Source organism: Sinohyriopsis cumingii, chromosome 2 (genome assembly GCF_028554795.1).
Source record: "Sinohyriopsis cumingii isolate HCF-2022 chromosome 2, ASM2855479v2, whole genome shotgun sequence".
NCBI lineage: Eukaryota > Metazoa > Mollusca > Bivalvia > Unionida > Unionidae > Sinohyriopsis > Sinohyriopsis cumingii.
The window spans coordinates 21,298,656-21,370,744 of record NC_142962.1 but is presented as its reverse complement, the minus strand read 5'-3'; the positions used below and the strand labels follow the sequence as shown (position 1 = coordinate 21,370,744).

Sequence of the window (72,089 nt, the reverse complement as noted above, 5' to 3'; positions counted from 1 at the left end):
TCTCAGAATCGACCGCTGACAACCCCATGGAAGGACGAAAACTAGCTTTAGTGCCTTACAAACGATGGATGGAATACCATCGGTGGCAAGAACAACGCACCCCGCATTTAGCTCCCAATCCCAATTTGAGCGAGATGTCCCAGTTACAACACGAATTGCAGTCCTTGATGGATCGCCAAGATTTGTCCGAAACAGAAAAATCGCAAAAGTACGGTCAACTCATGCAACGACTGCAACTCTTTCACCAGAAAGCTTTAGACGAAACAGCTCTACCCACTCTGAAAGATTTTAAGACCTTGATGAAAAGTCCAGCACCATCATCATCATTACCACCACCACTACCATCCCCAAGGGTCACCAGAGATGCTACCCCACAAAGGCCTGAGGAAGAAGAGATGCGCGAAGTGTTTCAAACACCGTCAGCAGCTCCCATTTCGAGTAAGATTGCAGCATCCTTGTTGACCCCGTCCCCCACACCCCAACGAGAAGAAATGAAAGCTTGGGTTAAAAAGATGATGTCCACGCCTCCTTCGACAGAAGTGAAAAAGAAAGAAGGGAAACCAGAAGTGAAAAAGAAAAGAAAACCAAAGCCATTCCATTACCACCTCCACCTCCACCACTACCTTCGACTTCTACTCCCGTAGCCCATCGGACACGTAAATCCGTTTCCAAACCACCCTTTCGACCCACCCAAAGTAGCATCACCGAAGAGTGGGTGACTTATTAACACACCAACACAAAAAAATGGAAAAAGTCTTAGCCAGCATTTACTACGATCCCTCGCATCCTGCAGGTTACGCAGGAGTTCAAAAATTGTATCGTGCTGCCAAAACGCGACTGAAAAGTCTCCGTTTACCTCAAGTGCAACGATGGTTACAAGAACAAGCTACCTACACTTTACACAAACCCATTCGACGCAAGTTTGCCAGAAGTCGCACCCGAGTGGAAGGCATCGATCATCAATGGCAAGCCGATTTAGCCGATGTCTCTCATTTGGCCAGCTACAATCGCGGCTACAAATATTTGTTTTGTGTCATCGACGTCTTTTCCAAATTTGCCTGGGTCGTGCCCTTGACTTCCAAATCCAGCAGCGAGTTAGTGCGAGCCCTGCAACGGGTGTTGAAACAAAGCGGTCGTCACCCTCTTCGATGGCAAACGGACAAAGGCACCGAATTTCTGAACCAAGCTTTCCAAAAAGAATTAAAGAAACGTGACATTCATTTTTTTACCACCGAGAATCCCGAAACCAAAGCCAGCATCGTGGAACGTTTTCAACGCACTTTGAAAGAACGCATGTGGAAATATTTTACGCATCACCACACTCTGAAGTACATCGACATCTTACCGCACCTGATGCAAGCGTACAACCAATCTTACCATCGAAGCATCAGACGTGACCCGCAAGACGTGACTCCCGACAACGAAGTGCTGGTGTTTGAGCGCCTGTTTGGTACGTCCCCGACGAGGGCTGTCCCCAAGAAAAGTGGAGAGTTGGCCGTAGGAGATTGGGTGCGCATTGGCAAAACCAAACGCACTTTCGACAAAGGTTACTTACCTAACTGGACGACCGAATTGTTTCGTGTCACTGGACGAGTACATGGCCGTCATCCTGCCGTCTATAAATTGGAAGACATGAACGGAGAAGTGCTCAAAGGAACGTTTTATTTGCCCGAGTTACAACGTGTCACCAAAAAAGAAGACGACGTGTACGACATCGAAAGCATGTTCGAACGCAGAACCCGTAAAGTGGGCAAACGACGTGTCAAAGAAGTCAAAGTACGTTGGAAAGGATATCCACCCAGTTTCGATTCTTGGATCGACGCTTCGCAAGTCATCGACTATAAAAAGAAGTGACCATCATGCCCTTTCACACAGCAGACGCAGCTACGTCGACCACTCCTCCTTCACCCAGTTCTTCTGTGCAAGATTTACAAAAACAACCCTTGTGGGTGTGGTGTGGAGAACGTGTGCCTAAAACGCAAATCGTCTCTTCTGCCAAATCTTCGTGGTGTATTGTGTCATCGGGGCAGCCATCGCCAATTTGAGTTTGCAACAAGGAGACAAACAATTGTGGACCATTTTATTGAGCAGTTGCATCGGTTACCTGCTTCCCAATCCCTTCCTGAAATTCTCCTCGAACGGGAACCACGGGAACCTTGTGTCCAGTGCCAGTGCCAGTCACCACTCCAACCACAACCAGAACCCCATTTTGGGAGGAGACACGCCTCTGACGTCCAGTAACCCCTCGGACAGCCACAGAACTCTGGAATTATGAGTCACCAAAACCAATTTTACTTAACCTTACCCAGTGACAGTTCCATGGACGTGTTTCCCCACAACACGTTGTGCTGTTACACGGCCAAATTACCTCAAGCCATCCCCTTAGATCACGAAGCCCATTGGGAAGTGGCTTTAGTAGAAATGATTCACCCGACCCAAGTCCTCAATGTCCTTCCCAATCAAAATAAATTTGATGTGGAAGTTTATGACGAGCGAGTGCAACAGTGGTTGGATAACCATGGCAAATATGACAAGAAAACCCGTTTACAAAATCAAACGTACACCACCTATCACTTGTTCATTCCCCCAGGCTATTATTTTTGTGGTCAACATATGGTCAGCACCATAACCTCCAGGTTTAATGTCGTGTTTCTGAAGGCTTTGGAGGATGCCAAAAAAAGTGTCACCATGGAATACCACAAAGCAGCTCGTCGCTTCTTGATGAAATTTGAACGGAGTAAAATCGTGTCCATTTTATTTTGTCCTGAATTGTTTGACATGTTGGGCGGAGACATGGACATGAGAATGACCATGATGAAGAAAACCGAATTACCTATCGTTTACGACAACGAGTCTTTTAGCAAGTTATTTCGTGCCCCAGTAGAACTGAATCAAGGACTGAATTTGATGTTCGTGTATTCCGATGTGGTGGAGTACAACGTGGTGGGACACACCTCCGTACCGTTACTGCGTGTCATTCCTTTCAAAGTGGATTCTGCCACGAACGCTGACGAGGAAGGTGGAAACACTTACCACGTCCACCGCGAATTTGTCCATCCTCACTATTTGCCTGTCAGCAAGTCTTATTTGGACACGGTCAACATTGCTATAAAAGGAGATTTGGGACAAATTATTCCATTCACCAAAGGAAAAGTCACGGTGAAACTCCATTTTCGAAAACGGTTCTCTCACGACTCGTAAGTCATGTATCCAGTGTACCGAGGGGTTGCTCGACAGCGAGGACACGGTTTAGGAGATATGCTGAAATCAGCCTTTCGTTCGGTGGCCCCGGTGTTGAAACCGATGGTGACACGCGGATTGCACGCCTTGAAAGATGCGGCACTGACGCAAGGCAAAGAATTTCTCCAAAATGTCATCATCGACAAACAAAACCCTAAAGAAGCCTTCATGAGGGCTGGCAAAAATGTCTTGCTGCAAACGGGCAAAGACATTTTAGGCCGACGAGACACACCTATAAATGCCCTGCACGCTACCGAATCAGGCATTCAGCAAGGACAAGGCAGAAAGAGACGACGAAGAAAACACCCTTTCACCAGACTTCAAGCTAGAAAGGCCAAGAAAAGAAGAACCGTTCGAGACTTAGACGTTTTCGATTATTGAGAAAAGAGACAAAAAAATGATGCACCGAGAGTCTTGCGCTTGTTCCAAGACGGAACTGGATCTGTTTGCCATGCCCCCCACCATGATGACGATGCAAGAATCCCAATGGGTGGAATTTCACCCCGTCTCCTCACTGACAGCCTCAGCTCCCATCGAGTTTGAAATCAAAGGACAGCCCGAAGATTACATCGATCTGAATAGCAGTTACTTGTACTTGAAAGTCAAAGTTGTCGATGAGGACAATTCAACCCTAGATGGCGATGAGGTAATAGCTCCCGTCAACAATTTCATGCATTCCTTGTTTAGCGGAGTGGACTTGTACTTGAACAACAAACTGGTCAGCAGCAGCATGGATACTTACCCTTATCGAGCGTACCTGGAAAATCTCTTGACGTACGGAATAGACGCCAAGAACACTCATGTCAATGCCTGTGTGGTATGGGAAGCTGACGAAGCAGGCCAGTTTGAAACATTCGAAACTGATGCAACCAAAACACCAAACAATGACGGATTTGTAGAACGAAGAGACAAAATCAAAAACGGACAAAGTTTAGAACTAATGGATCGTTTGCATTTGGACATGTGGTTGCAAGAGAAATATTTGCTGAACGGGGTGAATGTCCGCCTGAGACTGAATCGTAGCAGTGCCGCTTTCCATTTGATAGGTAATACTGCTTGCAAAACTGTCATCGAGGAAGCCAGGCTCTACGTACGACGCGTAGAAGTGTTACCTAAAGTGGGTAACGACATCAGTCAGACGTTGAGCAGAACGACCGCTAAGTATCCGATCCGACGCGTGGAAGTGAAAACCTTCACCATTCCCAAGGGACAGCGATCCATGATCGAAGATCATCTGTTCCAAGGACAGCTACCCAAACGTTTGATCGTTGGTATCGTCGAAAATGAAGCCTTCAACGGAGCTTTAGCTAAAAATCCTTTCTACTTTCAACACTTTGGCGTGTCCAAAATCGAAGTCAGTCGCGATGGCAAGACCTTGTGTACCCGACCCTTTGAGCCTGACTTTTAGAAGAAGAATTACTTGAGATCGTACTTGTCCCTGTACGAAGCCACCGGCCAGTTAGGAACCAACACCAGTCACGGTATTACGTACGACGATTATGTAGGAGGCTATGCTTTGTGGGCTTTCGATTTCACTCCTGACCAAGGCAGCGACGAGGGACATTTCCACCCTATAAAATCAGGCCAGATTCGTGTGGAAATTCAGTTTGCAAACCGAGACCCTGATGTAACGGTGAACGTCATCCTGTATGCAGAATTCGATAATACCATAGAAATCAACAGTTTGAGAGAAGTCATTCTAGATTATTAGAAACCATGGAAGACTGTTCTCCCTCTTTACCTAGTGGAGAAACTTTAGAGATGGAATGTGAGGAGACTGTGGAAAAAGAAGAAGTGATCATGATGAGGTCGAGATGGCCAGAACAAGAAGCCCATTTAGTCTCCTGTTTTGCCAAACACTTGGTCGACAAAATGACGGAATTGATCAAGAAAAATTGTTATGGATGTCAAAACGATCATCCCAGTCAAATTCAACACGATAAATGCCTGATGTTGAGTCAAGAAGAAAAATTGGACGAGTATCTGGACGAAGCTTGGAGTCTCATCTCGAACAAAGACGTGTTGCACCAGTGGTATAAAGACTTGCGTGAACATTCTTGTCCACCATTAACCACTCAAGAGATCCATCGTATCGAAGCTCTACTGAATCAGAGTGAGGAAACAGAACGAATAACCGTTTATTCGTCAGACATTTTCAAGCAAAAAGTCAGGATCGAATTGACGACTTATTACTGTGAAGAAGAAAAAAGCACACACAAATCAATGGATACCTGGGAACTTTATTACCTTTTGAACCACAGTTCGTATACGTCTTCTTGGAATCCTGTCGTCTGTGCTAAAGATGAACTCCCTCATCGCAAACCTAAAGACCATCAAGCTTACGTGATCAACACGGACGACAGTCATCTCCCAGGAACCCACTGGGTAGCCGTTTACTTTCCTCAAGAAGGATGTGTGGAATATTTCGATTCGTATGGATTGCCCCCTTTGGAAGACGATATCATCGACTTTATGAGAAGAAATGCTCAAACCACCCGATTCAATAATGTGAAATTACAAGGCACAGATTCCTTGGTGTGTGGACAGTACTGCGTGTATTTTCTGCATCATCGCAGCCTGGGCTATTCCTTAGAACATTTAGTGACTCATTTTGATCCTCGTTCTTCTTCTAGAAACGATGTGAAAGTAGATCGATGGTTTTGTGACCATTATGCTTATCTTTTGTCTCAAGCTAGGAAACGTAGTGTCCATCAATGGCCTAATGATTTCCAACAGTGGAAATCACAATTTCATTCACAACGTTGTCAGCCCTGTTTAAAGTAGATTGTCAATTGAGAAAAAAAGTTTGTGGTTTGAAAAAAATTGTTTGATGTTATAGTGTTGGATTATTGTTAAAAATGTTAGAGTTGTTGTTTAGTGTTAAGTGATTTTTGAATAAAAAAGGTTGTGTTTTGAAAAAAATGTCTTTGTCTTTTGTTTAGCTAGAAGAATGTTGGATTGATGCTCTTTGATTTCTTACTATCCCTCTCATGACACTCACTAAACGTTGCGAATCGAAAACCGTGTGGGGGATGTTTTCCTTCACGTCCGCGCTTTGACTTTAAGAACCGGGGTTGTTTCCAGTCTAACCATCCATTGTCGACTCATCCTCCTAAGAAGATGTGCTCCAAACTAGCTAAGCTCAACGAAGCCTACGTGAATTTGCATAGGGTCAGACACAGTCTGATACCGAAGCCAGAAGAAATCGAAAATGTGAGAATGTTAAAAATCACTGAAGACCTGATAGAAGAACTCTTCAGAGAAGAAATGAACAGGGAAAAAGAAGAATGGACAGAGAAGTACAGACTTCAGAGACAGCAGCAACAGCAGCAACAACAACAACAGCAGCAGCAACCTGAACCTGACAGAGGCTTTGTCGATTGCCGTATCGACACCAAAGAGTTCTTCTTTTCTTTCCGAAGAAGCAGAGCTATCGCCAGAAAGTCTATCCTCAGAGGACATCGCATTCTTAGAAACTAAAAAAGAATGCCATAGCAAACAAAAAAACAGCCCTTTTCAGGGCTACCCAATACTCAAGAAAAGAAATAACGATCGATTTGCCAATGTGTAGGTAGAGTAGTGTGAAAATAAACACTAACTCTTTATTGATAGTGAGAGTGTATGTGTTTGTGTGTTTGTAAGTGCTCACGTACGTTGGTGTGGATAGTAGATTAAAATCATGTTTTTTGGTGTTAGAGGTGTATATTTGGAGTTAGATTGGATTGCTTTGCGTATGTGGATAGTCTATTGAAGTGATTTATAAAAAATTTTACAATAGTGATGGGTAGCATAAAAAAGTGAGTGAGTGTTTCTTTTAGGTCCGCGCGTTGTTGTTTTGGGTCATGATCTAGGTAAGATCAATTTTATGTTTTTAGGGGGATGTTTTCCATCACGTCCGCGCTTTCACTATAAATTGAAACTCGTTCGGCAGTCTAACTACCCTTGTTGATTGATCAACACAAGAATGAATAGTAGCAGAATAAGCAAACTTCTTGAACTCCAGATACATCTGGAATATGTCAGGCGCCTGGTAAATGAACTGGCTGCGGAGGCTATAATAGAAGAAGAAAGAATAAAGAAGGAAGAGGAGGAGAGAAGACAGAGGGAAGAGGAGGAAAAGAAAAGAGAAGAGAGGATGTCGTTCAATATTCCCGAGACAGAGGATTGGGGTGATGAAGCGAACCATCCTCCCTCTTCGCTCCCCAGAAGAAAGGTGAAAGAAGACTGGGGAAGAAGATGCGTGTGTGGCGCCAGGCCAGGAAGGTGCAACCATTAGATAGGTGCATCTGGAGTTCAAAAAACAGCCCTTTCAGGGCTACCCAATACTCTAGAAAAGAAATAACGATCGATTTGCCAATGTGTGTAGGTAGAGTAGTGTGAATATAAACACTAACTCTTTTTTCATTGTGTGAGGGTATGTGTTGGTGTGTTAGTGTTTATAAGAGCTAAGGTATGTTTGTGTGAATAGTAGATTATGGGTTTATTTATTGTTTCTTAGCGTATGTGAAGAGTAAAGTTAGGGTTTTATTATATGAAATGAGAAAGTAGGGGGATGTTTTCCTTCACGTCCGCGCGTTGCTTGGTCATGATCTAGGTAAGATCAATTTTATGTTCTTAGGGGATGTTTTCCATCACGTACGCGCTTTAAGTATAAGAACCCACAGTATTCGTCGTTCAAACCATTCTACATAGAAGATGGCTTCAAACCACCTGGATAAATTTCAATCATTGCAAGACGTCCTTGACAATTTGGGCATGATATAACAAATGCTCGTACGACTCGTTGAAGACCACTATTCTTATAGTCCGCATAGAGTAAAAATGGAAATTAACAACTTAAGAAAAGCAAAGGACATGATCAGTGGTGTGATGAAGGAAATAAAGGAGGAGAAGGAGGATGAAGAGGAAAAGATAAGAATAAGAACATGGAACGAAAAAATTGAAAAAGAAGAAGAAAATGAGAAGAGGAAGAAAGAAGAAGAGGAGGAAGAGAAGAAAGAAGAAGAGGAGGAGAAAAAAGAAAGAAAAGAAGAGAAAGAGTGTTGGAGATAAAATAAGAAGTTGGTGGAGGAAAAGAAGAAATTAGAAGCAGAAGAAGAAAACCCAAAGGCCCTTTTCAGGGCCCCCATATTTCTCGAAAAGAGATAGCCTTTCCATTGCCTACCCCTTTTTTAAAAAAAATTTAAAAAAAAAATCCCATGTTCAATTTCCCTTGACGCTATAGAGTCCCACCCTGTTTAAATTCCTTTGACGCTATACAGTCCCAATTCCCATGTTCAATTCCTCTTGAGGCTATATCGTCCCACGATTTTTCTCTATGTTAAATTCCCATTGAGGCTATATGTTCCCACGATTTTTCTCCATGTTAAATTTCCATTGAGGCTATATGTTCCCAGGGGTGTTTTTAATGCTAATTCCCATTGAGGCTATACTATCCCCCTTCACTACTCAGCTGTTATTACCATTTTTATAAGTCTTCGGTATGACTCAGCCGGGGTTCGAACAGCGACTTCCCGCATCCGAGGCGGACACTCTACCTGTCAAATGTACAAATGATTTAAAACTAATATAACAAACTGTTTAATTCCTATGGTTGCTTCTATTACAGTTATAACATTCATCAAATCAGCACGTGTGGCTTTGGATATGACACTGTCCTCGGTTAACTATATCTTTGTTTTTGTCGAATTGACCTTGTAAACTTAACGATATCTGTTATAAAGTTATACTTTAAATTTAGAAGCATTAAATAAAATTACATTACAATAACATGTAATGGAATTTAAAAAATTTAAAACTAACAAACGATTAAATTAAATCAAATATAAATTCAATCAAGTAATAATAACTCTCTCTCTCTCTCTCAATATATATATATATATATATATATATATATATATATATATATATATATATATATATATATATATATATATATATATATATATATATCCAATGGATAATTATAATTAACTTTGAACTGGACCTTGTAATGTATTTTAGCAAAGTGATTCATCTCCTTGTTCATCTGGAATTTATACAGAAAAAGGTGTGTATCTAAATAAATAAATAACTAAATAAATAAATGATCTTTTGGGCTTCTTATTTTCCACGTCAACTATTTTCACCGAGACTTGACATGATAGCAGACTGGCAACATTTTCCGTGCTGTTTTTTAATCGGTCATGACTCCAAAGATTAAGATATACTGCGCAATTTCCGGTTTTCTGAAACTGTAAACAAAGATGGTCTGTGACAAATGTAAGGGCTATGGCTATATTTCTTCTATAGTTCGTCTGCAGAATAGATTAAGTTTAAGTATAAAAAAACAGAGTTAATTACCAGACTGTACGCAAAACTAGAATGCTACAACAAAGCTTTTCAAATATAACTCAATAACTTGCCTTTTCACAGCCACCACTTGTAAATACAATCAGATAAGTGGAATTTTCCAGCGCTGATTGTATCAGCCTTTCTGGCTGAGTATTATTTACCCAACTGCGGTATTTTTTTAATTTATCAGTCAGTCACTTAGTAAAGCGCAAGTACACCTAAACGAGGTTTTGGCTTAAATTGACGGTACAATGGAGTGGTATAGTATCGTGTGGTTTTAAAGTTCGTGATCGGCAATGAAAACACTTGACACAAAGTATAAATCATCTTGAAAAATGGAAGCTAGTTCCAGGTCACTCATTCTGCCACCAGTGCCATTCAAAAGAAACTTAGCAGAGAGAATTCAAGAAATGCATCTGTAACAAAATGCATCTGTAAACACTAGTGATAGAGTAGTGCCAGGATTGTCACTAGAATGGACAGCCAACATGAGTATGAAAGTAGAATGTTTAACTAGTCACATTGTTCCAGTGAAAAGTAATAAATCATGTACAAGAAAGTTTTAAAGTAAACAGTTGTCAGTTGCTAAAGCCACCAGAAAATAACAACCATACATACTTCACATTTTGACTCTTATTCAATCTTTTGGTTCTTGAAAAATATGGTAATCAGGTGACCTGAATCTTGCATAACATTATTGGGCAGTATGATACAACAAACAAGTTAACTGATTTGTTACAATTATAGCAGGGGCCCTGTGTGACTGAGTGGTCTAAAGCGCTCTCCGTTATGGATCACTGCCATCTCACCTCTGTCTGCGTGGGTTCGAGTCTCGGATTCAGCCAGTGTGGGTATGTGAGAAAGCTTGCCAGTAGCTTCTCATGGTTCGGTGGTTCTTTCCGGGGGGTTTCCCAGGTTTTTCCTCCACAATTAATACTGGCCGCCATGTATAGCCTATCATGTGCTGAAAAATGGCGTTAAACCCTACAACAACAAACAAAAGTTTGCAAGTTCAGTGGCATTTAAAATTTTTAAGTTCTTATCCTAAATAACAGCAGTTGAAACTTTCATTTTAATTATAACTCTAAGTCCGTCACATTGATCTGGTTGGTCTCAAAATAAGTGTGTGTCGCTTTGGCTTGCAGAGTTATTTCTGATTGTGCTGAGAAACTATGCCTACACTTGTAATGTGCAGCACAAACATCTATCTACTGATGTATTGTGTTCACTTCATCACCACTGTCTCAAGAACTAATAGTGATCAAAAGAAAAAGTCATCTCCCACTTTGAGGTGTCTTATTATTCTTAAATGTTACACTCTTTTTCATTATTGGTAGTTAAATTATTAACAGAAGTATTTTGAAAACTATAGTTTTTCCTTATTTTGCCTCAAAAGTGACATTTGATGACTTAGTATCCGATGTGAATTAATTGCGTAATATCTGTCCACAACCTGTAACATCCATCCTGCTAAATGGCTATGTTTGGATTGTAAGACTACTGACATGTTATTACTGTATTTTGTTTAATTAAATAATATGAGTGTATTAGAAACTTTCTTTGGCATTTTAAAGTTAAACAATAGGTTGTTGTATCAAATATGTATGATATATATATTATATATATAAAGAATACAAATCATATAGCGAATAACAGTCCTTTTAAGTGCACTGGATCCAGCAAGGGATCATGTTTGAAAATTTGGTTCTTTTTTTTTCTTTTATAGCTGCAATTCTGTTTCTTCTTTGTTTTCAATGATTGATATGATTATGTATGTATATATACAAGAATACACTTATAAAAAGATATAAGTAGGAACTTCATATGATGAGAAATGAACATTTTCCTAGATGTGTATCAAGGGGGATGGATGTTACACATTAGTGTTAAATTTCAGTAATATTTTCCTTCTTTGCTGTGATTTCATTTCATTTTGCTGTGTTTTTTTCTTCATAGAAGGGTTAAAGCACACATACAGACAGGTGGGGTTTTTTTTCCATAGAAGGGTCATATCCACACAAACAAACAAGTGGGTTTTTATATAGAAGGGTCATACACACACATACAAACAAGTGTTTTTTTTAATAGAAGGGTCATGCCCACACATACAAATGGGGGGTGGGTGGGGTGTCATAGAAGGGTCATACCCACATGTACAAACAAGTTTTTTTTTCTTTCATAGAAGGGTCATACACACATACAAACAAGTGGGTGTTTTTCATAGAAGGGTCATACCCACACATACAGATGGGGGTGGGGTCATAGAAGGGTCATACCCATGCATACAGATGGGGGCAGGGTCATAGAAGGGTAATACTCACACATACATACGCAATAGTCCTCTTACTATAAATGAAATTTCAGTGGGGTATGGACAGTCTGTTTTATTCTCACAAAATATTTTTTTTAAAGTTAACTATCAGTATTGACTAAATGAGTATTGCAGTGGCTAAGACCTGATTATCTATTTTCATTGTATGTCAATAGCTTACAGTTGAAAAAGAGAAAAATTTTTCCCATTTTCTTGTAACTAATGGTCTTAATTTGTCAGTAATACACCTGTATTCTTTTACAAAAATCATCATAAGCAAAAAACTACTCATCCTGTATGGAAATCCCATACATCAGTGTAAAGATAACAAATGTAGCTATTCACTGAACCCCCTAAAATAGATGTAAATTTAAAAATTGAAGTGCAGCACATGAGTGAAATAATGATAAAATTTAGATGCTAATTCATTACATCACAAATGTCCAGTTTTTAGTCATTTGCTGTTTTCTGTATCAACATTTGATCACATGGGTAAAACCACAAATACAGCTGTAGATTGGTATTATCTTGAAGAAAAAGAACCAAATTGGTTCAGATGTATAACAGATTCTTAGAATATATCTCATTTTATTTTTATTAATTGGCCCATTTACTGTGCAACAGGCATACAGTCATTTAATCGGAAAGAATAAGATAAGCTGTTAATTGTTACATATAGATTGATAATTAAACTTTAATCTGTACATGTATATTAATGGTGCATTATTTTGATTGTTCCTAGGCCAGAAGAAGCTTGGAAAGGTTATAACACCTGATCCATGGAAAATGGGGGCCAGAAACATCACAGGTAAATAGTTTTACAGTTAAGCCCTCTCATACCCACCCACCCCTTGCAAATGGAAGCACATTTATTGATCAATCATTCAAACTTAAACTAAAGATCATCCAATATATGGGGTAGTCATCAAGTGGTGACCAGGGTGGGCATGTAGCTATATATTATCCTGGAAGATTCAAACTTAAACTAAAGATCATCCAATATGTGGGGTAGTCATCAAGTGGTGACCAGGGTGGACATGTAGCTATATATTATCCTGGAAGATTTACTTCCCAAAGGTACAATTTTTTTTTTAAAGGCCTATTTTGTATATAAATGGGAAAGTCACCTTTTTCATCTTTTTAGGAGGACTACATTTTGGGAGGTTGCAGAATCTAATTTCTGATGTTTATGTGATCAGGGAAGTATTCTCAGTGAAACATAATTTACGATAAGAACTTCTTTTTTGATTGATATTTTGAAGCAATAGCTTTACAATCAGAAATCACAAAATTTTAGAAGATTTTTCTAGATAATATTATGATGGATTAAGACAAATTCTGTGTTCATTGTTTATCTGTACTTTCAGGGCTGGAAAAGTCCTTCATTTTTCTACTAGTCCATTATGAAGAATTTCATAAACTTTGGCAAAACACTGGACTTTTCCTGCTTTGTGACAGAAACTTTGACTTGCCAAGCAGACTTTTCAATTGGTCCCAGACTGCTCTACAGCAAATTCTTCACTACTGGCTTATATAAGTAGCTTTTAAATGATTTAATTTACATTTTATTAATACAGTAAAATTCATTTTCAGAAGGTGGTGGCAGAATGGTTAATGAAAACAAGGCTCTAACAGCCAAAAAGAATAGGTAAGCAGACTTTATTTTCAGATGCAGTAACTCTGTTTAAAAGAAATCATTTGTAGCAAAATATTGAATACTGTTACTTACAGCGGTTCAGTCCTTTCGGCTATTTTACATAATATTTTTCCATGTTTATAAAATTTTGTTAGATATTATGACACATTTTTTGTCTCTTGGACTTCCTTATATCTGGAGTGTACAGTACTTGTTTCAGAAGCAAAAGAACAAAAAGGTTTTAAAAAAATGAAAATCAAGTTGTAGCAAGTTTAATCTGATAGAGATATAAAAAGGAACAGCTATATTAAAAAGGTTAATTTTGTTCAGGCAAAGTAATTAGTAACCTTATCTTTATTAAGCATTTTCAAACAAAAGGACCCCAATTTTCCATTACTTTTGCAAATTTTAGAATGCTCAAGTGTCCATGTATGTGAAAGATTTTGTCAGCAAGGTATTAATTTAAAATGGTGGTTGATTCTATCATAATAAATGAACTATTGGAGTGTTTATTTCTAATTTTCAACCATGGCCTTATCATTTCTGCTTTAAAAGAAATTATTCACAAAGTTTATTTTCACATCACACAATACAGGTTTTAAAATTGTCTTTTATGTCAAAAATTCCACAAATGCCTATAATCTGTATTCTTTTTGGATTTGCCACTGTTAATGAAAGCTCTGAAAAGAATGTTGAGCCATAGAACCTTTCTAACCATTTTTACATGAAGATCTACTTTCCATTTATTATGAAAAAATTACTATCAGTTTATGTTGAACATTATTTGTTTATCCATGAACTGTGATGTAATTTGATTACAAGTATGAAAAATAGTAGGTCTCTGCTTCAAAAATTATTTAGATGATAAAGAAATTGTATGATGATGTACCACCTGAGAAAATCTTGGACTTTTTGAGGCAATGTGCTTTGTAAAAAAAAATCTGATCAGATGTTTTAAGGATTTTACATGTGTTATCTTTATCTTCTATTTTGTGTACTTTTTTACAGGATTTTACTATTTTTATCCGTTATATTCATCTTTGTTGTGTTTCACATTTACATTTATTTGGGGGGCCACAGGTGGCTGCCATCTCACCACTGTGGGTATGTGAGAAATCTTGCCAGTTGATTCCCATGGGTTGGTGGTTATTACCTTGGTTTTCCTGTGTTATAATACTTATACTGGCTGCCATGTATATCCTATATTGTACTGAGAAATAGCATTATACCTAAAACAACAAAAACAGTTATTTTGAAGGGTTTAGCTTTCTTGGATATTTTTACAAATTTACATATTTCAAATTTTACTTTATTTGGCAGCACTTTTGTACTGAGGTACTGTTAAACACTATTGCGTATGTGTCAGAAGTTATGTACATAGTATTTTGTTTTATATGACCTTTGAAAATACAGTGCTTCCTCATTAGAACACTATCTGTGGGAGTCATATACCACCTTATAGTGAAACTGCCTTATAATGAAGTACTGTTTTCATTATAACACTGTCAGTGGGAGTTATAGAGTATACTGCTTTATAGTAAAACTGCCTTGTAATGAAGTACAGTATTTATTATAACACTGTCAATGGGAGTCATATAGTATACTGCTTTATAGTGAAACTGCCTTATGATGAAGTACAGTATTTATTATAACACTGCATGGGAGCCATATGACATTCTACCTTATAATGAAGTACAGTACAGTATTAATTTTATCACTATCCATAAGTTGTAAAGTGTGCCAGCCTTCAGTAAAAGAAAATACCTTATAATAACAATGCAATTTAGTATTCCCTCATTATAACACTGTCCATGAGAGTGTATAGTATACTATCTTGTCATACTTCCTAATAATGAAGTACAGAACTCATTCTAGCACTATCCATGCAGTCGTATAGTGTACCACCTAATATTGAAACTGCCTTATAACAATGTATATTGTATAACATAGTATGTCATTATCACTTAACTGGGATCCATGCTCATACTTGCCTTATAACAAGAAGAGTGTTATAGTGAAAAGCCTTATAACAAGAAGAGTGTTATAGTGAAGAGCCTTATAACAAGAAGAGTATTATATTGAAGAGCCTTATAACAAGAACAGGGTTATAGTGAAGAGCCTTATAACAAGAACAGTGTTATAATGAAGACTGTAGCAAGGGTGTGCTTTATTATTCTCCTTTTGAACCATATATTATTGTAATATATGTCATTTCATCAACAGATTTTCACCATACTCCACAGAATTTGAGAAGTGCAAGATATGCAAATCGGTAGTGCACCAGAAAGGCTCTCACTATTGTCAAGGTAAATCAATAGATCAATTAAACAAGGGTCGCACTTTGGTAAAAGGTTGTATTTTGTGTCAAATTCAATTGCTGTTTTTACTGAGCATTGCCTGTAAACTGTTTCTCATTATATCTAATAAGTATATATCAGTTGAAATATATTAATGTAGGCATTATTATTATATTAAAGGCATATGTTGAATATGTATTTCATTGAGCTGTAGACAAAGTACAGGAGTTACTGTTCCTTTCCTCAAAAGTTGGTTCATTGTAGCTGGTTCTTGTAGCATGACTGTTGGATAGACAACAAGTAGCTCTCCATTTTTTTGTTGGGTTTTGAAGTAGTGGTGTTTTCTTGTTTTTTCTTTTGTTTCGTTTTTTATATTTCTGGTAGCAGAGTGATGCTGCCTTCTATGCATGCATCAAAAATGTAAATATTTAAATTAAAAAAAAAGGCCAATAGACAATGAATACACAGGTGTTTTGTTCTGACAGGGATTACTACCAGAAATATGAGTGTTCTGAAGGATTTAATTCTATGAATGAAAAGAATAATTTTGATTACCCTCCACATGCACAGGTCAGTCTAAATAAATCTATTTTGTCTGAAAGATCCATTATGAGATAGTGCCAATAAAAAAAGATGGAGCGCATACAGTACTCAGGCCAGATGTCAGAATAATTGCGTTATGCTATAACAATGCAGTATTAAGATGGTTTGTCAATATTATGAACAAAGAATTTGTTTATCTAACAATAAATTCTATTGCATTTTATATTAAGTTTTCAACTTCCTTTCATGGTGCCTCTGAATTTCTTCACTCCAAACCCCAGGTTGTATGTAAAAGCTTAAATAGCCAACAATATCAACACACAAACAAAATCGCCCGATGGTATTTTATTTTACCAGTAAGGGGAAAAAAAATCTCAATTTTTGACATTGGCGAGGCCCAGTGTAATCCCAGAATATACATTTTACACATTTTATTTTTTGTACTTTTAAGAAGTAAAAAACTTTTAGAGTACGAGAAAAATACATGTATATGAAATTACAGGAGCCATGCCACAATCTTCTTATATTAGAATTTATACATGACCTTGTCCCCAAAATGATAATAAACTTTTTACTTGTTACTTTTTATACTTTTAAGAAAGATTTTTTTTGTGTACAAGAAGTATGTATATGAAATTTTGAGAGCCACACCACAATCATGTTATATCCAAATTTGTGTTATAATGGAGTGTGTTAAAGCGGATCACATTGTGTGTGTGTGTGTGTGTGTATATATATATATATATATATATATATATATATATATATATATATATATATATCCATGTTTCAAATTATCCAGACTCGGGATTTTTTAAGTAATATTTATGCCCTTCTCCCCCAACTTGTATAAACAAAGTAATCACAAGTTCAGCTGTTTGTAGGTATGATGGGTTTATGTGTTTACCTGTTTAAAGCAAATTATAAGTTCATTTGTTTATAGGAATGATGAGGGTTGCCCTGTCTAAACAATGAAGGCAGCAATTTAAATGTGGTCTCCTTATATACATGAAATTATGAAACTGCGCATATGAATTTCTATTGGCTTCCAGCAACATGGAAACCACTTCTTTAACAGTTTTCCTTGTTAAATTTACCATAGCAACAGGAAAGCCACTACTTTTAAGTTGTCCTTATTCAGTTTACCATAGTAACAGGAAAGCCACTACTTTTAGTTTTCCTTATTCAGTTTATTATAGCAACAGGAAAACATTTAAGTTTTCCTTGTCAAGTTTACCATATCAGCAGGAAAACACTACTTTAAGTTTTTCTTATTCAGTTTACCATAGGAAAAGGGAAATGACTTGTAACAGTTTACCTTATCCAACTTTTGCTGAAATCATTGTTTATTTCTCTTTCCAAACACAAGTTTGAACAAAATCAAATACCTCTGTATTTTTTTGTATCGAGATATGTTTAAAAAGTTGAAATATTTATCAGAATTAACATAAACCTTCAGAATGGCCCATATAACCAAACTAGAGTAAAAAAAAGGTAACACAAATTTTATATAATCTTCATTTATGTTTTCAGGCTGTGCCTACAAGAAAGGTAAGATTTCTTCAGTTGTATATATTAATTAAGTAGAGTTTTGTGCATGTTCTGCTTGTTTCTATGCTACGATTTTCTCCAAAGAGTTGTTTTAGTTAGGTCTCTACTTTATTATACATCATTCACATGCTTTATGGATTTTTTCTGCTGGTACACTGATATACATGTCATACTGCTACCTTGGTTTTCAATTGACCCATTGCAGCTTGTAACCCTATTTTAATGTGTATGTGTGTGTGTGTGTACGTGTGATATACCACTGTAGCTTTTGCTGGGTGAAATGGATGACAATGAATCAGTCCTTTCAAATCTGTTCAATTTTCTAACCAACGTTATGCATGTCTGGACCAAGACTACCGTAATCCCACACCATATGCATGTCAGGACCAAGACTAACATAATCCCACACCATATGCTTGTCAGGACCAAAATTACAATAAGCCCACACCATATGCATGTCAGGACCAAGACTACCATAATCCCACACCATATGCATGTCAGGAAAAAGACTATCCCACACCATATGCATATCAGGACCAAGACAACAATAAGCCCACACCATATGCATGTCAGGACCAATACTACCATAATCCCACACCATATGCATGTCAGGAAAAAGTCTATCCCACACCATATGCATATCAGGACCAAGACAACAATAAGCCCACACCATATGCATGTCAGGACCAAGACTACCATAATCCCACACCATATGCATGTCAGGACAAAGACTATCCCACACCATATGCATGTCATGACCAAGACTACAATAAGCCCACACCATATGCATTTCAGGACCAAGACTACCGTAATCCCACACCATATGTATGTCAGGACAAAGACTGTACCACACCATATGCATGTCAGGACCAAGACTACAATAAGCCCACACCATATGCATGTCAGGACCAAGACTACCATAATCCCACACAATATGCATGTCAGGACCAAGACTCTTAATCCCACACAATATGCATGCCATGACCAAGACTCTTAATCCCACACCATATGTATGTCAGGACAAGGACAATACCACACCATATGCATGTCAGGACCAAGAATACCATAATCCCACACCATAAGCATGTCAGGACCAAGACTACAATAAGCCCACACCATATGCATGTCAGGACCAAGACTATCATCATCCCACACCATATGCATGTCAGGACCAAGACTATCATCATCCCACACCATATGCATGTCAGGGCCAAGATTATCATCATCCCACACCATAAGCATGTCAGGACCAAGACTACAATAAGCCCACACCATATGCATGTCAGGACCAAGACTATCATCATCCCACACCATATGCATGTCAGGGCCAAGACTATCATCATCCCATACCATGTGCATGTCAGGACCAAGACTACTGTAATCCCACACCATATGTATGTCAGGACCAAGACTACTGTAATCCCACACCATATGCATGTCAGGACCAAGACTACTGTAATCCCACACCATATGCATGTCAGGACCAAGACTACTGTAATCCCACACCATAAGCATGTCAGGACCAAGACTACAATAAGCCCACACCATATGCATGTCAGGGCCAAGACTATCATCATCCCACACCATAAGCATGTCAAGACCAAGATTACAATAATCCCACACCATATGCATGTCAGGGCCAAGACTAGCTTAATCCCACACCATTCTACAGATACTGATTGGAAATGACATACTTCTTGATGATCATGACTAGTTTCTATGCATGCATTGTATTCTGGTTGAATATTTTGAGAAGGCACAAAATGTCATTCAGGATTCACTGATTTTTGCTATCCTTTGGTTTGAGGTCAGTTTCTTTTTGTTATTTTTTTATAGCTCACAGTATCATGTACTTTTACCTAGGGTTTCACGTAACTTGGTATGTCCTTACTTTATAAGGTCTACTGCAGACATTGGTGGAAAATAAATAACAGTGAATGATGGTTCAGTAATTTGTGCTTACCTTGTAGTCAAGTTAAATTTCTCTTGATTAGGGTTTGCATTTAAATCATTTTCTTTTACACTCATAGAGTTGTCAGCAATCCAGCCATACTACTATTGGCAGTTTTTTGTTGGAATAATTATTTTTCATTGTCTACTTTTTTCCCTTTATTACAGGAATTTGTGCCATGTGTGGAAAAAAGATGCTTGACACAACAAATTACAGACAAAGTTCCACCTGAAGATATTGTGATCAGCAATGTTAATTTATAAGATAACAATCACAGTTTTCTTTTCAAAGACTTGACTGTAGGAGAGGATGTACTGAATTTATGTTTATAATCCTAAGTCGCCTTTAGATAATATACCTACACTTGCTAATGATCTAAAAATATGGGAGTATGTGTCCACAGATGAAAAATTAAAATCATATAGAAAAAAATATCTCCCAAAAGCAAGATGTGGTGGAAATTACAGTTTGATAGTTTCAGCATTGTAAAATTAATATATGTATAGTTGTCCATCACTTCAACAAGTAATTTTGGAGTTGAAACAAAAATGTTTTAAAATTTTACAAGCTATTGTAAAAAGGCAAAATATGTGTACATATGTATCATTAGGACAGTTATGAATGATTCTCGAGTTGGAATATATTCTTTATATTGTTTTAGTCTGTATTTTTTTTCAAGTAATTGTGCACTTTATTTCATCAGAGAATTTAGTTCTAAGTTTCCTTTGTAACTAAGTAAATACATAATGGAAAAGGTAACTGTAGGACTTCTGTTTCAACCACAAAAGCAAATTTAAATTAGTTTGACTACTTAAAATGTGTAAATATTTTTCGTGTTCAGATTCCAGTTAAACAACTGGCATTCTTATTTCACATCAGTAAAGGATGGCAATTCTGTATCAGCTGTTTATGGAATAATCAGTAAATATGCCTTCAAATTTCAAATTCATAGTAAATGTTCATGTGTTTGAAATGTTTGTAATTAAAATAAATACTCAATTTCTATAACATATGAGCTAATGGGGTGGCCTGTTGTCTGTCATCCATTATTCCAAACAGCCATCTTGAATATCTTGTTATTGCTACTCCTAATAAATGGATTGCAATATCAAAATAGGATTTTCATACTTCTCTTGACATTTAGTTGGTCCTTAATGAAAAAGGTTTGCATGGACATTAAATATGGCCACGACAGTGGTCATCTTTAAAATTGTATCACTACTCCGAAGAATGGATGGTAATATCAACATGTGATTTCTTATTATGTCTAGTTAGTCCTAAATGAATATGGTGCCAATCTAAAATCAATGTGGTGACAATTGCAGTTATTTTAAAATTTTGTTAGTGCTACAACCCCATATCAGCATGGGGTTATCACAGATTACTTTTTATTTAGTTAGTCTTGTGTAAAATTTGTGCCAGTCTGATATCCAATATGGCAAAACTGGGTTTCACCAAAGACTTATTTGATGTCTACATTGCATGAAATGATAATGGTGTTGATCTCATATCCAGTATAGTAACTATGGCAACCATCTTGGTACAGTTGTTATTGCTGCTCCTAAACAGAAAATCATATCAACATGAGATCTTCATCAGAAGACTACTGTATTTTCCGGCCTATAAGTTGATGCAGAATACAAGTCAAATTCACTAATTTTGTAAATATTCCATCCTTCATCCATATATAAGTTGATTCGGAGTATAAGATGAGGCCATGTCAATAACGTGGCTTTGTATTTTACACAAGTAACTTCTGGTTTCACGAATATTAATGGTATCACTGTATAATATTCCATATTACCGACAATTGTGAAATTGCATCACCGATACTAACATGCTTGTGATTTTACTCCTGTAGAAGGCACTGCTATATCCTGTTATCAATTGACACAGCTGAATAAACAGTCCATGGTTGCTTTAATTATGATATACATTGCAACAAGAGCCACATGGCTGTGCATGCTATGTACATGTTAATTAGAGGTCTAAAGCTTTAACCTGATTATTCCAGTTGAAACCAGTCTTCAGTGCAAGATTCAACAGATGAGATAAACTCAGTGAGGCTAGCAATAGGGAAATGAGGCTATTCATAGGGAAATCAGAAATGTGAAGAAAATTAAGAGACAGAAAACAGAAAAGTTAAAGCGAAAAATAAATAAAAATACTTTTTATTATACTTTAACATATCTGTGAAATGCAGTATCAAATTTACACAAATGAACATTTTATAATACATATTATTTAACTTGTCAATTATAATTGAAAGCACATCAATGTTGTAATTCATTTTATTACCTTTAGTAGAACTGTTCCACATTCTAATTAAGAAAATAATGATTAAGAGTTCACTTAATCATCTCCAATATCTGAAAATCCCTCGAAGTCTGTCTTCCATATCGGAATGAAAAATAGCAGTCATTTCCAAATTGTAAGTCTTGATCTTGTCTTGGACATACACACAGAAATTGTTTAAGTTTTCCAGAAAGTCTACTGGTAGTTTCTGTGCCACAGTAGTGCGTTGTCTTATAATAGGTCTTTGCATGAACCTAAAGCACCATGACACAGTTTCACTGAAACTTTCAATTTCTGTTGCGATTTCCTTTGCCTTGAGTCTGAGATAACAGAGTTCATTCCATGACATGCAACATGTTGTGTCAAGACATATTCTTCTAATTTATCATCAATATTAATCCATCTTGTTTTGCAGCCATGATTTGCTTTGTTTGTTTTTTTTCGTAGCGATAATGCAACCTGAGCTTTATGCCAATCACGGACACATTTTTCACTTATACCATATTTCCTGTGAGCAGCTGTATTCCCACCTTTCTCTTCCGCGAACTGTACAACTTCCAGCTTAAAAGCTGCAGTGTAAGACTTGCATGATTTGACGGGAGGCATTGTGAGATAAGTTATATGATTTGTACGGGGATATTTATATGAATGATTATAACTGAAAAGATTGATCAAAACATACCTAACTCATTAAAATAGGCCAGTACTATAGCAATGAAAACAATGCCCATGGCTAAATTCATTATTTACATCCAGAGAAGGGAGTGGGCATAATTTCCTCTGGTTCTTAATCCACTTGATATTAAAAACGGGTAGTGTAATTGATGCAGATTAATGATAAAGAACAATGGGGTACTGGCAATACAGTAACTAGTATCGGTAGCTAAAGCCAATATCAGGGTTTAACCAGTTGCGGCAACTGGCTTTGATTGTTGTTGGAAACCATAGACCAATTTATGAACAACCAGGATAATCAAAGAGAGACACCAGAATGACAGTTGGTTAAGAATGAATAAAGGTGATGTGTTGAAATTACAATTGCTTTAAACTGAAATGCAAAACTAAAAATGAATGATGTATGAGTAGTCCATCTATATATCTGATTTTAGTTTAGTTTAAACCATATTTATTTGAGAAACTTTGTCAAATACATTTGTAAACATATGATTTGGGGGATTCAGTAGAAACCATAATCTGTGGTATTTTATAAATAATCATAGAACGCTCGAGTTGTCATGGATTACATCCCTTTGTAGGCTCAATTAGATTAATGATAAAGCTATGTCAGTAATCACTCGCATGTGACAAACTGTATACAGGAAAATCAAATATCAGTCAGAGGTCTCATTAGGATTTTAAAACTAGGAGTCCAGGACTCCCATTTTGGTAAAAATAGGAGTCCCGCCATCAGAAGTTGCAGTCATTCTTTCCTACAAAATCAACACAGACGTTAGTGCATCTATTTTTAGATGGAAAGGTTTTCGTAATGTACTTACACACTATAATATAGTTTCGTTACAACAGTCCATTGACAGGATCACAAATTTATGGTTTATTTATTTGTATACGTACTTGTAGTAATTTTAGGCAAATAAATAGTATCTGATTTGCTGTTTTTCCCCGTATTTTAGCAAATACTTGTCAAGTCAGAAAACAGCTTAGACCTTAAAGCGCATCTCGTGAATTCTACAACATAGCATTGTCCCACACGTTTCTGACCTACATAATTTGCATTTTAAAGCTAAATCTTTAATAAAATAATACCTAGGCTTTGGTTTCGTTGTTGTGGGGTTTAATGCCATTTTTCAGCACACGATAGGCTATGCATGGTGGCCAGTATTAATGGTGGAGGAAGAACCCGGGAAAACCCCGGGAAGAACCACCGACCCAAGAGAAGCTTTCTCACATACCCACATTGGCCGAATCCTATACTCTAACCCACGCAGACAGAGGTGAGATGGCAGTGATCCGTAATGGAGAGCGCTTTAGACCACTTGGCCACTCAGGGCTCCAACTTTGGTTTCAGTGATTTGTAAAATTTTTCTGAATATACTTGCCCGATGATTTAAGAAAACAGACAATCTAATAAACTGGTACATCCCAGACTTAGCGAAGCCCGCCATTATTTCCCGTTAGGCCTACTGGTTCACTTACAGTTTCAAACTAATTTTATGACAAAATAGGGTATAAGAGGCAGTTAATAAATATCCAGATCACCGATTCTGATCTTAAAACACAAGTTTGTATGTTTTATCATCAAAATTTCATGCAGGAAATTGATAGTTGCTACCTTACTCGGAAAAGGGTTAATGGTCAATCAGCTATCAAAACATAACGATTGTGAATGGGCAAGAGTTTGTTTGTCAACGTAATTGATGTAAAAACTGGGCCTAGCTACTGATGCCTTAGGAATATATTTTGCTACAACACTAGAACTAACCGGGCTAAGGCGAGGGGCATTTAAAAAAAATATGGTATGGTCAGTCAATGCACCTTTTAAATAATCACAGGGTGAAGTCGTTTTCGCTTTCCTAACAGAAGAAGGCGAAGTTTACATTTTTAGGCAACTTGTCACCCACTTACGAATGGCATTTTGTCAAAGTCTCAACATGACTTGATTCTGAGGTCACGTGCACTGCTTATTCTGCTACATTTGGAAATGAACACAATAACAAAAGCTAAAGTTGTTTATTTGATATACTTTTATAAATGACCACATATACATATCTCTGGGTCTTTCTGCCTCTGAATTCAATCATGGTAAATATCAGTACATTTTCCCACCCAGCTGCCAGTCAAAGCCTTTGAACTTGCCGCCCAGCTATTGCATCATGTTCTTTTTTATGTACTGTTATAAAATGGCAACATGTATGTACATCAAGGGGTCTTTCAGTCACTGAATTCTGTCATTGTAAATATCAACACAGCTAACTGAACAACACATTTTCCCACAAAGCAGGTGGCTGAAGCAGGACTGGCAAATCTTTGAATTTTGCCGCACACCTATTACATGCATACGGAGGACTCCCACCTCAGTGATTTTCTGCATCCCAGATCAAAAATTGGTGTCCAAATACGTGTAATTAAGCGTTTCCAAGATCTCTGATCAGTGGACCCATTGCTAAAATGTGATTTGGAACAAACAATATGCTTTGAATTAGTACAGTACACTACAGAGTAGAGACTGTAAGTGTACTATGAGACCAGGTGAATGTTTTACCATTAATTGTTTTCTTTTATTTCATGTTTGAGAAATAAGAAAATACACGCAGAATGCAAACTAAATAATGAAAAACTTATAAATATAAACACAGTCATATTTGTTTATAACAATTTGTTGACATAGTAATTTAACCAAAATTTGTACTGCTATGTGACCTGTTTCGATTATGCCGATTATAGAGCAATTTTATTAGCATACCGGGTACCGTAATCCATATATAAGATGCAATTTTAATGACATAATCTAATGACATAATCTGTGTATAAGTCGATTCAGAGTATAAGATGAAGACCTGACTTTCAAGTAAAAAAGTATCGACTTATAGGCTGAAAAATACGGTAATTGTGGTATCTCAATTGTCAATAATAAAAATGGTGCCGACCTTACATCAAATATGGCTGCCTCATGAGCATACTGAAAATCTTGTCACTAAGCCTCCTGAATGGATGATCATATCAACGTAGGATTTGCAAAGTCTTCAGATGACTTCTACTTTTATAAATGAATATGATGCCAATCTTGCATCCAATATGGTTGCCATAGTGGCCATTTAAAAGCCATGTCGTTCGCGAATATCAAGAGATGGTTTCCAGTATCAGCATTCTTTTTGAATTCCTAAAGTGGGGTAATCAGTTCTATTCCAACAAATGTAATATAATGCAAATGGCAATGGTTTGTGGGGTTTAACACCATTTTAAAGAACAAGTGAGGCTATGCATCATGGCTAGTTTAACAAATGTGAAGCTACTGACAAGCTTTCTCAGATATATATGTCCCCACTACAATCTGACCCAATCAAAGAGAATTAGTGAAAATAAAAAAAGAATATTCCTACAAGATACCCATTGCTGTAATGTACAGTAAAAAAAAATTCTTCTCTTTTTAGAGTTTGTGGTTACTCTTAACCACAACAGACCCAAAGAAAAATTATCCACTTGTTTGATTAAGAAGCTCCTCACCCCACCCACCCAAAGAAAAATTATCCACTTGTTTGATTAAGAAGCTCCTCACCCCACCCACTCATTTTGTTTGCCATTTCAGTCATCAACGTCATTTCTGTAATCTGTTATAAAATATTAGTTTTTATGTATTTGTTTTATTTTAACCCTATAAAAAAGAATGATAAAGAATATTGTTTCAATGCACATGTATATGTAAAGTATGTATTTTCCACTCACAGCCTTAAATTGATATGTTGTGAGACAGAGAGAAACGAGCAAAGGAATAGGAATTCAAACACTGCAGTTACTGAAAATGTTATTACTAAAATGAAAGAAAGAATAAGAAATTATTCTCAGATAAAACTAATAAATCAGCCTCATAAAAACAAAAGTCACTGGTACACACAAATGTTCGTTGGGTAAACAGTACTGAAATTGTCGAGTTAAACAAGTCCAGCCTAACAACAGAAGTCATTGGTACACACAGATGTTCATTGGGTAAATAATCCCGACATTGTTGAGTTAAACAAGTCCAGCCTAACAACAAAGTTGCTGGTACACACAAATGTTTTGATGGGTAAGTAATCCTGAAATTGTTGAGTAAAACAAGTCCAGCCTAACAACAAAGTCGCTACAGATACAAGTCCAAGAAAGTTTATTTTCCAATTTGCCGAGAAAGTAGCTAACTTTAATCCATACAAAGAGGTAAATAATCGGATTACCGTCAATTCATTGTGTTCCTAATATGTCAAGTTTTGTCACTTTGATAATTATTGCATTGTCAGTGTCAGTGATAATCAGGATGACAGCTAACAGCTGATAAGTCAAATATTGTTCAGCTCAAGTCAGAATAATATCTGGTTGCAATGTCATTTAGCTACAACATGAATAATTGTTAACAAGCATTTTGTTAAAGAATGGATGATATAATTAACAGGTTATTTATTTCATGATGATTTTCTGACAGCATGACAAATACCGCTAAGCCACTTGCACACGAAAGCAGCTTTGTTTTTGATGCTTTTATAATTTAGTGTCTGATAATTTCAGAAATCTTAAGCTGCCAGGCTGACAATGATGATTAACAATTATTTAAGTAAATTACCCAATTTATAAATCGGGTGAGAAACCCAGTTTGCATTATTTGCTGCTTGGTTGTATATGCTACTCTTTTAGCTAATTTTTTTTACACTAAGTAAGAATGTACAGAAGACAAATGCAAAGAAGACTTAATGGCCCTTTTTTGAAAGTTCAACTAACACTTTTTAATGAGCTGATGTCTTTCAAAATTAAGCTATTACCAAACTGCATTTAAATGCTGACACAACTGAACTGAAATGAACATTCACAAATAGAAACTTAACATGTTTGTTTAAATAGAGAAAGATGCAGCAGTGAACAACCTAAAACTGAAGAATTTTCCTAGCAATGTCTATTGTTTGAGCAGATTGTTAACCCATGACACTTGTTTGACTTGGGGGGTGGGGGTGTAATCAGAATCAATTTGCATTTTTGCAACTTCATTTTCTGAATTCATTTTGATACCATGATGACAGGGTTGGGTAAGCACAGCACCCAAACCTCTTTCAACTGACAAGATGCATCCATAGCCCAGGCTTCTGGGGCCAGGACTGAGAAGAAGGTAGGAAGTTTGTGATTCCACCTAATAGTGTTGGATGACCCCACAGCTGGAGTATGTCCAACTCGAACCAATGTATTGATTTGTGTACATCAGGATAGAAATTGCTAAATTTGGTCTGGTGGTTTCATTCTCTCTCTTAGGAGATACGCCACAACCAACAAAATGTCTGTCATTTTAATGAGTACCTTTCCATATAATTTATCCTTCCAGAAATGCAGCACATTTGTTATAGCCTTCATTTCAAGATGGTTGATATAAAACAATAACTCTTCTGGCCCCCACTCACCAATGACTGTAGTGTAGCTGGGCAGCAGGTGAGTTACCCAATCATATGAACTAGAATCTATGCATATTATAAGCTCCGGTTGGGGATTTTCAAGAGGAATTTCCAGAGTCATCTTTTGCAACACTGATGCAGGAACGATACTAACCTTAAACCCCACACCAGTCAGGGTTCACGCAGTGCCATCATACTATATAACACAGCATGCAAAAGCACAAAAGATCAATTAACTAAGAATTAATGTATGCACATCCTCTAGGCTCAACAAATGGGTGTGAAGGACCTATAAACATAGGTGCCAAACTCGTGCATCAGTGGCACAGTTGCCATCTTAAAACAAAAAATGAGGAATAGTGCAAATTCAGAAAATGCATATGTAATATTTGATTTTAAGCAGAGTACCATGCATTGGTATATGTATTGGATGAATACTGTAGCTAAAATATTGATACATGTGCTCACTGCTCAATAACATGGCAATAATGGACCTGATAAGTAATGATGAGATTTCCTTGTGTCAAATTTCTGCCATCTACTGATCAAACAGCAAGTCCATAATGGAAGACAAAGTCAAAAGGAGAGGAGATTAGATAAATAAAAATCAAAGCCTCTCTGAAATGTTTTGGATTATCCATTTATTTTCCAGAAACAGACTGATCCAGATATCACGAAAAAGAAGTCATCAATGCCCTCTGGCTGTAGAGGTGTTGAGTGTGTATGTGTGGCAAGTCACTACAGCTGTTAGGAGGTTTAAAAAATATGGATATCACTTTCTATCCCCTTTATTAAATTTCCTCCAGAACTGATGAGCTTGCTACCACCTGATATTGTTGCCTTTGCACCTTCGGTCTTTTGACCTTTTGCTAATGATTATCTCTCATTGGTAGCTGAGACCAATTTCACATGAAAGTTGGTGCAGGTGGCATTGCAAGCTGAAGATGCAGCTCCAGTGGTGCCTGCTTCCTCACCTCCTATATTATCCTGCCAAATATTGATGGCTTACTGAGAGGGGCTGAAAAGAGAACCCAAGACTGGTGCAGCTTTAGAATGGATGAGTGCTGTCAGGTGTCTTGTCTTACCAGATCAACATTTCCTGAAGCCGTTGGGGTGTTCACCATTGTGTAGTGTGCTGCTTTGTTAATCACCTTGGCAATCCTAGTCATAGATTCCTATGTATATAGTCACTACCTGTTTTTTCAGCCTATTGAAAAATTAATAAAGTCAGGTATTTTCTCCACAGCTGCCCTGAAGCTAAACTCTACTGCTGATTGAAGTATGCTACATCTTCAGTGTTGTTCCCCAATTCACTGGTGGGGGCTTGTCCTTGTCTAGCATTGAATTTGTATCAGTGTAGAACATCCAGCGATTGACTCTTTATTTTCAAAATGAACGTAAAATCAATTTAAAGGGTTAATGTTTATACCTAATGGAACAACAATACTATCTGAAAACCCTGGTAGTGCTGCGTTGTTTTTGCATCACCTTGTTAACAATGCTGATTTGTTTCTAACTGCCTCATCTGCATATGGTGAATTGTTTCAGAACAATAGGCTTTTTGAGCCACTTCAAAACAAGAATTTCTATTCAGATTGGGGTGAAATTGTAGAGTGATGTATATATGCATGTAGATTGCTAACACTGAAAATGTCAGTGAAACTGATGCATGTTCATGGTTACTAAAACTGATGCATGTCCATGGTTAACAGCAACCAGATAGATAAAAAGGCTGGAAAAGTGTTTGTTGACAAAATATCAAATATATACTGTTTTTTATCAAATATAATAATTCAGAATGTGTACATTGACAGTTAATATTTTTCTACATATCACCAGTATCCTCAATATCATTTAGGCCTATGCTAAAAAATTAAAACCACTTTCAAACATGTCCATATGTTTCAGTATGCTACAATATTTTTTAGATGAATTATTTCTGTAGCATTGTTATCCACAACTGGTCTCCATATAAAATAGAATTCTGTTCACTTATTTACAGTTCATCGTTAAGAAACTAATACTAATCATATTGAAAAATGATAAATAATTTTAGATTTATTTTGGTTGTTGTCATGACCAAAAGTAATGTTACTGTTTGAAAGGTTTAAAATAATTTTTAAAATAATATTTTCAGCAGAATCTTTTATCCAACTAAATACAGCATTCATTTTTCAAAGAACTCAGTCTTGTCAACCTGTTTTAATTAGGCAGGTAAAATACAAATTATTATAAAGTAAGAACAATGCTTTAATGTGAAGAGAATAGTGTTTATACAATGAAGAAAACTAAGCAAAAATAATGAAAAACTAACTTTCCCATTAGAAAATTTTTAAAGGCAGATGTCTTACAGATTTTTATATAAAGATATCTATAAGCAATTACTACTGCTAGCAAGAATAAATCTGACAAATACAGGTAGCTCTATGCATGTGACAAATGTAATAACTGACACAAAATCCATCTGCAATTTTATCACTAACTGCGATGGACTTGATTTTGTTTTTCACATCATGTAAAAAGAAACAATAAACATTCTTTCCAAATTTAAAAAATGTTCAAAAAGTTAAGTTTTTATTTATGGATTTAATGGCTTTTAGGGTTATTTCTAGACTTGTACTAAATGTTGCTTTTGTCAGCTCCACTACTGAATCTTCTGTACGTCTTAACTTTTCTTTAAAATCTATTAACATGCAAACTGAATGCATATCACTAGTACTGGATAATATATGTCTGTATTTTCATTACATCTTTTAATTATTGTTTTTTTAAATATGTGACAAAAATATAGTTTTAAAAAAAGCTTTCTTTAAAATTCAAGATGTAATTTTATAAAACATCTAATGTTTGGCAAGTTTGAGCACAACTGTCAATGGTCTGCCTAATCTACATATTAAGTTCTGTAATATTCTACAGTGTCTGCATCTAAAAATATTTAATGTAATATTATCAGGTACAGCAGTATTATCACAGCCATTCATTTGGGTCTTGACCTAAGAGTGTTGTACTATTTTCTGGTTACATATGGTATGAAACAGCAGCTGAGAACTGACAATGTGTTACAAAGCCAACTGAGCTCTTTAATCTTTACTGCCATGTGAGGCTGAAATAAACAACAGTATGAACACTGAGATGCCGGTCTGCAATAGTGCATAGGAGTTCTTCATGTCCAGTACACATGTATGCAAGTAACACTGCTTGTCAGGTATTCTTTTGAGTGGAGCTGTTGAGATAATGAGATGATTGAATGTCACTACAGCATTAATGATGAAAGTACATAATTATTTCTCATTAATTATGAATCAATGATCAACAGTTGTGAGGTTTCTAATAATGATCAATACCTGCAACCTGCCCAAAAATATTTGAAATAAGATTGTTGCTAATAAATCTATCTTAACAGATTATGATTGGGACCATGTAAACTACAAAGTTATTGTTAATGAAATCATGCTGGAAGGCATTGCAATCTTTGGATTCATCTATATTTTATTTAAATGTATTTAGATAAAGTCAGAGCTATATTTTTCAAAGTGATCAACAGTGAAAACCCAAAAGGCTAGCTTTATATGTGGACCACACTGAACTGCACAAAATGCTTGCTTTATATGTCAACCTTATTGAATTGCAGGTAGTTATTTTTCATATATAAAAACCATAAAATGGATTTGTGTGCATATAAAATTTAATACATTTTATGAAATACAGGTGATTTATTAATCTGAAAACAGTGCTAAGGCTAAGCAGTTTTGCTTAAAGGTGATTTATTATTCTCACCCAGTGCCAAGGCCAAGAAGTTTTCCTTAAAGGTGAGTTGTCATTCTCAACACAATGCCAAGCACTTTTCCTTACAAGTGATTTATTACTCTGAATACAATGCCAAGGCCATGTAGTTTTCCTTACAAGAGATTTATTGTTCTGAGAACATGCCAAGGCCAAGTAGATTTTCTTACAAGAGATCTCTTGTTCTGAAAACATGCCAAGACCAAGTAGTTTTCCCTACAAGAGATTTATTATTCTGAGAACAGTGCCAAGGCCAAGTAGTTTTCCTTACAGGCCATTTGTTTTTCTAAAAACATGCCAAGGCCAAGTAGTTTTTCTTACAAGTGATCTCTTATTCTGAAAACATGCCAAGGCCAAGTAGTTTTCCTTACAGGTCATTCATTATTCTGAAAACAGTGCCAAGGCCAAGTAGTTTTTCTTACAAGTGATTTATTATTCTGAAAACATGCCAAGGCCAAGTAGCTTTCCTTACAAGTGAGTTATTATTCTGAAAACAGTGTCATGGCCAAGTAGTTTTCCTTTCAAGTGATTTATTATTATGCCAGGTCCAAGTAGTTTTCCTTAAAGGTGATTTATTGTTCTGAAAACAATGCCAAGACCAAGTAGTTTTTTTTTAAAGGTAATTTATTATTCTGAAAACAGTGCCAAGGCCAAGTAGTTTTCCTTACAAGTCTTTTCATATTTTGAAAACATGCCAAGGCCAAATAGTTTTCCTTAAAGGTGATTTATTATTCTGAACACAGTGCCAAAGCCAAGTAGTTTTCCTTACAAGTCATTTCTTATTTTGAAAATGTGCCAAGGCCAAGTAGTTTTCCTTACAGAAAATTATACTGTAAAGTAAAGCAGTGCATTCATTTATTACCTAAGTGTTTAAGTATTAGTCTATAACATCAGTTATAGCAATGTTTTTTGTGTTATTTTTTAATTAGTTTTTTTTTAATTAACAAAACTCTTGAGAACAGTTAATGGATTAAATTTTCATGCATAAATATTTAGTTTCTAATATATGATTGCAGTCTGCTTTTGAAATCTTCATATAATTTTGGATGAAATATTTTTTTCCCTTTAAAATGCAAGTGCATATTCTATTCAATGGCAATAGTAGATCAAAATCTTTTCATACATACTGGTAGTTTTATTAGGGTAGACTTTATTAATTTTTTTATTTAACTTCTATGATGTCAAAGACTGTAGAAAAATCAAAAAGAAAAAATATGTATTCAGGTTCATATGTTCATTGGCCTACTTCTGAAACTAACTCTAAAAATGAAGCAAAATGAAACTGATGAAGAAATAAAATGATTTCCATCAGGTGTAAGGTTCAGTTTTTGAGTGAAGGTCTTCAATGTTAGGTTCCCAAGTCACATACATTTCATGTTGCTGTCATAAGAGTGGGTTCATGAAGTAGTGGATCTCTCTCTAGTCCATTTCCTTTCCAACTTTGTTGTAGAGAGAGAGAGAGAGGCTGTGGGAGAGATATGTAGAGCAAGTGATGTAATGTATCTCCCAATACATGTATAAGAAAATGCTCTATACATGATAGACTTGACGATAAACAAACCTGATCACTAGTTTAAGCTCAATTTTATGGAACTTGAATTTGTTACTGAATGGGATGGCCATGTCATATCACTTGCATATCAACACATGATAATGTCAGAGGACTTGCATATCAACAAATATACTCCTGCAGAATGGTAATTTTCAAATCTGGACAATTTAGCATATTACAATTTGTGCCTCTACACTTCCACACAAAGCTCTAATGAACTTTGTTATAATTAGGACTAACCCATACATATATATATATATATGGTAATGAGTGTCAACCGTTTATGCAGATGGCTGCAAGACTGCAACTACTGAACAGCCACCATATTGTACAAGTCCACTGTTGACAATAGACTTTCCTGGTCAGATAAGTGTGTTGTAATAATGTTTGTTGCACTGATGTACTGTTACAATGAGGCAAAGCTGTTCTCTATTGGCCTATGACTCTCACTATCTCCCTGATATTATTAGTCATTGATTAATGATTGGCCAATATAGTAGTGTTCTCTATTGGCCTATGACTCTCACTATCTCCCTGATATTATTAGTCATTGATTAATAATTGGCCAATATAGTAGTGTTCTCTATTGGCCTATGACTCTCACTATCTCCCTGATATTATTAGTCATTGATTAATAATTGGCCAATATAGTAGTGTTCTATTGGCCTATGACTCTCACTACCTCCCTGATATTATTAGTCATTGATTAATGATTGGCCAATATAGTAGTGTTCTCTATTGGCCTATGACTCTCACAATCTCCCTGATATTATTAGTTCGTGATCAATGATTGGCCAATATATTACATCTGTAGATGTCACTGTTCTGTGACATAAAAATATGGTATCACTATACAGAGCTAGGTGACGTCATCCATAAATTTACAGCTCCTCCATTACCAGGTCTTGTCTTAGCACAGCGGCAATAGTATTAGAAATGTAATACTTAAGTCTTACCTATGCATTACAGACAAGAAAACAAAGAAAGTTTTTTTTAAATTGTCCTTTTTAGAATATCTAAATAATTCAGATTTGGATTAAAAAATAGGTAGGTAACTATATCATTCTCACACAAATTTTGCTGTCAAAAATAAAACATAAAAATCTAGGTGACTACTGAAAATATGTCTCTCTAGCATATGACTGTTTACTTGAGTTACTGATGAGCTTGATACAAAAAAATGTTTAAAATAAATGAAATACACATGCACACACTGGTTAAAAACAAGCACACAAACCAGCAAATTTATTGCCTCGCCTGTGATGATGTCAATGCAGCCCCAATACAATATGACTAGACAACCTCAGTTACCTAGAACTCTGACCCTTAAACAATCTTTTTCTGGTGATGATATGTGACAAATCTGATAACAACACATCTATGAAAACAGCTCTCCACAATTTGCCTCACAACATTAAAAAAAATGCCCTGTGACCAAGGCCTTAGATGCATGGATCTGTCATCCCCAAGGATAGCTATGTAAACTCGTGAATATGGTTAAGTCTAATGTTAATCCATAGACATACATGTTTCTTCCCCAAAATATAAGAAATTGGCAGTGTGACCATGATCTTTTGAGCTTCACACCTGTAGTGATATTTTATATCTTGTCATAAACACATTCATGTCAGAAACATCAATGGCAGTAACAGATCGCACTGTCAGATCCAAAAACCTGGAACATTGACAACCCACTTCAAATGTATATAAAAAACAATGACCTTGATATACAAGTTCCTTTGTCTTCAGTCTCTTTGAATATTATTTCACCTGATGCTTTTGTGCACAACGTCTGATGATGATCCCCTGAATAAAACTAGAGATATTTTCCCTAAATTTTTTAAAACAACAATACTTAAGCTGGACAGACATCTCAATCACAATGTTTCTTTGCAACATTCATGGTGTATGCCATTCTAAAAGTTTGTTGCTATAACTCAATATTAAATGACCCAATACTTTGCTGATCCTGACCACACAAAAAAACGTTTTTGGTCGTAATTTCCATGCGATGAATTTGATTCTAAAGCCACATTCCTTGGATACAAAGGCACTCTCTGGTGTTTGTTAGTACAAATCCAAACAACTTGCATGTCAAATGGAATTGAGTTTTGTGTCTTTGGAACTGATATTAGGAATGCAAGTCTCTTTTCCCTTCTCTAATCTTTTGCAGTCTCTTCTGTCCAACTATTACCATTAATCTGAAAAAAGGTAAAACAAATAGATGGTAAATATTTTTAAACAAGGCCCTGTTATCAAAAGTTTGGGTCTTTTGACATATTTTGGTCATGAACAGTATTAGTAACATTATTGTTATAATGGTTTTATTGAGACCACTGTCTGGCCAGTCTTCGTTGAAAACTTTGTTACAGAAGACTTTAATGGGACTAAACTATTTTGAAGAAGATACCTAGTTATATAGGGCTTTACAGGGCCAAACTGTTTAGCCAATTTGCAGATGAAATCTAGTTACACAGAGCTTTATTGGAACAAATTATCTAGCCAGTTTGCAGAAGAAACCCAGTTACAGAAGACTTTATACTTGGACTAAACTGTCTGGGCAGACTGCAGAAGAAATATAGGTAAAGAAAGGCTTTATTGGAATTCACCATACTATCTGCCATACAACTAATACACAATTTCATAAAATTTAGTAGAAATGTAATATCCAATGGCTATTCTGGCTACCACTAATACGCAATTTCATAAAATTTAGTAGAAATTTAATATCCAATGGCTATTCTGTCTACTACTAATACACAATTTCATAAAGTTTAGTAGAAATGCAATATCCAATGGCTATTCTGGCTACCACTAATACACAATTTCATAAAATTTAGTAGAAATGTAATATGCAATGGCTATTCTGGCTACCGCTAATATACAATTTCATAAAATTTAGTTGAAATTTAATATCCATTGGCTATTCTGGCTACCACTAATACACAATTTCATAAAATTTAGTAGAAATTTAATATCCAATGGCTATTCTGGCTACCACTAATATACAATTTCATAAAATTTAGTTGAAATTTAATATCCAATGGTTATTCTGGCTACCACTAATACATGATTTCATAAAATTTAGTAGAAATGTAATATCCAATGGCTATTCTGGCTACTACTAATACACAATTTCATAAAATTTAGTAGATATGTAATATCTAATGGCTACTCTGGCTACCACTAATAAACAATTTTATAAAATTTAGTTGAAATTTAATATCCAATGGCTATTCTGTCTACTACTAATACACAATTTCATAAAGTTTAGTAGAAATGCAATATCCAATGGCTATTCTGGCTACCACTAATACACAATTTCATAAAATTTAGTGGAAATGTATTATCCATTGGCTATTTTGGCTACCACTAATACACAATTTCGTAAAATTTAGTAGAAATTTAATATCCAATGGCTATTCTGTCTACTACTAATACACAATTTCATAAAGTTTAGTAGAAATGCAATATCCAATGGTTATTCTGGCTACCACTAATACATGATTTCATAAAATTTAGTAGAAATGTAATATCCAATGGCTATTCTGGCTACCACTAATACACAATTTCATAAAATTTAGTAGATATGTAATATCTAATGGCTACTCTGGCTACCACTAATAAACAATTTTATAAAATTTAGTTGAAATTTAATATCCAATGGCTATTCTGTCTACTACTAATACACAATTTCATAAAGTTTAGTAGAAATGCAATATCCAATGGCTATTCTGGCTACCACTAATACACAATTTCATAAAATTTAGTAGAAATGTAATATCCAGTGGCTATTCTGGCTACCACTAATATACAATTTCATAAAATTTAGTTGAAATTTAATATCCATTGGCTATTCTGGCTACCACTAATACACAATTTCATAAAATTTAGTAGAAATTTAATATCCAATGGCTATTCTGGCTACCACTAATATACAATTTCATAAAATTTAGTTGAAATTTAATATCCAATGGTTATTCTGGCTACCACTAATACATGATTTCATAAAATTTAGTAGAAATGTAATATCCAATGGCTATTCTGGCTACTACTAATACACAATTTCATAAAATTTAGTAGATATGTAATATCTAATGGCTACTCTGGCTACCACTAATAAACAATTTTATAAAATTTAGTTGAAATTTAATATCCAATGGCTATTCTGTCTACTACTAATACACAATTTCATAAAGTTTAGTAGAAATGCAATATCCAATGGCTATTCTGGCTACCACTAATACACAATTTCATAAAATTTAGTGGAAATGTATTATCCATTGGCTATTTTGGCTACCACTAATACACAATTTGTAAAATTTAGTAGAAATTTAATATCCAATGGCTATTCTGGCTACCACTAATATACAATTTCATAAAATTTAGTTGAAATTTAATATCCAATGGTTATTCTGGCTACCACTAATACATGATTTCATAAAATTTAGTAGAAATGTAATATCCAATGGCTATTCTGGCTACTACTAATACACAATTTCATAAAATTTAGTAGATATGCAATATCCAATGGTTATTCTGGCTACCACTAATACACAATTCATAAAATTTAGTAGATATGTAATATCTAATGGCTACTCTGGCTACCACTAAAAATTTTTTTATAAAATTTAGTTGAAATTTAATATCCAATGGCTATTCTGTCTACTACTAATACACAATTTCATAAAGTTTGTTAGAAATGCAATATCCAATGGCTATTCTGGCTACCACTAATACACAATTTCATAAAATTTAGTGGAAATGTATTATCCATTGGCTATTTTGGCTACCACTAATACACAATTTCGTAAAATTTAGTAGAAATTTAATATCCAATGGCTATTCTGTCTACTACTAATACACAATTTCATAAAGTTTAGTAGAAATGCAATATCCAATGGTTATTCTGGCTACCACTAATACACAATTTCATAAAATTTAGTGGAAATGTATTATCCATTGGCTATTTTGGCTACCACTAATACACAATTTCGTAAAATTTAGTAGAAATTTAATATCCAATGGCTATTCTGTCTACTACTAATACACAATTTCATAAAGTTTAGTAGAAATGCAATATCCAATGGTTATTCTGGCTACCACTAATACATGATTTCATAAAATTTAGTAGAAATGTAATATCCAATGGCTATTCTGGCTACCACTAATACACAATTTCATAAAATTTAGTAGATATGTAATATCTAATGGCTACTCTGGCTACCACTAATAAACAATTTTATAAAATTTAGTTGAAATTTAATATCCAATGGCTATTCTGTCTACTACTAATACACAATTTCATAAAGTTTAGTAGAAATGCAATATCCAATGGCTATTCTGGCTACCACTAATACACAATTTCATAAAATTTAGTAGAAATGTAATATCCAGTGGCTATTCTGGCTACCACTAATATACAATTTCATAAAATTTAGTTGAAATTTAATATCCATTGGCTATTCTGGCTACCACTAATACACAATTTCATAAAATTTAGTAGAAATTTAATATCCAATGGCTATTCTGGCTACCACTAATATACAATTTCATAATTTAGTTGAAATTTAATATCCAATGGTTATTCTGGCTACCACTAATACATGATTTCATAAAATTTAGTAGAAATGTAATATCCAATGGCTATTCTGGCTACTACTAATACACAATTTCATAAAATTTAGTAGATATGTAATATCTAATGGCTACTCTGGCTACCACTAATAAACAATTTTATAAAATTTAGTTGAAATTTAATATCCAATGGCTATTCTGTCTACTACTAATACACAATTTCATAAAGTTTGTTAGAAATGCAATATCCAATGGCTATTCTGGCTACCACTAATACACAATTTCATAAAATTTAGTGGAAATGTATTATCCATTGGCTATTTTGGCTACCACTAATACACAATTTGTAAAATTTAGTAGAAATTTAATATCCAATGGCTATTCTGGCTACCACTAATATACAATTTCATAAAATTTAGTTGAAATTTAATATCCAATGGTTATTCTGGCTACCACTAATACATGATTTCATAAAATTTAGTAGAAATGTAATATCCAATGGCTATTCTGGCTACTACTAATACACAATTTCATAAAATTTAGTAGATATGCAATATCCAATGGTTATTCTGGCTACCACTAATACACAATTCATAAAATTTAGTAGATATGTAATATCTAATGGCTACTCTGGCTACCACTAAAAAATTTTTTATAAAATTTAGTTGAAATTTAATATCCAATGGCTATTCTGTCTACTACTAATACACAATTTCATAAAGTTTGTTAGAAATGCAATATCCAATGGCTATTCTGGCTACCACTAATACACAATTTCATAAAATTTAGTGGAAATGTATTATCCATTGGCTATTTTGGCTACCACTAATACACAATTTCGTAAAATTTAGTAGAAATTTAATATCCAATGGCTATTCTGTCTACTACTAATACACAATTTCATAAAGTTTAGTAGAAATGCAATATCCAATGGCTATTCTGGCTACCACTAATACACAATTTCGTAATATTTAGTAGAAATGTAATATCCAGTGGCTATTCTGGCTACCACTAATGGGAACAGTGCAATTTTACACATCATCAATCATTCACATGAACAGCAGAATAAACATATATACATATATTGAAACATACTTAAAAGAATATATAGATATGCTCAATTGGTAGGATTAAGTATACATGAAACATTTGTTTACATTAGTATTAATTAGATTTATCTTGGCATGCATTGCCAGATGAAAAGCAGTTGTTTAATATTTAAAAATGGCTGATTACTCTGTTTATTTTAATTCTTCTTTAATGCCACTAGATATCACATGCATATTGATTGTGAAAGAATAACATGGAGGGTAATTTTTAATATCTGGGGGAATATTGCTCCAGATAAATGACACAACTGTTCCAGATCAATATTATGACTGTTCCAAAGCAATATTATGACTGTTCCAAAGCAATATTATGACTGTTCAAGAGCAACACCATGCATGTTCCAGTGCAATTTTATACCTGCTGCAAAACAAATAATATGACTTATCTAAATCAATAATATGGCTGTCCCAGATTTCTTTGATCAAAATTCCCACTAATACTTCTCGAGTGCTGAATTTTAGCAATAACAGCATGGTCCATGAAATGTAGAATGGTAACAGGTTTGTATATCAAAGCCTGTCAACATCTTAGGCTGGCACTTAACTCATTAACCTTGCATGCCACATTTACATCTCAAGAGGTTGCAACCTACTTCTAAGCTCTGTACTGTCAACATCATTTATGATACACCAAAGTGGATTGTACTGCAGAACAGTAGATAGATGTAGTTCTACAATGTTACCAAATAATACAGACTTCTAATTGCAATGTTTTGAGACCTGATATTCTTTAGGTCAAAATTTACAGGTTTCAGAACACCGCTCCGGTGGCCAAGTGGTCAGAGCATCCACCTCGGATGTGGGAGGTCGTGGGTTCAATCCCCTGCCGAGTCATACCAGAGACTTACAAAAATGGTACTAATAGCTGCCTCGCTTGGCATTCAGCATTATGAGTTTAGTGTAAGGACTGGTTGGCCTGGTGTCAGGATAATGTGACTGGGTGGGACATCATGCTACATGTCTGCGGCATGATGCCCCAGTGCTAGACATCACTATAAAGTGCCACATTGCACACATCATAGCAATATGACTGTAAAATTGTTAAAGCTACGTTAAAAATCAAAATCACATCACATCACAGGTTTCAGAACTGGAGTTTGTGTCTAAATTTTCAACTTTTTGGCCTGAGATCGCAGACTGGTCTGAACTGCACACAGAATGGTGAACCTCTGCAAAAAGTAAAATAAGCTTGAGTTTTGAAGTAAAAATTGGCCAGGACATGAGAATCACTTCTCAAATATGCAAAATGGCCACATTTTACCCTTCTGCAGATGCACAAAGTGAAAGAGCCAATCAAAAACAATTTCTTTTAATAGTTAGGAATCTGGCTAAATGAAAATCTCTCAGAAGCAAATGTATTTTGATACATTATAAAGGAACTCCAAAAATGCATTTCATACCCCCCCCCCCATTTCAGGTGAAAATGAAAAGAATCTCCAGGGGTGAATGAGTTAATTAATAAAGTTATGCAATGACAAGCACTACGTGAATAACAATTTTGTCAATTGTGGTCACACAGTTATGGGAATGAAGTGTTAACATTACTTTATTTTACATCATTTTCTAACCTGTGTCTGGCTACAAAGTCAAGATGATTAACTGAGTTACTTGCCCAGCTCAAGTGTCCTGAGAAGACTACTGAAAAACGTTTGCTATTTTTACCTCTTAGCAAATGCTGGGAAATACTGGTTGATGTAGAGATATGCAAGTTCCGGATGAACTGAAATCCAGACTTCATCAAGTTTATTTGCTACTGCAACAGCCATATGATGAGCAAACTGTTCTGTCGGCATTCTTTTCTCTCCAGGTTTCATTTCCAAACCAAGGCTCTAGTAAAGACCCAAATGTAGACAAATATTTGATAAGATACATCAGAAAGTGAAATTATTGTGCGTTTCCCAATTGATCTTTAAAGTAACAGCTTAATGATTCGGGCAAGCATTATATAAACACATCTGTAAGTGACATAATCACATATGTCCTATATGTACTTCAAGCTTAATGATGTTTATTGTTTGACACTGTGACTTTTGTAGTCCTAACACTTTTTTACCAACTTTATAACGGTGACGACAAGAGATGTTGTTTGATAATGAAATAATATACAGGATATAAATAACTAAATACCATGATCCATGTCTTAATCCAAAACATCAATGATAAATTTCGCTTGCAACTGTGTACAACTGTATAATACCTTTACTACAAATCTATAACTGGTGAAATAGCAGAAGAACATAATGCCATGACCTTCTGAATAAGAAGGTTACTATCTCACAAAAATTATATACAAGAACAATCATATTTATTCATGATACTATATGTCAAGTGGTAATTGTTAAGATCCCACTTCAAAATGACCTTGACTTCAGCAGTAAAAAAAAACTTGTTTTTAAACAGATTCAGCTGAATGATACAATGGAGCTGGTGTACATTTCACTAAAACATTAGTGATTGGTGGTCATGCAGAATTATTGTTTACACTATATTTAAAAGAAAGTGTCATCTTTACTGTAATCTACCTACCTACCTATCTGGTTATTACACTATCCCTCAATCTATATACCTAAACCTGTGTATGACCTCGCTATAATACGGTAGTTGGGAGCCACAGAACCTGACTGTGTTATAGACTGAACCATGTTATAAACAACCAGTATATTTATATTTAATTTAATTGTTATGTTTATTTAAGTTAATTGTTTGTTTCTTAGTTTCAGTTTTTTTTATTTCATTACATGTTACTGTGATGTAACATTGTTTGCTGGACTGGCTGGGTTCCTTAGCACAGATTGCTTTCTTACCTGGTCAGCAGTCTCAGTAAAAGCATGTATCAGGAGTTCAGAAAAAAATGGCCCTCCAACCACCATGGTGACATGTATGTTTCTGTCATGCATCTCATTTCTTAAACAGTCAAATGCACCCTGAAATCAAACACAAAATATAAGCAAACCATGGACAACAAATATTATTTTTTGGTGCCCTCATTTCAAAGAAGAGCAATAACAAACTACTCTTTGACATAAATCTTGGAGCTTTTTGTAACCTATAGTGTTTCTATGACATTATATTCATTGTTTAACATTAAAATCAAAGCTTCAATATTTTGTGTTGAGAGATGAACATTTATTTAAAGAAAGATAACTAATTGTTATTTCTGATAAATTATCTTTAGTACCAAAGCAACACAGTGAGTATGGTTTCCATTAATTTTGGCTTGAGACTGTGAAAGATTAAATAAAAGTATATGCTTTAAAATAGGATGCATGGGAGAGGAAACTAAAAATGTGTTCATAGAATACATATGCCAAGCCCAGCTCATTTTATATGACCATGCAATTAAATGTGCATGACAGACTGACCGTAATCAAAACACAATTCAGGTAATTGGACCATAAAATTTAGGTCAGAGACCTACTTATGGCAAGACAGTGTTGTTCAGGCTGCATCTGCATGCTAAGTTCTGTGAAACTAACCTAAAGCAGAACTTTAACAGAAGTCATGGAAGAGTGAAATCTAGGTCAAAGTGACCTACTTTTGGTAAGAAAGTGTTGAACTTACACAAACCCATGCACTTTCCAAGTTGTATGATGTTTGGGTTGACAGTGCCTGAGAAACTGACCTAAATGGAAAAAAAAACTAACCTATGTCACTGAAGCAAGAAATCAAGGTCACAGCAACTATTTCTGGTACTACAGCACTGCACTTACCAAGATGGGGTTGATAATGCCTAAGAAATGGACCTAAATGAAAACAGTACGCATTAAATTTAGGTTACAGTGACCTGTTTTTGGAAAGATAGTGTTATATCCCATGATGCAGCATTATACCAAGCTGCATGACTTTGGGCTAACAATACCCAAGAAACTGGCTCAAATGCAAACTTGAAAAAATGAAACGGTTGTTAAATATCAATCAAATGTAAATCATCTATTTCTGGTTGGCACCACAGAGATGCCAAAACATAATATGATAGTAAAAGATAATACAAATACAGTTCATGGCAGGCATAAACTGACTGGCATTATAAGTGGTAGAGCCTTGTACTGAGGTATGATCCAACAGGGTTGAGTCCTGATAACACATCAAAACAAACAGACTGATTCTTAATGATGTGAGTCCTACTGAAATTTGGACCAAGAATTAAAATAATGTAAAAACAATGATAAATAAAATCTGACCAATTGAATAGAATAACTCACATTATATGACCAACTGAACAGAACAACTCGCATTATGTGACCAATTACATGGGACAACTTGCATTATATGAACAATTAAATGGGACAACTTGCATTATATGACCAATTAAATGGGACAACTTGCATTATATGACCAATTAAATAGGACAACTTGCATTATATGATCAATTAAATGTGACAAGTTGCTTTATATGACCAATTAGATGAGACAACTGGCATTATATGACCAATTAAATAGGACAACTTGCATTATACGACCAATTAAATGGGACAACTTGCATTATATGACCAATTAAATGAGATAATTATAAGACCAAGTATATGGGATTACTCACATTATATGACCAATTAAATGGGATAACTCACATTATATGACCAATTAAATGGGACAACTCTCATTATATGACCAAGTAAATGGGACAACTCGCATTATATGACCAATTAAATGGGATTAAATAGGATAACTCGCATTATATGACCAATTAAATGGGACAACTCGCATTATATGACCAATTAAATGGGATAACTTGCATTTTATGACCAATTAAATGGGACAACTCACATTATATGACCAATTAAATGGGATAACTCACATTATATGACAAGCAGCTGTATGATGAGCATTATGGTGTGAGACCAATGTATGTTGAAACTTTAATATGAAAATCTTTTGGTGAATCAGCATGGAGATGATTGGTTGAGCAGAATTTAAATTGTTGGAATTGAATGCTCAGGTCATATGCTCAAGTTTTTGTCAGCAATAATATAGTGCATCCACTGTCTTTCAAGGTATATTTAAATCTACTTACTTGTAAAGCATTCTTTGAACAGCAGTAAGCTCCTAAGCCTGGTATACCTGGTAAAATAAAAGTATTACAAAGATGACACAATAATGTTAAACCAGAATTGTTGCATGACTTTTCAGCTTCAACAGTTGGTGGTAGGCCAAGAATTATTTCTAATATAATCCAAGAAAGATAAATCAACATTTATTATTATTTTATTTATTTTTTATATTTGAATTAATTTTAGTTTTGGCAGCCATATTTGATGACACACTGCTACAAACTTGGATGGCCTCAACATAATACTTTTGTTATGACTTGATTAAATTCTGTCGAACTGTTTATTTAACAGATTTAGTAGCCATTATGTTTTCTTCATTTTAGTAATGGTATACTGTCAAGTAGTAACTTAATGTATTTTTTAAGGCAGCCATATTTGATGGTGGATCACAATCATTAGTTCAATCTTGGAAGGGTTTTATTCCAGAATGATTTCTGTAAACTTTGGCCAATATCTGCTTGAGTGCTTTCTGTAATTAAAACTGAGTTCATTTCTGCTTGACCTGATTGACTTTTTGTTTTATTTCGTTTTATATAAACAACTAATACATAGCTAAATTATTCCTTATGTGTATGGGCTTAATATCAGGATCATTATTAATAAAAGTAAATATGTTTATTCAGGTCAAAGTTTGGAATTTCCTGAGTGTAATCCTGGTTATGGTTTTGATTTTATAAACATCAGGATCATTATAGGTTATTTTCCATTAGGTAATGTTATTTTTTAAAAAATGCTAATTGTGACCTGAGGTCAAGTAGAGAACTATATAATTTTATAATTGAAATGACTTGGTCATTTGTGCTTTAACATCTAGCACTTTCAAGTTTTATTCAGTTGGGCTGAATTTTATTTTCTTCAACTTACTGAATTCAAATGATTAATTTCTCTGGAAATACAAAAGTGCTCTGATAAAATTCTTGGATAAAGACATTCACTGGAATTTATACTGAATTCAAACCTGGAATTATATTACTGTGATGAAAACAAAAGACTGTTGACACATCAACAATCTATAAGATATAACAGACATGTCACCACTTTCTGTTTTTTGGATTTCTTTGGGAGTTGTAATGAGTTTTATTCAGGACTTTTTATTACTAGGACTTGTGTCTTTAATTCTTGTGTTATTTTAGGATCTATGCTGCAGTACTGAAAGTTCTTTTTCTCATTTTCACTTAGTATTCCAGGAAAATAAATTATATTTGTCAAATTTTACAAAGCTTATTGTCTTTCACTCTTTTCTGTTACTTGTTTTAAGAGCACAGACTCGTAACAATAGAAACATAATTTTGTAACCATAAATATTTTTTGGTATGATTGTATGTATGTCCAATTGTTGATGTAAATTGTTACATTATTGTTAACATCAGGCAAAATAACTCCAATAAAATAATGTTTCTATTATGTAATGCAATTCCATCCCTAAAAGTTGTCTGTTAGTAAGAGTGTCATATTTTAAAGTGATTAGTACCATTTGAGATTTGAAAGCCTTCATGTTGTTATACTTTGACAGTGATTAGAACCATTTGTTGAGATTTGAAAGCCTTCATGCCATTATACTTTGACAGTGATAAGAACCATTTATTGAGATATGAAAGCCGTCATGCCATTATACTTTGACAGTGATTAGAACCATTTATTGAGATTTGAAATCCTTCATGCCATTATACTCTCTGCAAAATTTGGTCAAATGTTATTGCAAGCTTTTTTGAGAAGTATTTGTTTAAAGAGTTTCTTTATTTTTTATAATGTGTCCATATTTGACAGCAAGTCCATGCCATTGGTATAGTCCATGTTTGACAGCAAAAACATGTCATTTTGTATAGTCTATGTTTGACAGTAAATCCATATCACTGGTAAAGTCTATGTTTGACAGGAAATCCATGTCACTGGTATAGTCCATGTCTGACAGCAAAACAAACATGTGTCATTGGTATAATCCATGTTTGACAACAAAAACATGTAATTGGTATTGTTCCTGTTTGACAGCAAAAACATGTAAATGGTACAGTCAATGTCTGACAACATAAACATGTCACTGGTATAGTTCATGTTTGACAGCAAAAACATGTCATTGGTACAGTCCATGTTTGACAACAAATCTAAGTCACTGGTACAATTGAAAGGCAATACTCCAAGGATGGTGACTGTCAAATTTGATTGAATTCTGTGAAAACAGTTTTTTGCCCCTTTAACAGTCATTTTAGTAGCAGTGGTTACTTATTTTCAATTGCCAACTCTGATATTTTCTTAAGCAATAAGATCAACTGTGGCAGCCATACTGGACATAAGATCAGCACCATTTTCACTTAGGACAAACAAGACATCATAAATGGTCTTTCAGTATAATAAAACTGTCAATATAATGCTCCATTCAGGAGTAGTGATAACATGATTTTCAAGATGGCTGCCATGATTGCTGTATTGGAAATTGGATTGGCACAATTTTCATTCAGGACCAACCAAGCATTGTGAGAGGTGAAAACACTATGTTGATATGATCATCCATTTAGAAGGAGTTGCAAGAACAAGATTTTCACAATGGACACAGTGGCAGCCATATTGGATTTCTGAGCATTTACATTTAGGAAAACCTGGGCCAACTTAAGATCTTAAGATGTGAGTGTTCAGTTTCGTGGCATTTCTCCAAGTTTACTAGCAATAACAAACTTATGCTAATGGCTAGACAGACATTGGAAGATTTGTGTCTGATGGACAACAGGTCATCCCTGGACAACAGTCCATCTCATAAAATCTTATGGTCAATGACTGGTTAGAACATTTTTTTCTTCTATTAATCTGATTATCAATAGTGAATGTTTTCACAAGTACTCTGGTAAAATGTGCATTTATAGGATACATGTTGTCAAACATTTAGGTGTGGGGGTGGTCCAATGATAACCTCATGAGTGTCAACTGGACATGGGCTACTGGATGCACATGATGTGCTTACATAGAGCTCTGAATATCTGTACTGATTATGAGCTACAACTGCAAACCTTTCATGCCACAAATATGCTGAATTAATTTTACAAATACTTAATGATTTTTATCTCCACATTTCTATCTGCTAGAAATTTATTCCCTTAAAAGTATGTTATCTGAACTGGAAACATTAGTCTAAGTGACCTGCATCATCTGATTTACAAGGTGACCTGCATCATCTGATACAAAATCATAGTAACCTGTATTATCTGATACAAAATCATAGTGACCTGTATTATCTGATACATTGTCTTAAATGACCTGCATTAAATGATTAACAGTCAAAGTGATCTGCATCATCTGATCCAGTCAAAGTAACTTGGATAATCTAATTCATAGTTTAAGTGACTGTCATCATCTAATACATTGTCAAAGTGACCGGCATCATCTGATACATGATCAAAGTAACCTGTTTTATCTGATTGATAGTTTAAGTGACCTGCATTATCTGACACATAATTAAAGTTACCTGAGTCATATGAGACATAGTCTAAGTGACCTGATTTATGATACATAATTAAAGTTACTTAAGTCATCTGAGACATTAAGTGAGCTGCTTTATCTGATACATAATTAAAGCTACCCAAGTATCTGAGACATTGTCTAAGTGACCTACATAATTAAAGTTACCTGAGTCATCTGAGACATTGTCTAGTGACCTGCATTATGATACATAATTAAAGTTACCCGACTTGTCTGAGACATTGTCTAGTGACCTGCATCATGATACATAATTAAAGTTACCCAACTCGTCTGAGACATTGTCTAGTGACCTGCATCATGATACATAATTAAAGTTACCCGAGTCATCTGAGACATTGTTTAATGACCTGCATCATCTGATACATACCAAATTTCCCAGCTACACTGCTGGTGCAGACAACATGACCCTCTCCTCTGTCTAGCATGTGGGGCAAGACAGCTTTGGTCAAGGACAGAGGACCAAGAACGTTTACTTGTAGCATTTCCCAATCAACATCCAGGGATGTCTTCTCCCACAGGGCTCGCTGGGACCGTCCTGCATTGTTTACCAGGATGTCTATCTGTCAAAAGTAATTCCTTATAATTCTGAAGTACATAAGTACCACATGTAGTTCACCATCTCTCCTATTCCTAAATCTGCTTCAATCTGGATCTAATTAAATCATTTTGTGAACTAAAAATGGTTGTGACCTTGTTACTAGAGATTAAATTATGGTAAAACAATGGTCTCCTTCGTACAATGCCCAACTCAGAAACATCCAAAACAGTAAATATCACACCTGTCTGCAGTAGAGAAGTACATAATAATCTTTTAGACCCTTCTTACAATACCACTCTCCAAAACATCCAAAAAAGCAAATAACTACACCAATCTGTAGTAGGGAAGTACATAATGATTATTTAGACCCCTTCTTACAATGCCCCTCTCCAAAACATCCAAAACAGTAAGTAACTACACCAATCTGCAGTAGAGAAGTACATAATAACCATTTTGACCCCTTCTTACAATGGCCCTGTCCAAAACATTCACTATGATAATAACTACACCAATCTGCAGTAGAAATGTACATAATAACCATTCAACCCCTTCTTACAATGGCCCTGTCCAAAACATTCACTATGATAATAACTACACCAATCTGTAGTAGAGAAGTACATAATAACCATTTTGACCCCTTCTTACAATGGCCCTGTCCAAAACATTCACTATGATAATAACTACACCAATCTGTAGTAGAGATGTACATAATAACCATTCAACCCCTTCCTACAATGCCCCTCTCAGAAACATCCACTACAGTAAATATCTACACCAGTCTGCAGTATAGAAATATACATTTAGACCACTTCTTACAATGCCATCTCAGAAACATCCACTACAGTAAATATATTCACCAATCTGCAGTGGAGAAGTAAAAATATAACCATTTTGACCCCTTCTTACAATGCCCCTCTCCAAAACATTCACTATGAAAAATTGTGAGACTCGGATACGTCTGAAAAACAGAATACCTTATTTACTATATGTATTGGGACATGATAAAATGAATTTTTTAAGTCATCTCTCTTCTTATTACTCATGTTCACACATGCACATCATGTGTCTAGATGAGCTGACTGTGACTCTACTATTAATGTTTGTTTTCAAAACTGCCTATGTAAAGCTCTTGGAATAATTATTACTTGACATCATTTCTTTCAGTTTTAAACTCAGCATGTGCTATTTACCCCGATGAGAATAGAAAAGTAAATTTTGTTGTTTGTAGTAGGACACTCTTGACCAATGACATTTAATTTTGCTTTACGAATTCAAACAAGCGCGTATGTATGCAAATAAGGTCACGGCACTGCTACTTGGATCAAAGAGATCATGCCTCATTTACCTGTTTATTCAAGCTATGACACTCAGGAAAATTATCACCTGTATCATTATCTGCCACAGGTGACACCTGGCATAACAATTTTCAGCTTTACGGCACATAAAGAACAATTCAAAGGCGACTATTACTAACCCTATATCCAAGAAAACATTCTGTACACAAACTACTGGCAACTAGAACCTGTACAGGCACAAGCATTTTAAGAAACTTAGTTGCCTGAAACTAGAATTGGCTGTTCTTGGCTGCCTGGTGTCCTACTTCTCCACCCTTCAACACGAGACAGAAATAATTTCATTATAAAATTTCTGTCCAGCATGAATCCTACACAGTTTCATCAATATGAAGATGCATATAAACTTGATTGAAATCCAACAATATTTAAGACATTTATTGTAAGCAAGTGTTCCGGAAATCGGATGATATAACTATAAAAATGATGTAAAGGGATGACAATCAAACTTTATAGCCATTTAGTTGAAATCCAATAATATTTAAGACATTTATTGTAAGTAAGTGTTCTGGAAATCGGACGATATAACTATAAAAATGATGTAAAGGGATGACAATCAAACTTTATAGCAATTTAGTTGAAATCCAATAATATTTAAAACATTTATTGTAAGCAAGTGTTCTGGAAATCGGACGATATAACTATAAAAATGATCTAAAGGGCTGACAATCAAACTTTATAGCAATTTAGCAGAAATTCAATAATAATTAAGTGAGCTATTGTTTGGAAACAAAGGTGGGATAGATAGACTACCAAAAGGAAAGTGAATGGATGGACTGGCCTAACTTAATATCCCACCATTTTCTATGAAAACCAGGGTGTAGGAAATAATTCAATTAGCACTAACTGAATTACAAACCTTTTTGAAGTATTTAAGAACAGTTTCCACAGCCTGTTTATGTGTATCAAATGCCAGCATATCCAGTGGTAATACCAAAATGTCATCTGCTTTCAGTTGGCTTCTCTCTAGAACATGAAGTTTTCAACATCATATATAATTTTCTCCATGAGTTCTAGTTAATCGGTTGGAAATACTTTATTTTTCATTGACAGTGTCATTTCCACATTCTTGTTGTTTGTATCCCATAAAGTCAAATGGTTTAAAGGGAAATTTGTCATTTGCCATGTTATTGGCACTTCAGCTGTAATAAATGATGGAAGGTTATATCGACTCAAGATGTGATTCACGTATTTTATTTTTTCTGAATGATTTCATCCCCAAAAGTCACCAAATAAAAGAACAGAAAAACTATAATCACTGATAAATGATTATGGAAAATTAACACTTGGTCATATGACTTTTCTTCCCAATCTTTGATTATTTTGATTAACTGCCATATTAATAATGCATACACTAATAAATCTAAAACTAAATCTTAGCTTATATAAATAATGAGTAATTTTTTTCAGCTTATTGTTTAGGATTAGTTGCTTCTGAAGTATGCCTACTTGCCTTTGAATAATCTACTTTCCATTTCCTTCTTTCATTGAAAAACAAAGTCACTAAAATGGACTGAAATCCTGATACCTAGAAATCTGAAATTTACAATTCGTCAAGTTTCAGGATAAAAATTTCTTTAATCAACTGTAAAATATCTACAGGCTATACAAGTTTCAAAATGCTAAAGAGTTTATGTCTAAATTTCTAAATTTGTGCAAGCGACACCTTGACGATAAGAAATGAATTTATTCCATGACTAGCAAAACTTTTTCGCAGAGAGTTAAATTAACCGATACAATGAGCTTTGACAGCTTTCAATCTGTCCTCCCTGCGAGCAGACAGCACCAGACAACACCCAGCTTCAGCCAGTTCATATGCTAGAGCCTCTCCCAACCCACTTGAAGCTCCTGCTATCCAGACCACCTTCCCTAACAAGGAAGCTGTAATAGAGAATGTTTCAGATTTAAAGGAATTATGATAGAATGGTATGATATGAATGAGTTGCAAACTAAATAAACAGAGCTTTACAAAGAAGGTTGATTGGAACTAAAAGTGATATTAAATCTTAACTTCTTCCATTGGTTTATCCGCCCATCTTCATTCTGGTCTTCCCATAAATCCTCTACTAATCCACTTGCTGACATCTAACTTACACCATGGTGCATCGTAGAATTAGCATATATTGTGCATCAAAACTTGGTCAATTTGAGCTATTTTTAAAGATTTATTAAATATTAGTTACATTTATTTTCTGGCCCCAATTGCAATATCATTTCACCTACCACCATCAAACTTACACTCTGAGTGCTCTTAAGATGAATATTGTCAGGCACCAAAACTGGATCACTATGACTCAGTTCCAGAAAACTAAATAAAGTGTATTGATACTACATGTCTTGCTGTAACTTTTATACTATTACCTACTAACATAAAAGTTACAGTGTCAAGTAATACATTGTTAGTGAATTCTGTAATAATATTTATCATATACCCAAACTGGATTGCTGTAAGTTGCTTTGTAGAAATTATTACAGGCTGGTTATAAATCATGGCTGGACCTAATAACATACCTCTTTATATATTGCCATGAAATGTTATAATGAGGGTGCATATTGGGATGTGTTATGCATCAAAACCAAATTGTTTCTATCTCCCCCTTTTTGTTTATATACCTCTATACCTTTGGACATCAAATTGTAAATTTTTTAAGATATAATGTTATTCCATTGAGGAGGCATGGATATTTGTGGCTATTTGATTAATACAAAGATGACAATGGATCAAGGATGACTAAGGGAAATTTAATTTAAAGAGGAAATATGAAAACAAAACTTTTATCTCATAATAAAGAATATATCTATTCTGCCTGCATTTTATCTAATGTCAATGTCAATTTTACAAACATTTTATCTAAAGTGAATGCCAGCATTACAGTCATTTTACCTAATGTCAATGCCAATATTATAATCATTTTACCTAATGTCAATGCCAATATTACAAACATTTTACCTAATGTCAATGTCAAAATTACAAACGTTTTACCTAATGTCAATGTCAATTTTACAAACATTTTATCTAAGGTGATTGCCAATATTACTATCATCTTATCTAATGTCAATGCCAATATTACAAACATTTTACCTAATGTCAATGCCAATATTAAACATTTTACCTAATGTCAATGCAGATATTAAACATTTTACCTAATGTCAATGCCAATATTACAATCATTTTACCTAATGTCAATGCCAATATTACAAACATTTTACCTAATGTCAATGCCAATATTACAAACATTTTACCTAATGTCAATGCCAATATTACAAACATTTTACCTAATGTCAATGCAGATATTACAAACATTTTACCTAATGTCAATGCCAATATTGCAAACATTTTACCTAATGTCAATGCCAATATTACAAACATTTTACCTAATGTCTATGCCAATATTACAAACATTTTACCTAATGTCAATGCCAATATTACAAACATTTTACCTAATGTCAATGCCAATATTACAAACATTTTACCTAATGTCAATGCCAATATTACAAACATTTTACCTAATGCCAATATTACAAACATTTTACCTAATGTCAATGCCAATATTACAAACATTTTACCTAATGTCAATGCCAATATTACAAACATTTTACCTAATGTCAATGCAGATATTACAAACATTTTACCTAATGTCAATGCCAATATTGCAAACATTTTACCTAATGTCAATGCCAATATTACAAACATTTTACCTAATGTCAATGCCAATATTACAAACATTTTACCTAATGTCAATGCCAATATTACAAACATTTTACCTAATGTCAATGCCAATATTACAAACATTTTACCTAATGTCAATGCCAATATTACAAACATTTTACCTAATGTCTATGCCAATATTACAAACATTTTACCTAATGTCAATGCAGATATTACAAACATTTTACCTAATGTCAATGCCAATATTACAAACATTTTACCTAATGTCAATGCCAATATTACAAACATTTTACCTAATGTCAATGCCAATATTACAAACATTTTACCTAATGTCTATGCCAATATTACAAACATTTTACCTAATGTCAATGCAGATATTACAAACATTTTACCTAATGTCAATGCCAATATTGCAATCATTTTACCTAATGTCAATGCCAATATTACAAACATTTTACCTAATGTCAATGCCAATATTACAAACATTTTACCTAATGTCAATGCCAATATTACAAACATTTTACCTAATGTCAATGCCAATATTACAAACATTTTACCTAATGTCAATGCCAATATTACAAACATTTTACCTAATGTCAATGCCAATATTACAATCATTTTACCTAATGTCAATGCAGATATTACAAACATTTTACCTAATGTCAATGCCAATATTACAAACATTTTACCTAATGTCTATGCCAATATTACAAACATTTTACCTAATGTCTATGCCAATATTACAAACATTTTACCTAATGTCAATGCCAATATTACAAACATTTTACCTAATGTCTATACCAATATTACAAACATTTTACCTAATGTCAATGCCAATATTACAAACATTTTACCTAATGTCTATGCCAATATTACAAACATTTTACCTAATGTCAATGCCAATATTACAAACATTTTACCTAATGTCAATGCCAATATTAAACATTTTACCTAATGTCAATGCAGATATTAAACATTTTACCTAATGTCAATGCCAATATTACAATCATTTTACCTAATGTCAATGCCAATATTACAAACATTTTACCTAATGTCAATGCCAATATTACAAACATTTTACCTAATGTCAATGCCAATATTACAATCATTTTACCTAATGTCAATGCCAATATTACAAACATTTTACCTAATGTCAATGCCAATATTACAAACATTTTACCTAATGTCAATGCCAATATTACAAACATTTTACCTAATGTCAATGCAGATATTACAAACATTTTACCTAATGTCAATGCCAATATTGCAAACATTTTACCTAATGTCAATGCCAATATTACAAACATTTTACCTAATGTCAATGCCAATATTACAAACATTTTACCTAATGTCAATGCCAATATTACAAACATTTTACCTAATGTCAATGCCAATATTACAAACATTTTACCTAATGTCAATGCCAATATTACAAACATTTTACCTAATGTCTATGCCAATATTACAAACATTTTACCTAATGTCAATGCAGATATTACAAACATTTTACCTAATGTCAATGCCAATATTACAAACATTTTACCTAATGTCAATGCCAATATTACAAACATTTTACCTAATGTCAATGCCAATATTACAAACATTTTACCTAATGTCTATGCCAATATTACAAACATTTTACCTAATGTCAATGCAGATATTACAAACATTTTACCTAATGTCAATGCCAATATTACAATCATTTTACCTAATGTCAATGCCAATATTACAAACATTTTACCTAATGTCAATGCCAATATTACAAACATTTTACCTAATGTCAATGCCAATATTACAAACATTTTACCTAATGTCAATGCCAATATTACAAACATTTTACCTAATGTCAATGCCAATATTACAAACATTTTACCTAATGTCAATGCCAATATTACAATCATTTTACCTAATGTCAATGCAGATATTACAAACATTTTACCTAATGTCAATGCCAATATTACAAACATTTTACCTAATGTCTATGCCAATATTACAAACATTTTACCTAATGTCTATGCCAATATTACAAACATTTTACCTAATGTCAATGCCAATATTACAAACATTTTACCTAATGTCTATGCCAATATTACAAACATTTTACCTAATGTCAATGCCAATATTACAAACATTTTACCTAATGTCTATGCCAATATTACAAACATTTTACCTAATGTCAATGCCAATATTACAAACATTTTACCTAATGTCAATGCCAATATTACAAACATTTTACCTAATGTCAATGCCAATATTACAAACATTTTACCTAATGTCAATGCCAATATTACAAACATTTTACCTAATGTCAATGCCAATATTACAAACATTTTACCTAATGTCTATGCCAATATTACAAACATCTTACCTAGTGTCAATGCCAATATTACAATCATTTTACCTAATGTCAATGCCACTAAATGTGACTGGCAATATTACAGTCATTTTATCTAATGTCAATGCCAATATTACAATCATTTTACCTAATGTGAATGCCAATATTACAATAATTTTTTGTTAATGTCAATGCCAGTAGTACATTTTATCTAAGTTCAATGCCAGTTTTACAATCATTTTATCTAATGTCAATGCCACCATTACAAATACTTTATCTAATGTCAATGCCAATATTAGAATCATTTTATTTCATGTCAATACCAGTAGAACAAACATTTTATATAACATGTTACATATATTTGATTTAATTTATATTTGATTTAATTTGTGTTTGATTTGATTTAATTGTTTGTCGGCTTTGGAGTCTTTGTATTTTCTTTACATGTCAATGTAATGTAATTTTGTTTACTAAGAACTTGATATTCTCCAGAAAATTCAGTTTGACCTGAGTTTTCCTTAGATACCTAATAATAGAAACACTTGTTTCTATATTTGGCTTAGTTCCTGGCCTTGATTGAGGGTCAAGTAAATAATTTTTTTCTAGGAGTAAAATGATTGGTTCTTATCAAGGACATACAGGAGCTATGTGACTTTTAGATGTAAACATGATCACATCACCCTCTATTTCGCAATTAGGCATTTCCGAAATTGCAAGATACTTAGTATTAATAGTGATGTTTAGAGAGAGATCTCACAGTTCTGGGGCTTTTAAACACTTGAAGTCAAGTTGTTTTCTTCTGTTGTGACCGGTATTGAAATACTGAATTTTTGAGTTTTTGAGTTATTAGTTAATTTTTCTATAAATTATTTGGACTCTAAAAGATTAATTAGTTTCTCTGGAAATATTATTGTATTCAATACAGAACTCTTGAACAAGGACACTGCTTGACAATTTTATTTGGATTTCCAAGACCAGAGGATTAATTATTATGTTTCTACAAGGAACTGTAGATGTCAACACAGTATAGGCTACAGCATAAGTCATCGCCTTTCATCTTGGATTCTTCGTTGGGACTCGAACTTGGAATCATTAGAACATTTCAATATTAGGACTTCAAAAAGTTTTATTCGTGGATTATTCTTGTATTAGTTTTGAATTAGATTCTGGAAACCGTAAGTTTTCATATTTTTTCATTTTTACAGTATTTTTCCAGAGAAATAAATTGTTATATTTTTCAAAGCTTGTTGTTTTCACTCTTTCTTGTGTCAATGTTTATTTGAGCCTAAACACATAACATACGAAATGTCAATGCCAGTTTTACAATCATCTTATCTAATGTCAATGCCAATATTACAGTCATTTTATCTAATGTCAATGCCACCATTACAAACATTTTAGACTGCTCCGGTGGCCTAGTGGTTAGAGTGTCTGCCTCAGATGCAGGAGGACGTGGGTTCGATCCCTGGCCAAGTCATACCAAAGACTTACAAAAATAATACTAACAGCTGCCTCGTTAGGTGCTCAGCATTAAGAGGTTAGTGTTAGGACTGGTCAGCCTGGTGTCAGATAATGTGACTGGGTGGGACATCATGCTACTTGTCTGTGGCATGATGCCCCAGTGCTAGACATCACTATAAACTGTCACACTGCTGACATCAATCATAGCGATACAACTGAAAAATTGCTAAAGCTACGTTAAAAATCCAAATTACACACACACACACACACACATTTTACCTAATGTCAATGCCAATATTAGAATCATTTTATTTCATGTCAATACCAGTTTTACAAACATTTTATCTAATGTCAATGCCAGTATTACAATCATTTTATCTAATGTCAATGACAATATTACAAACATTTTATTTAATGTCAGTGCCAGTATTACAAATATTTTATCTGATGTCAATGCCAGTTTTGCAATCATTTTATCTAATGTCAATGCCACCATTACAAGCATTTTATCTAATGTAAATGCCAATATAACAATCATTTTATCTGATGTCAATACCACCATTAGAATCATTTTATCTAATGTCAATGCCACTATCAAAATCATTTTATCTAATATTAGTGCCAATATTACAATTATTTAATCCAATGTCAATGCCAGTATTACAATCATTTTATCCAATGTCAACGCCAATATTTCATTAATTTTATCTAATATCAATGCCACCATTACAAACATTTTATTTAATGTCAATGCCACTATCAGAATCATTTTATATAATGTCAATGTCACTATTAGAATCATTTTATTTAATGTCAATGTCACTATCAGAATCATTTTATATAATGTCAATGTCACTATCAGAATCATTTTATATAACGTCAATGTCACTATCAGAATCATTTTATATAATGTCAATGTCACTATCAGAATCATTTTATATAGTGTTAATGTCACAATCAGAATCATTTTATATATCAATGTCACTATCAGAATCATTTTACATAATGTTAATGTCACTATCAGAATGATTTTATATAATGTCAATGCCACTATCAGAATCATTTTATATAATGTCAATGCCACTATTAGAACCGTTTAATCTAATGTAAATGCCACTGTTACAATCATTTTAAACAATGTCAATGTCACTATTAGAATTATTTTATATAATGTCAATGCCACTATTAGAACTGTTTAATCTAATGTAAATGCCACTGTTACAATCATTTTATATAATGTCAATGCCACTATTAGAACTGTTTAATCTAATGTAAATGCCACTGTTACAATCATTTTAAATAATGTCAATGCCACCATCAGAATCATTTTATATAATTTCAATGTCACTATTAAAATCATTTTATATAATGTCAATGCCCCTATAAGAATCATTTTATATAATGTCAATGCCCCTATAAGAATCATTTTATATAATGTCAATGCCACTATTAGAACCGTTTAATCTAATGTGAATGCTAATATTACAATCATTTTGTCCAAACCAATTTTAAAACGTTAAAGAAGATAGGAATTTTCAAAGTGGTTTACAACATAATGCCAAAGCAATGAAATACCTGGTGCTTTTCCAAATAGTTCACACCACTGAAGAACCAAGTCAGTCTTTGCAAACAAGAGCCTCACAACCTGTCCCATCAGGTAAACCAAAATAAGCAGCAAGGCAAGTGATAACCATTCCATCTAAGTAAAGAAATAAAAACAGTACATCTCTGTAAAGAATTTTAACCAGTACGGATGTCAGCCATGTGTATTTTCAGATTATTGAAACTGGCAAACTAAGCCTAAGGTTGTCATGATTAAAAAAAAGAGCACAGACTTTTACTTTTAAAACAAGAGTCTCTTGAAGGAACTAATGCTCTACTGACCAAAACAAATTTGTCTTGGAATTCAAGATAATATCCATTTTTCTTTATGACTGATGAGTGCTGAAAACATTTCAGATGTTCTTGAGAAATAAAATTTTAAAATTAGCCATTGAGGCAGTCATATTAGATGTAAGATTGGCACCATTTTCATTTAGTGACAAGATTTTAAAGATGGCCATTGTGATGACCATATTGAACATCAGACCTGCACAACTTTATTTATGACCAACTAAACAACAAGATGCTACAATAAATCTTCCAGTTAAAACCCCATTGCTGATACAACATTCAGTTCAGAAGGAGTACAAGATTTTCAAGATGGTTGCTTCTTTGGTTATATTAAACATTTTCGTTAGGACCAACTATCATAAGAAGTCTTCTGCTGAAAGCTCCATATCAATATGACTTTCCATGCAGGAGGTGTAGCAATAATAATTTTCAAGAAAGCTGCCATGGCAGCCAAAATGGAAGCCAGATCTGCACCATTTTCATTTAGGACCAACTAGACATCAGAAGTAGTATTTAGGTGAAACCCCTATGTTCATATGACCATCCTTTCAGATGGAGTAGCTATAATAAGATTTTCAAGATGACCAACTGTGCTGGCCATACTGGATGTCCATGTGGAACCATTTTCATCAAGGCCCAACTAGATGTCATAAGAAGTCTTCTAGTGAAATCTTCAAATTGATATTACTATCCATTCTGGAGAAGCAGCAATAACAAAATTTTCAAGATAACTGCCATGGTGGTCATATCAGGTATCAGATCAGCACCATTTTCATTATAAGACCAACTAGACATCATGGGAAATCTTCCTTGCAAACCCTATGTTGATATGACCATCTATTCAGAAGCAGTAGTGATAAAAGGATTTTCAAAATGGCCATCACATAAGCTCTCTTGGTCTATGACAAGTAAAGCTAAAAATGCTACGAGTCTATACAGATTTTCACTGATAAATAATATAACAAGACAGTCCAAGTATATCTGAGATTGCTACTTTGCTAACACTAGTCCACAAGCCAATATAATACCATTTGGCCAGCTTTTTTTAAAAAGGAATTTTCACCTGGTTGCCATGAGAGCTGAAAGGTTGTTAGACAGCTTGAAGAAAAGCTAATTCTTAGAAGAATATTAGTAAAACATGTCAACTATCAAATATACCAAATAAGTTTTTCTTTTCCTTTAAATCTATCAAAGATTTTAAAGTTACATTTTCCATCTAGTTTTGCATGGTTTATAAGCGAAAACATTGCTAGTGAGGCCAGCAGAATGTGGTAGCATGTGAGCTAAGAAATCATACAATCAAAAGCAAGTTTAACCTGAATTAGGTTTACATGTCAGTGATTTGGCCAAAAAGTGTAAAAATCTGGTGTAACAAACACAACACTAACAAATTTTAATACAAGTCGATATTAGCAATATTTTTTAGTCCTGAAGAGTGTTTTTAATTAAATACTTGTTTTTGTTATGCATTCCATTGTTAAAATACCAGTTGTCTCCCCTTCAACTACATTTTCAATATATCTGGTCAAGACTGTGCAAACAACAACAATGGAACTTTTGAAAGTTATTTTATAGTAAAAATCATCATGAATTTGATATCAGATAGATTTTAAGAGATTATCTTTTAAACTAAAATTTTCAATAAAGTCAAAATAATCATGGGTACACATATACTGATGGGCAACTTAGAAGTACTGTCAATATAACCATGGATACACATAAACTGATGGGCAACTTAGAAGTACTGTCAATATAACCATGGGTACACTTAAACAGATGGGCAGCTTAGAAGTACAGTCAATATAACCATGGGTACACATAAACTGATGGGCAACTTAGAAGTACTGTCAATATAACCATGGGTAAACATAAACTGATGGGCAACATAGGAGGCAACACACACATTACATCCAAAAATTGCTACATATGACATTTATTCCTTGCTTTATACCTTCTGTTTGCAGTTAAAATGAACTTAACAGAGTTCTTCATTGTTGCTCACAATTTACAGGTAAATAAACAATGATATAAAATGAACTACAAAACCACAACAACCTCTTCTTTTCAGATTAGTTTGCTACATATGGTTATGTCTTGGCTGTCTTATTTCTTGGAGAAAATTAGTACTTCCTTGTTCCTTCACAGAACTGAGAAAAATTGAAAATAAAAAACTACTTAAAATAAATGATGTTATTTGCATGGAATCCTTAAATCACACAAGTACTTTCTAGTATGTGCAGATATCATTTAGTATAATTTGGGGGAGGGGGTGTAAACATGGAGAGGGGTTAGTGTGACAAAAAACCCAATAGGAGCCAACGTGGCAAAAATGAAGAGGCTCCTGCATGTTAAATGTTTCCAGTGCATGATTTAAAACTATGTAACTGTAAAGAAAACATACTCAAGGAAGCATACAAGTGGTATCTGCATCAATTTTAGGTGCAAGTATGCACCCCAGTTCTGCCCTTCTCTCCCCTCCTCCAGGTGCAGATCCATCAGGAACTTTATAAGTTTGACTGTACTGGTAATGATAGGGGTTTGACTGTACTGGTAATGATAGGGGTTTGACTGTACTGGTAATGATAGGGTTTGATTGTACTGGTAATGATAGGGGTTTGACAGTACTGGTAATGATAGGGGTTTGACTGTACTGGTAATGATAGGGTTTGATTGTACTGGTAATGATAGGGGTTTGACTGTACTGGTAATGATAGGGGTTTGACAGTACTGGTAATGATAGGGGTTTGACTGTACTGGTAATGATAGGGGTTTGACTGTACTGGTAATAATAGGGTTTTGACTGTACTGGTAATGATAGGGATTTGACTGATGAACAGATTCATGGAAATTTTTCAGTATGAATGTTAGCAGCTAAAATTAGGGGTGTTACATAAGCAAAAACAGAGTTTTCAAATATAATGTTCTTAGCCCACAATCTTACTTGCTTTGTTAAAGTATAAGAGAGACTGTTATTTATGCAGATATTTCAGAATGTATTTTAACACACTTGTACAATTCCGAGTGATCACTGATCAAACCAACCAAGTTATCATTATTCAGTATGATGTCCAAGGAGAAAAATACTATTTGCAACAGTAGGTAACAGGCACTTACTTTTCAAGTTAAGTGGACATTGACACATTTGTATATAGTGATGAAAATTGATGCGAGTATTCACATTTGAAATCACCATAGACAGAGTGTACATGTAGATAGATCTGACATGAATGTAATTTTCATATTTTATTGAACATTATCATTCTTTACATGTACAAATTGGTTAGTTTCTTTAACATTGTTGCATCTGACACATCCATGTCCTGCAGATGTTTCAGGTGTACGCATGACTATACAACTGAATGTGTTCATTTACCATTATCACTCTAATATGCTAGCACCATTAAAAGCAAACTGTATTTGCAAGAACCTACCTTTATTGCTAAATAGACTATGATATGGTCATGCCCCAGATGAACAGTCCATGCTACAGTCATGTCCCCAATAAACAGTCCATGCTACAGTCATGTCCCCAATAAACAGTCCATGCTAGTCATGTCCCCAATAAACAGTCCATGCTACAGTCATGTCCCCAATAAACAGTCCATGCTACAGTCATGTCCCCAATAAACAGTCCATGCTACAGTCATGTCCCCAATAAACAGTCTATGCTTGGGTGATGTTACTGCTAAGAAGGCTATGCTTGGGTGATGTTACTGTTAAGTATGAAATGTTAGGGTCATGTGTCTGCTGAACAGTCTATCCTAGGGTCATGTCCCTATTGAACAGTCTATGCTAAAGTCATATTCCTGCTAAACAGTATGCTAGGGCCACATCCTTGAAAGTCTATGCTAGGTTTATGTCTCTGCTAAGCAGGCTATGCTAGGGCCATATCCTTGATAGTCTATGCTAGGGTTATGTGTCTGCTAAGCAGGCTATGCTAGGGTCATGTTCCTGATCAAGTCTGTTAGTGTCATGTCCCTGCTACACAATTTATGCTAAGGTGATGTTCCTGCTACACAATTTATGCTAGGGTGATGTTCCTGCCAAGTATGAAATGCTAGGGTCATGTCCCTGATAAAGTCTGCTAGGGTCATGACCCTACTAAATAGTATATGCTAGTGTAATGTAATGTTCCTACTAAGTATGAAATGCTAGGTTGCTTTTCCTGCTAAACATTCATTGCTAGGGTCATATCCCTGCTGAACAGGCTATGCTAGGGTCATATCCCTGCTAAACAGTATACTAGGGTCATATCCCTGCTAAATAAGCTATGCTAGGGTCATATTCCTGCTAAACAGTATGCTAGGGTCATATCCTTGATAGTCTATGCTAGAGTCCTGTCCCTGTTAAGCAGGCTATGTTAGGGTTGTATCCCTGCTAAACAGACCATGCTGTGGTCATGTTCCTGCTTAGTCCTACAATGTATGATGCCTCCCCTGATATTTGTCTTTGAGATAACCAAAAAATACAAATAACAGGGGAGGCATCTTTACTTACCTTGTAGGAGTAGTCCCTGCTAAACATTCTAAGTTAAGGTCATGTTACTGCTGAACAGTCATTGCTAGGGTGATGTCTCTGCTAAGCAGGCTATGCTTGGGTGATGTTACTGCTAAGCAGGCTATGCTTGGGCGATGTTACTGTTAAGCAGGCTATGGTTGGGTGATGTTACTGCTACACAGGCTATGCTTGGGTGATGTTACTGCTAAGTATGAAATGTTAGGGTCATGTCTCTGCTGAACAGTCATTGCTAGGGTCACGTCTCTGCTAAGCAGGCTATGCTTGGGTGATGTTACTGCTAAGCAGGCTATGGTAAGGTGATGTTACTGCCATGTATGAAATGTTAGGGTCATATCCCTGCTGAACAGTCTATGCTAGGATCATGTCCCTACTGAACATGCTATGCTAGGGTCATGCCCTAGTCCTACACAACATGTGCTATGTCTTACATTTTATGACTATGGTCATGTCCCTGCTAAATAGTATGCTAGAGCCATATCCTTCATAGTCTATACTATGCAGGCTATACTAGGATCTTGTTCCTGCTTAGTCCTAAGATGAAAGAGGGCTCCCTTGATAATTTGTATTTCTGGGCTATTCCAAAAGCACTTAGCAGGGGAGGCATCCTACCTTTTAGGACTATATAGTCCCTGCTAAACATTCTTTGTTATGGTATTGTCCCTGCTAAACAGTCATTGCTTAGACCATGTCCCTGCTAAACAGTAAACAGGCGATACACTGGCCTAGCATCTACAGAAATTCCTGTTCGTTCCCTCTAACTCAAAGCCTTTCAAATTCTTATCCAATTATAAGCGTGAAAGACAAGAAAAATCTTTAATTCTGATAGATTTCATTCATGGTAAACAACGTAACAAATGTTCATACAACAGTTCACTCGCGCCTTGACTCTTGGCAGTTTTCTAAAATACCAATATCATTCTTGTTAAAAAAAAAAAAAGCAACAATACATGATCCAGCTCGTCTGCTAAAAGAGTACGGCCATGCAACAAAGTCCGTGTCTACCCCTCAGGGACATGGACCTGGGGATAATTTGGTCTCTACTTTCAGTTTGCAAGAGGATGGTATTTAGCGGATTTCACAGCTAATCATTTAAGACGTAAATAGTTTCTAATAGTGTGTTCTAAAGTCAGCTTACTTTGCGGCACTTAGAGTGACTTTGACGTTCAACTGACCTCAACGTACCAAATGTTTCATCACATCTACAAAGAACTCAAAAACCGTACCGGATAATCAATAAAGACAGAAAATGACGGTACAACGCTCATTTTAGTAACCTTCCCGACACTGGACCTAAACGCCAGTTGGTCTGGGAGGAAAATGAAATCAATGTCCGATATATCGCTCAAACGATGGCAAATTATAAAGATGGTATAGCTGATCTGTCTTTGCATATTTGATCTTAGAAATTCGTCACACACGCTGTAAAAAAAGGGTACGGTTTATATTGTGTCAGAATTTTAAAACTGTACATACACTTTTTCTCCTGTGTGTAATTGTAATGAGTTCTGTAGTCTCCTGCATTTATTTTTAGAACGTCATTTGCACTGAAAAAGAATGTTCATTTTTAGTGCTTGTGTATTTTGTTTACATTTTGAGCATACTCAAAGAAACTGTAATATAGAATTTCCCAGTGCTAGTAAGATAACCAATTTTGTGTTCTTTTTATTTATGATTGCTGTTTACGATTTTCAAGGGATTGAATGAGTTAATTTTAAGTGACAAACAACATATAAAATCAGAATTAAAACATTTCAATAGCCAACCAATATGGCTGTCGATGACATCATATAGGAGGGGTTTATATGTAGGTAAAACTAGCAAAAATTGGACTTACCATGTCTTGAAAATTCTCCTTATAACAGTTTTTTAGAACAGTGTATCTTCTGTTCCTCAAAACTTGTGGGTAAATGACCATTCAGGATGATACAAATAATCATATAGGGTACATCAAGATATTTGACTCCATGGGAATGAAGTGGTGTTGTTGAAATACTAATTAGAAAGAAGTGCGTTTGTTGGAATACTAATTAGGAAGGAAAATAATTTGTTGGGGTAGCAAGTGACCCCTTGGGGAAAACAAAAGAATGCTTCTACAACTCATTTGGTTCATGTATTTCTTTAATGCTGGCGCTTTCCCTTCAGAAGAAAAAAATCCAAGAGATTGAAAACAGATTCATGAGTATGTTGTGTAAAGTTCATGAAAAGTATGGAAAATATATAGCAGTATATACAGTAGCGGCATTAGCCAGGTGCGAAAGGTGCGGTATCCGAAAATATATAGCAGTATATACAGTAGCTGCATTAGCCAGGTGCGAAAGGTGCGGTATCCGAAAATATATAGCAGTATATAGTTTTTGAGTTTGATTCAAAAGATCATAATTCATGTAGATTATTTAAAAATAAATTTGATTTTTGAAAACAAACCTGTATTTTTCTATGAATATTTCACATGATTTCTTCAGTGGTATAAAAATTGCCTATTGTCCACATTTCATGGCGTGCGGAGATGGGTGAGGTCAATCCGGACAGGGAATTATCTCCCACATGTGAACCTCGGTATCAATAATTTTGTCTAACCATCTTATCCACATAATCCTTCGGAGACAGCTCATGTTAGGAGACAGCTCATGTTTAATTGACTGAGTTGTCGGGAATGTCTGCTATAGACAGTCTATATCTCGCTGGCATACAGGAGTGTGTTGAGCACTACTGCACGGTACAGTTTCAGTTTGGTGGTAAGACTGATTTCCCCCGCGGTCCTACGCATTCTCACGTAGTCTTACGAAAGCTGAACTGGCTTTGGAAATTGTTATCTTGACCTCAATGTCAATGTTGACTGCTCTTGAGAATTTGAGGACCAGATACGTGAAGATGAAGACAACCTGAAGTTTCTGATCTTTCAGTGTGATACTCGGTTCGAAATATGGGGAAAGCTATGCCAATTAAATTTTCATGTTTTGTTGAGGGATGCGAGAGCATTCAGAATTAGATAGGTGAAGAGATGAATGTATTGAAAAGTTTAATCGAAGCATCGGGTCATAGGTGACTTGTGTTTTAGTTGCACGTGTAAACAACAACTTTTATACAGTCTTTTTCGATATTATCAGACACCAAGCAGATGTTAACTGAAGTAATAACTTTAACGTAGCAAGATTATAACACCGATAAATACATTACATACAATGTTCCAAAACTATACAACAAACTGAAAAGTAAATTTACACCACGCTGATTTTGGTGACGAAACTTTGTTATTACTATGTGACATGGTTATGAAACTGGTTACATCAATCATTTAAGATAAGATAAGAAAATATTATTTCAGACTGTATAGTCCATACATCTATATTAGAAAACAAACATAAAATAAAAGCATTTAAAACATAAAACACCTAGATATCTTATGTACATTTACACACCTATTTTCCGCAACAGACTACGTCCAGCATTGTTAAGACTATGATTAAGTAAGACATTTAAAGGATAATTTGTTCCATATCTCTATAATACAAGAACTTAAACGAATATAATCATTTCACAGAAATTTCAAGATACAGTTTATTAGAGATTCTTGACATCATTGAAAATACATACTGTAATAAATATGGATTATGCGCATTTATTTATAGCTCTCCATTTTAAGGATTTCTTAGATTTTTGTGATTACTTGTTTGATAATGGGAAGTCGGTCCTTGGGATATAGTCCTTATGCCGAATAATTAGCCAGTTACTATGAGCAAACGTCATGGAGTGAATTCTTAGTGACATTTCATAATTGCATGGTTTACTTTTAGTGAATTCAAATCAGAGCTGCATGAGTGTCCCTGATTAGCTCGTATTAGAATCTGCTTGTGTGAACTGATTGCGTGACTCCATATGCAGTAGTTATGATTGGGGATTGGTAAATTACTGGTAAATTACACAGTGGAATAATTGAAAAGAGACTGTTCATCTTCTGGTGGCGCCGTTTATTGTTGCTATGGTGGTAAATATGGTGTAGAGTTACAGGTGAAATGTTGCTTAAAACCATGATTCAACTGTCCTAAGACGACGTAGTAAATATAGTTCCCTGTATTAGGTGCTTGAGTTGTATGTTTTCACAGCGTGGAATACTTGTGGTACGTTACGCAAATTTAATGAGGCGAAGCCATGTTGTTGTGAGGTTGACAAGCAGTTAGATAGTTGTGAGATTTGCAGTCATGTATTAGTTAGAGTAAAATTATTTATAGTTAGGACACGTTGGAATTTCCAGTTTACAACATTAATTGTATGTAAATCTTTGGAATCTAGGGGAAACATGTGACTTCTATCTGGATTCACGCCGTGGTTGAAATCGTTTGGTAAAGAAACTCCTTCGGCTTGTTATAATATTTTCTCATTACTTCCTCGAAAATGAATTATAGTTTACAAACATGTTAGAGATACTGTTTCATCTTGGAAGGCTTAATAGACAACGAAGATTATTATTATAATCAACAACTAGTTTTCTTTTCATACATTCACAAAAGTTGGTCCACAGAGGAGTGCAATACACTGTGCAGCATTAAGACTTGAATAATCAAAGTTTGACATTCAAAGAGCAATTTCTAAATTTACGTAAAAGCATGTTCAAGTACACACAAATCTGTAATGTCTCATCATATCTTGATTATCTGACTTACTGGATTTTAAAATATGACCTAAATCGTTTAAAAACAAAACATCGTTTAAACTAGGATTAAACACTACCTTCAAGAAGAATTTGAAAAAGAAGGTTATTCTAGAGGCTGAGAAGAAATTTGACATTACGACAAAAAATTGTATAAGACACAAAATACGCAACATCTAAGAATATTTACAACCAATCGAGCAGATGACAATATACATAGGCTTTGTAAACCAATATTGCATAAACAAAAACAAATCTGGAAGATGTAAATTTCAATAGAGAAAGATGTCATTTCATGGTCACCTTATACAATTTGTTTGTGAGATTAAAAAGATGTTAGATAACAATATCACAAATGACTGACTCGAACAACAAGATGATTGCTAATACTAATATTCCATCAGAGGAAGGATGACTTAACTAAAATAAGCCCCAAAAATTGAAGAAAAAAAAAGGAATATCATAAATGTGAACACAACTAAAAGGGATTCCACAAAGACGGATATTAAAATAGAATGTATAATTGTTTACATGGCCTTCCTTATATACAGACTGTCACCTGACATACACACAACACAGTATAACCTGGACCTAGGTACTTTCCATTAGAAAGTTCCATCTTATTCGTAAACAAGGTTTAGCAAAAAACATGACAAAATCAACCAGACCATGGTTTAACCAAGGAATCAACCAATGTCCTGAACTCAAATCAAAGTAAACTTATTGTTTACAAATGATCATATATATATATATATATATATATATATATATATATATATATATATATATATATATAATATTTGTTTATGAAAGTTCTTTTTAATTTTTGTAAGATATCAATTTTATGGGATATTCAGTGACCTTATCAGATATGCTATAAAGTTTATAAAATATGCTATTAAATGCCTTAAAGATATTATAACATCATAAAACGTCAATCATACATTATAATCTATCTTATACATCTCTTATAATGAACATTAAATTATTAAGATATTTAATATTGTTTATTAGATAGCTTATAAACTTTGTAAGATATGGGATATTACAGCTTTTGTCATCTATGTTCCTCATATGAGGTAACAAAGAAAGATTTAGAGCAAAATTGTTAGCTTAACTGAATATGATAACAAGAACTGAAGTGTTGATGGCAGAAATAATATTCTTACTTTGATTGGAAAACTGACCATGAAAATGCAGTTCACATTCTTCAACAAGTTCGTCGGATGCGATAAATTCGAACACGATTTTAATAGATTGTCCTGTAAAAAATATAGTCCAAAATATTGAAAATTGCTTCTGAAACTGGGAAGCAAAAATCTAAGTTATTTTCCAAACCATTTGTTCAGTTTGTCAGCTTTGTAGCTCGGATTTAAAAAAACAAAACCAAAATACTACGACATATTTCTAAGGAAGCATGCATTCCACTTTGCATGCATTTGTATACACTTGAGTCAACATGCTGAAAATTTTATTCAAACGCCTCTGAACGCATTTATTTCAAATAGTAATATGCACCACACACCCACCGCTGTTAATTTCACCCAAATTTTTTTGTATTAAAGCATGGAAATTAATAGATCCCTCCTAAGAACTTCAAATAGCCTTGAGAACAGCATATGCCTCTTTCAGTCTTGTATACTCTCACAGAAAGATGAACATTATCAAGTTTATCTGTCCGTCCGTTGACAACTTGGTTTCCGTTTGATACGCTCGGTACAGTCATCAACCTTTGCAGTTGGGTTGCGCAACAGGGAAACAATCATCTCTCTCGATTAGGTGCGACTTTGTGTTGATTTGGTCATCGTACGCAGGGAAGTCTAAAGGTCAAAACCATTATGACCACCATTCCATGTAATAACCTGAGTTATATATAACGTACTTACCCCAAACTTTAAATTTGCGTTCACTACAAAATACAGGGAAACCTCATGATGAACGGGTCAAAAGGTTGAAGCACAAGGCCATCACGACCTAACCAATTGTTTTTATCTGTTTTAGATTGGTATTAGATGCTTTATGTTAAAACTTTATTAAAAAATATTTATATGTATGCTGTTCTGTGAATGAGTGAATTTACAAGGGAAACAATCTGTATGTGCAAATCCAAACAATCATACGAGCACTTTGTAATTTCAATAATCATTACTATCTCAAATGAAATCTAAACACAATAAATACTTCTTGAGACTGAAAATAAAACAAGAACAGTAATATGAATAGGAATTAAAATTTGTTCACTTCTTCCATCTTATATAAATCTCCAGGACTCTAAGTCCTAATACCTCCCCACCTGACATGTTGCAATAGTCAATCATACCAACAGAAAATTACCCCAAACTGTAAATAGATTCATTATCAAGACTGGGGTGCAGAACTGAAGCCAAGGAAACAACCTATTTAAAATAACTTCAATTATCTTAAAATATAATCTACAGTCATGGACAAAATGTGTAATATGTTGTTTATAAATGATAATTACAATCTACAATCATAGACAAAAGTTAAATACGCTGTATAGATGATATTCATAACATTAAAATTCATTATGTTTTTGTTTTTTACATTCAATATATATATATATATATATATATATGTATATATATATATATATATATATATATATATATATATATATATATATATATATATATATATATATATATATATATATATATAACATTATTTGCAATTTTTCATTAAAATCTGGAACGATTTATTCTTATTTTTGTTCTTGTAATTACAACCTTCACATGAATCTTTACATCTACTGTTTCAGGAAGAGTAGAGCTACTTTTAAGATAAAAGGAATGAAAAAGAGAGGTAAATAAGGATAGTTTAAACAGGAAAACGGTATGAAATTTCTGCAAATTACTATAAAAAAAATCAGACCTTCT

The 72,089-nt window shown here is 34.5% G+C and overlaps 2 protein-coding genes across 6 annotated transcripts; one reads left to right on the top strand and one right to left on the bottom strand.

Moving 5' to 3' along the window:
- Positions 1-9,450: 9,450 nt before the first annotated feature.
- LOC149804443 (cysteine-rich PDZ-binding protein-like) lies at positions 9,451-23,765 on the top strand. Its single transcript, XM_089940487.1, has 6 exons — positions 9,451-9,501; positions 12,627-12,692; positions 13,478-13,532; positions 15,744-15,826; positions 17,894-17,911; positions 20,030-23,765. Exons 1-6 carry the CDS (start codon positions 9,486-9,488, stop codon positions 20,092-20,094), a joined length of 303 nt encoding a protein of 100 aa, XP_089796613.1. The 5' UTR covers positions 9,451-9,485; the 3' UTR covers positions 20,095-23,765.
- A 6,661-nt stretch (positions 23,766-30,426) lies between these two features.
- On the bottom strand, positions 30,427-66,507 carry LOC149804442 (dehydrogenase/reductase SDR family member 7-like). 5 transcript variants are annotated; one of them, XR_016415691.1, is made up of 10 exons: positions 66,379-66,507; positions 59,709-59,832; positions 52,399-52,548; positions 51,527-51,633; positions 49,145-49,337; positions 45,273-45,319; positions 43,066-43,185; positions 41,924-42,090; positions 34,258-35,776; positions 30,478-34,182 (listed from the first exon to the last, which is right to left on the bottom strand). XR_016415691.1 is itself a non-coding variant. In XM_089940447.1 (9 exons), exons 1-9 carry the CDS (start codon positions 66,457-66,459, stop codon positions 35,707-35,709), a joined length of 1,059 nt encoding a protein of 352 aa, XP_089796573.1. In that variant the 5' UTR covers positions 66,460-66,507; the 3' UTR covers positions 30,427-35,706. The 5 variants fall into 5 exon arrangements, 4 of the variants coding, with proteins under 4 accessions (XP_089796573.1, XP_089796583.1, XP_089796592.1 ...); XM_089940447.1 differs by having other exon boundaries at positions 30,427-35,776; XM_089940457.1 differs by lacking the exon at positions 66,379-66,507 and adding an exon at positions 65,680-65,739 and having other exon boundaries at positions 30,427-35,776.
- Positions 66,508-72,089: the final 5,582 nt, after the last annotated feature.

Excerpts from the sequence above, each read along its gene's own strand:
- LOC149804443 (XM_089940487.1), top strand. Across the intron at positions 12,693-13,477 it reads GGGGGCCAGAAACATCACAG|AAGGTGGTGGCAGAATGGTT; the intron begins GTAAATAGTTTT and ends ATTCATTTTCAG. Across the intron at positions 13,533-15,743 it reads CTAACAGCCAAAAAGAATAG|ATTTTCACCATACTCCACAG; the intron begins GTAAGCAGACTT and ends TTTCATCAACAG.
- LOC149804442 (XM_089940447.1), bottom strand. The coding sequence starts at position 66,459 with ATGGTCATTTACCCACAAGTTTTGAGGAACAGAAGATACACTGTTCTA. Across the intron at positions 59,833-66,378 it reads AGGAGAATTTTCAAGACATG|ATGGAATGGTTATCACTTGC; the intron begins GTAAGTCCAATT and ends TTCTTTACTTAG. Across the intron at positions 51,634-52,398 it reads TGTCAAAGCTCATTGTATCG|AGAGAAGCCAACTGAAAGCA; the intron begins GTTAATTTAACT and ends TTCATGTTCTAG.